Source organism: Symphodus melops (genome assembly GCF_947650265.1).
Source record: "Symphodus melops genome assembly, chromosome: 18".
NCBI classification, from domain to species: Eukaryota; Metazoa; Chordata; class Actinopteri; order Labriformes; family Labridae; genus Symphodus; species Symphodus melops.
In genome coordinates this window covers 20,692,418-20,763,464 of record NC_136708.1, presented here as the reverse complement: position 1 = coordinate 20,763,464, position 71,047 = coordinate 20,692,418, and the positions used below count along the sequence as shown (strand labels likewise).

General features: G+C 44.4%; 3 protein-coding genes across 5 annotated transcripts in view; all 3 read right to left on the bottom strand.

The window, feature by feature from the left end:
• The window catches only part of nfatc1 (nuclear factor of activated T cells 1), a 43,480-nt gene extending 41,666 nt beyond the window's left edge, over positions 1-1,814 (bottom strand). For both annotated transcript variants that reach the window (XM_079368375.1, XM_079368376.1), the window contains exon 1: positions 1,428-1,814. In XM_079368375.1, the coding sequence (XP_079224501.1) occupies positions 1,428-1,446 (19 nt within the window). In that variant the 5' untranslated portion in view covers positions 1,447-1,814. The remainder of the gene's footprint in view (positions 1-1,427) is intronic.
• An 11,995-nt stretch (positions 1,815-13,809) lies between these two features.
• atp9b (ATPase phospholipid transporting 9B) lies at positions 13,810-44,717 on the bottom strand. Of its 2 annotated transcripts, XM_079367503.1 has the most exons (30): positions 44,601-44,686; positions 44,106-44,177; positions 41,934-42,107; positions 40,060-40,210; positions 38,775-38,888; positions 38,307-38,415; positions 37,494-37,552; positions 37,310-37,361; positions 36,040-36,134; positions 35,248-35,328; positions 33,227-33,302; positions 31,377-31,453; positions 27,865-28,025; positions 27,598-27,740; positions 26,637-26,749; positions 25,489-25,746; positions 22,792-22,953; positions 22,577-22,669; positions 21,345-21,428; positions 20,943-21,113; positions 20,731-20,829; positions 20,112-20,201; positions 19,672-19,816; positions 19,188-19,252; positions 18,823-18,978; positions 18,526-18,590; positions 18,326-18,434; positions 17,818-17,875; positions 16,908-17,111; positions 13,810-15,425 (listed from the first exon to the last, which is right to left on the bottom strand). In XM_079367503.1, exons 2-30 carry the CDS (start codon positions 44,111-44,113, stop codon positions 15,289-15,291), a joined length of 3,309 nt encoding a protein of 1,102 aa, XP_079223629.1. In that variant the 5' UTR covers positions 44,114-44,177; positions 44,601-44,686; the 3' UTR covers positions 13,810-15,288. The 2 variants fall into 2 exon arrangements, with proteins under 2 accessions (XP_079223629.1, XP_079223628.1); XM_079367502.1 differs by lacking the exon at positions 44,106-44,177 and having other exon boundaries at positions 44,601-44,717.
• A 964-nt stretch (positions 44,718-45,681) lies between these two features.
• On the bottom strand, positions 45,682-56,045 carry sall3b (spalt-like transcription factor 3b). The gene is made up of 4 exons (XM_079368633.1): positions 54,767-56,045; positions 47,666-50,611; positions 47,241-47,584; positions 45,682-46,532 (listed from the first exon to the last, which is right to left on the bottom strand). Exons 1-4 carry the CDS (start codon positions 54,846-54,848, stop codon positions 46,140-46,142), a joined length of 3,765 nt encoding a protein of 1,254 aa, XP_079224759.1. The 5' UTR covers positions 54,849-56,045; the 3' UTR covers positions 45,682-46,139.
• Positions 56,046-71,047: the final 15,002 nt, after the last annotated feature.

Sequence of the window (71,047 nt, the reverse complement as noted above, 5' to 3'; positions counted from 1 at the left end):
AGATTTGTTACCATGAGAGTCAAACACACTTTTAGTGGCTTCTTTACTGAGTGGGACACACTTTACCCTCAGGAGAGCTGTTGAGCTGAGAGCAGCGTGCCGAACAGATGTGGCCCTGGTTTCTAAAGTGCAGCAATTAATCGATTAATTAGTGAGTTGACGCATGGATAATCATTAGCTTGTTGGGTTTTTTATGCAACATTTTTAAAAAGGTGAATTTTCCAGGTTCTTCAGTGTACGGATTTTCTTTCTGATTTCAGGGGGTTTGAACTGCTGGTACGACGAAAGAAGAATCCTAGAATCAAAGCTGCAGATTTCATTGATGATGAAATCAAATCAATAGACTCAACTTTATTGACTATCTCTGTGTGAAAGGTCTAGCAAGTCAAAACCCACTGAGGCAACTGAAAGACAATACATCCAAATGGCTGAAATGTCACAAAGCAAAAGTGGGCGACACAAATAAAATATCTCCGTTCTAAAAATAACCAACGGTGAACTCAGGTGGTTTTTATTTTCCACTCAGGTTTAAGCCACTTAATGCGCACGCTGCCGCTCATAAACGCCAACATTAAAACACACACACACTGATGTTTTTCTTGGGAGAGTTTCATGTTCCAGCAGCCATTGAAAATAAACACAGGAGGGACGCGATTGGTTTATTTGCATGCAGAAAAAAGGTGCACGCTGTACCCAGCTCGGGGGAAGCTCACGGGCCCCGTGCCAACGCTCCCGCTGGGTCACATGAAACTCGGCTTGTCTGAGGTCACAGCCAGGGGGCAGAGGAGGGGCAACATGGGAAAAGGAGTTGTGGTTACATGATGCATGAGGCTGGATGAATGTGACCACAGTTGAGCACATTGATACAGACATGAGGCGGCTGCTGCTGCAGACAGACACATGCAGTCTGCAGCTCCTGTCTGCTGTAAATTAACGAGAATTAGGGGGCCCACCATAAAGACTATGACATCAGTGCTGCACCATATGAGTCCTTGTAATAAAAGAAAATGATGCTCGCATTTAATGCTGTTTGTGGTGTGTGACACAGGAGCACTGACACGTTTGTTTTCTATTATTAGACTGCTGTGAATGAGTTAACGTCCGGACAGGTAGCCTCGGGGGGCTACGCCATCAAATACTCACCGCAGTATTACCCACAATGCATGTCAGTTATTAGCCCAGGTTCTACTCTGACTATTTTAGGAACACTTTAAAATCATGAGAAGCTCTCGGGAGCCACGCCCACTTTGCCCAAATCAGCAAGGAGGGGCGCACTTCTTTAACGCTGCTGCGCTCTTGGCTGATTACAGTTTGTTTACTGCAGCGACGAACTTAATTTAATACACATCACATCCGGGTTCAAAGTGCCGAACGGGAGCGCAACGAGACGGAAGGCAAAAGTGTCAGAAGTTAAAACTCCAACTCACCCTCCTCAGCTGATTTCATCTTCTTCTTTGCGCACAGATCAACGTCTGAGATCAAACTCTGTGTACAGCTGCTGATGGCAGCGATTCCGTATCCATAAAGCGGATTTGATATTGTCCCCAGCTGCTGCTGCTGCTGCTCTGGATCCTCTGTCGTTGTCTCGCCTCAAACAAACAACACGAAGGAGAAATTACGAGGTAAAAAAAAAAAAAAGTCGCATCCAAAACGAAAAGGTCTGAGAGTCATGCGATGAAATATTAAAAAATGCAGGATGAGATGGTGAAAATGCAGGCGTATTCACTGATAAAGTTGTTTTCGAAGCTGTTTTTAGATCCAGGACTCTGTGTCGGGGGACACGGACTCTGCTGGCTCGCTGTGACGCACTGCTCCGGCGCACTGAGGATCTCTGAGATTTTAAACTGGGGGATCACCTCCGCGTCGGCGCGCGCCGCCCTCCGCGCCGTGACGCATCTACCGCCAGATGGGTCCAATGGAGATCCCTCTCTCACACTGGGGTTTCAACAGGCATAAGAGGCCAATTAGCGGAGCTGGCCGTGACACCTTAAGGGTCCAAGGTGTGGAGAATAATAACCACAGGAGAGAGAAACTGTGCGCGCCCGGGGGGAGATAATCCAGCTAAATCTGAAGGAGGCTGAACATCCTCAGTAATTTAAGTGAAACACTATAAACAGTATAGAATTGAAATATACATTATGGATGAAAAGCCTGCTTTAAAAGGTAGAAGTTCAAACTATGCGTGATGAAGGTGGGAAATAGAAATTCAAAACAAGGTTTCAACTTTTTTTTTTACTTTTTTTTTTTTTTGGCTAATCTTTTGGGGAGTGGTGGGGGTAAAATAAAAGCCTCTTTTGAGCTGGCAACAACGTGAAAACAAACAAGCTCATTGAAACTCATGTGGGTAAAAAACAGCTGTCTTCCAGGTGTCCTTGGGGAAGACTAAACATAGTCCGTCTTTGTTATGTACTTGAATAAACTTTCCTTTTAGAGGAAATCATTTGAAGATAAGAAAACACTCTTATGTCCAATTTCACAGAAATGTGTCTTGCATAACAAGATCATCAGTCCTCACCGAGCGGCTCACGCTGTGCAGTTCTGTGAACTCGGTGCTGATCAGTTATTTTTATTCTTATGTTTGAATCAGCATTTTTCAATTTGGCCACCGGCGTCACTGTCAGCGACCAATGTGTGACGTCACTGACACGACGTCCATGTCTCATACATGTCTGTGATCACAATCCTGACGTCGCCGTCACATCGCCTGCAGAAGACAAAGTCACCACTCAGAACACATTCAGCACAACTGAATCCTAAAAACAACATGCATCCATGTTGATCCTGTTTGTGGTTGTGGGGAGCTGGAGCTGATCCCGGCTGTGATTGGGTTGAGAGGCGGAGTCCACGGTCACCAGCCAATCAGACAGAGACAGACAACCAGCCACACTGCAATAAATGTAGGAGGAAAAACAACATTAAAAAAAGAAGACAGTGTAAAGTGACATTTAATGATTTTACCCTCGAAACTGAAACGTCTGGTTGACACACGTTTCATGAAGCTTTTGGAAACAGAACCTGCAGCAGTGATCCATGGCTCACTTGATGAGCGCTAACGACGTGAACGCGCACGTTTCCACCCCACTTTATCTGCTCCCGATGGCATCATCAACAGAGCGGTCATCAATGTGCTGCCTCACGACACGGCTCATGGAATCTCCTTAATGGAGATTTATGTGCAGCTTAATCCTCACGAGCGTCTCACATTAAACTGCTGTCATGTTCACGCTGACGGAGCCATCCGTCAACTCCGCAAGGCAGCCCACGGATGTTGGGTTCAAGGCGGCATGCAGGTTGTGAGATTGCAGCTGAAGAAGTAGAAGTGGTAGAAGTAGAAGTAGAAGTAGAAGTAGAAGAAGAAGAAGAAGAAGAAGAAGAAGAAGAAGAAGAAGAAGAAGAAGAAGAAGAAGAAGAACAGGTGAGTTGAAGCTGCTTCATAGAGAGTTTACTGTAAAACATAAAGCTTCCCTCAGATGTTGCACAGGGCGTCTCATGGGGTTTCCAAGTTATTGCAAAGGCAAATAATTGCTTTCCACTTCCTCCTGACAGACTGCACGTCTGCGGGGCACAAAACACATAATTATCCATACTTTCATAGAAGCGCTAAATAAAAAACAAACCTCATACCCCGTCATTTGACACGCCGAACTGAGAGTCTTCACAGAGTTTTTTTTTTTTAGAGGCCGCTCTCTCTGCGGTCGGTGTAGACTTATTTGTCCTCTCTGTGCAGGCCCCGCTCCATGCTATCTTTGGCAGGTCTGGACCTCTCAGCGGCTGGCGGCTGACCTGTGGATTCAGTCACATGGCCGCCTGTCCCTCGAGGTGGGGAGACGCTGTACTGCTCGACACAATCTTATCAGCTGGCCGTGTCTGCTGTGATCCTAAGTGGTGCTGCAGTGTCATGAAAACACTAATAACAGCCAGGGTTGTCTTTATTTACAGGTCAGGAGTTCTTCTAATTTGAGCCTTAAATTATACCTTTTTTTTTTTTTAGCAAACTATTTTTCCTGTTGAGATCATTTTGGGGTTTTTTTTGCTTTTCAGGATTTTCTCTCATTTCAAAGACTTGGAACGATGGCGTGCACGTGAAACGTTAAACGTGTTTAAAGGAAGATGTCTGACACTTTCTTTGCAGCTCTGCGTGCTCTCCCCTCGTGCACTCAATGTTTACTTCTTTCACAAACATGCAACACTTAGCTGGGCCTGAAATTACAGAGCGCTCACGTCTGCATTGCCTGCAGTAAGAAATCAATTTGAAACGTCATGAAGTCAAAGACGCTGTTCGACCCCCCCCCCCCCTTAAACTCTGAGTCTCCACTCCAGCCCTGAAAGTCTCCTGCTCCAGTTCCAAGAGGGGGGGTCCAGTTCTAAAGGGGGTCAAGGAGGTGATGTGGCTCAGAGCCAGGTGAGTAATCATGAGCAGGAGCGGCCTGAGACTCAGGGAGGCAGCTTCAGAGTCAAACAAGTCGACAGGTAAAAAAACAAATAAAGTCCCGCAGAAATCAGCCAATGGGAGAGGACGCCAGAAACCCGGGTACAGAGGCAGAACTCACAGTCAGAGACGCAGGGCTGATGTCATTTCTGCTATTCCAAAAAAAGCAGGACAGGTCAGCAACAGGGAACGAGTCCAAGAGGGAGCGCTGGAAAGGCAGACTCTGAGCGAGCAGGAGAAGCTCCGTGATTACTGATGGCGAGCAGCTGTGTGCGCCAGGTGAGCGTGATGAGGCAGAGTATGAGCAGGTGAGCTGAACTGTGACAGTGAGTTTGAGTTTGATAATCAATTAAACAGATTATTAGTTTATTGATAACTGGATCATGGACTATCAAAACCCACGCTGTGCGTTGGACATCGTTGTCCGCCAAGATTCGCTTCCTATACTTCCAAAATCCCCCGATCATTATTAAGACATGTTGCAGTACAGAACAAGTTTAGATATCTAATGAGGTGCCGGATGGCCTAGCGGTTATGTGGCACGCCGTATGGTCGTACAGCGGCTCAAGTCCTCGCCACAGCGGCTGTGGGTTCAAATCGAACCATGATCCTTTGCTGCATGATGTCATTCCTCTCTCTGTCTCACTTCCCCACATTTCCTGTTTGTCTCTCATCTCCAGCTGTCCTATCCAATAAAGGCAAAACTGGCCCAAATAATCTAACTTTAAAAATATGTCTTTATTTTTTTGCACGTCTTTCTAATCCGTTAGCATGTCGGCATCCAGGATAAAACCCCTCTCCATTCCCTGTCAGCGGGACACAAAGATATCTTCCCCTCCCCTCTCTTACATACCAGCGATTGGTTGGTTTGCAGAGGAGCTGTTTTAGTAATCAACTCTTTTTGTGCAACGAGATGGCATGCATGCCCCAAACTCCGTGTAATATTCCCTCCTCGCCCACTGGGCTGTTATTTTGGCAGAGCGAGCTCTCCCTTGCGGCGTGCGAGGGAGTGACGGCACTTGTGAAACTCTAGCTGTCTGTTTCATCATGGGGACGTGGCTCTGCGGCTCTCCACTCATTTGAAGAACCCCGCTACTTTCTTTGACCTCATGGAAAGCTCACATGGGACTGAGATAGAGAGAAGGGGGGGGGGGGTGCTGCCACTCCAAAGTTGTGCGTAACTGAAACATGTGCTGCAGTAAACACTTCCACCCGTCTGCAGTTAATAAATAGCTCTGCCGCTGATTGACTCGTGGACCGGTCTACGTCAGGCCAGCGCTGGGACTCGTAGTTTTTCCAGACAGGCCTGGTGTTGGTTAGCGGACACCTTAGTAACAGGCCGCTCCAGACCGGATAGAGTGAGAGCCACAAGAGAAGGACGAGCCCAGCAGATAATGAGAAACAACGCCAACATCCTGAGTTGATAATGTGGACACAGCAGAGTGAGCACAAGACTCGCTTTGATATCAACAAGCTGCTCAAAGCGCCCGAGCTCGAAAACTCAAGAGTCAGTGAGTTTACTTAATACTGAAGTCCTTCTTAACTTTGGAGAAATAAAAGTCACAGATCACACAAGCAGTTGTTTCCAGGGAAGCACTTTCTAACGTTTACGTCTCTTGACTTGCTGTTTTTGCAGATGTACTCCTGAAATCTGCCCTTGTATTCTTCCTGAGTTCTCTGGAGACACACACAGACCCCCGTCGGGGGGGCGGGGGGGGGGGGGGGGGGGGGGGGGTTTACGATGTAAACAGAACAAAGTGCGACGCTGTAATCGTCACTTTTGCCTTCGTATCGATGCAACCTGCAGTTTGAAAAAAAGACCCACTGTGTTCTCACATCAGCTCATCCTGCCTTCACCAATCAAAATCAACAAGGGGCGGGACTTTTAATATCAGGTTTGTCAACAACAATGGCGGAGGAGAGGCGAGTCGTCGGGTGCTTTCATGTGTCGAGCTGCTGCTAATATCAGGACTGCTTTAAATTCTTCTTTTTTCTTTTTTTTTTTTTTGGTGAAATTTCCTGAGAATTAAAACAAATATGAAGCACACACACATCTATCTGAAACACACCCAGGCGTTACCAAGGGGAAGCAGAAGTTCACTTTCGTAACCTAGCAACAATGAGCAGAAGGAGGTTTTTGTCTGTGGACACAAACACTCACAGAGTGCAAATAGCTAGCCTTTCAAATGTTTGACAATCATTTAATTTATAAAAAAATATCAACAGGCTCAAAAACAGCTCGGCCATAAAAGCTGTAAAGTTTGTTTACTTTGATCAGCTATAACCACGCCCAGATCCGTGATGTCACAGTGTGCTGACACGCCCCTAAAGAACACATTCTCATCAGCGGAGCAAAGTGAGAAGTTTTTTTTTTGTTTTTTTTTACCTTAAAAGAACTTTGAAAACAAAACAAAGACGGACTTTCTCCGTCCTCGATGAGGCTTTAGGCCAGTGACAGGAACGCTGTTCCTTTAATCCAGGAGGAACATCCCGTTCCCAGGAAGCAAGCTAACAAACCCAGCGGCCCACTTCTCAGCTCATCGTGATTGCCAAAGTGCTTTGATGAAGTGAAAGGATTTATAAGTGAAAATGTGTTTCTGCCGTGACAAAGACGTCGCCATCCTGACAGAGGAAGGTTTCAGTCCCCTCGCTGGAAACGTCCGAGGGAGTTCTTCATGCTTGAACACAAAGCGGCACGCCGCGTTCTTTATGTTGCAATCTTTCTGGCTTCTGAGTGGCACAATCAGAGTCCTAATTTAATCAGGCTTTAGATCATCTGGTGTCGTGGAAATTCATTCGTGACCCCCCTGGTCTCGCTGGGATTCCCGCTGCCTGGAGAGTCGCCCAGCGTTCCCCTCTGTATTGTTTTGAACATCATCATTTAGAAAAGTGCACGAGTGGTCAGAAGTGTCAGGTTTTAGGGGGTTGGTCTCACTCTTCAGGCCTGCCATCTCCGTATGTTACCAGCTCCAATTCCTGTGAATACTCTGCTCGGTATGACGTGGTTTGGCCGCAGCGAGGTGGAAAAGACCTTAACTCGCTTTCCTTTTCCACATTTCTAACCCTCAGAATCCAGCGTCTGGATTTATTTGTGTCAGAACAAAAAACACGACGGAACATTGGACCGCGTTTTAAGTTATTCATAAACTGACAAAACAAGCCGACCCAAAATGCTGCCTTTCCCACTGCTGAATCACCTGTTTGTTTTGGAAAAATGGATTGGGAGGAAACTGAAAAAAAAAAAAAAATTACTGTAGCTCTTTGTGTTTCTGAGTCTGCTCACACACCCCTCTCACCATATGTGCACTCTGAACCGCTATTTTATAAAGTGTTTCTTGATGAAGAATAATAAAACATAAAAAAAAAGAGTCTCTGTGGCCACGAGTTGAGTCACGACTGTGACCAGAGAACTGGCTACGGGAGACGTGAAGCAATCAACCTTTACTGGCAAGCGAGACGTCTATAAAACAAACTTTGGAGCTGCGTGACCTTTAGAGACACGAGGCATCAGAATAAAGATGGAGAGAGCTGAAACAAATACCTCTGGTTAGGATGGAACAGTTGATGCACTTTGAATGATGCTTGCTGATTGGGATCTAAAGAGTTGATTTGTCATCGCTTGTAAAGTCGCATTCAGCAGACTTGAAATGAAAAAAGACTCGACGTCTAAAACTGGATTTCTTGCTTCAAAAATCTAATCCGTGTGTTTATAGAGATCAATTTTAAGCCGAGCAAATGGTAGCAAAATACTTTTTTGATGGATTAGTGATGATGTCCGAATCCTTCACTCTTCACACTAAAGCTTTTCCTGCCACCTGCAGTAACGCAAGTAGACAAGATATTACTGCGACTACTAATTTAAATGTACTAAAATACTGCTCCTTAGCTTCACATTACACGACAACTTGTTGCTCCATTCTTGTCGTTGAACTCGATCAGAGGACAGTGATGTTGGTATCCCTGCTGAATGATCGCGTGTGTGACCGTGCTGACGTCGGCGTAACCTCACCCGCCGAATCGATGTCAATACGCCAGAATGTGAAGAAAGGTGCGACCAGCCATCACTCTCCTGATGAAGAACCCGTCCAATTGATTTTTGCCAATAGGAACCCAACAGACTCTAGATATTCTGGACATCCCAGACAAAGTTTTAAAGATGGCGTTCGTCACTTGTCAGGGTTCAAAACACTTTTTCATGGGCAACTCTGTCAATGTTATTAATGATTTTTTTCACCACAGCCTTTTTTTTGTACTTCTTCTTTAGAAGAGTTCTGCTTGTTTAATTATTGTGTCTGGTATCGATAAATCCTGTTTGAACATTAAGGTCAGTTTAAATTACATATCTGTCGTTTGTCGATGAATCGCCTGTTCGGATGACATGTTGTTGTAATTCAGCCGGGTCAGAGGAGTGTTGACCCCCTCGCAGCGTCACACCCCTCCCTGTTGCTCTTACAGTCAGACTTCCTGTCTCCCGTCAATGTTCTCCTTTTTTCTCAGCCGCTCTGACGGAATCCCCTGCTCTGTTTCCTGTTGTGAAGGCCCGTTGCTTAGCAACAGCAGAGGGAGGAGTTTGCAAGAGGAGGGCTGGGAGGTTCAGTTTCTCTCCCCTAACGGTCCTAAAGCTCGCGCACGAACACCGAGCGTCAGCACCCAGAGGCGCTCGGCTCTTTGACTGTCTCTCAGCTGTTGGTCCGGCTGCTCAGACTCCATGTGTCAGAGGTCGTCTGCACAAGTCGAGCCTGGAGCGAGTGCAGCAACAAAGGAAGGTGGTTGCCATAAACCAGTTTGTTGCTGTGGTACACAAAGATCAATCTGTGAACCATCTGAAGACATGAGGAGGTCTGAACCTACACTGTTTGTTCAAAGCTTCTTTTGCTGGTTTTAACAGACCCGTTGACGACATATTAATACAACAAGTTTCCTCTCTTTGTCAGAAATAGAAACTAAATAATGGAAAATAAAGGTGACACAGTGTCACTGTGACTTTTTGGTTGTTAAAGATCAGATATCACGTAGATAACACACTTCCTGCTCCACTTTTCAGAAAGTGTGCCAAACAGGCCGTTTGGAGATTTTCCCTTCATGACATCACAAAGGGCAGTAGCCCCTCCCCCAGCTAGGTGTTTGTTCTCCCCTCTGAGTCTGCCTTCTCACCGTAAACAAGAGGACATGGAGCGAAAAGGCCCGAGTACATCCGAGCCCTTCCAGAGAGGGGGCGTGGTCAGACACAGCTCATTTACATATTTAAAGCTACAGACACATAAAACAGCCTGTTCTGAGCAGGGCTGAAATAGAGGGGTTTATAGACATGATCAAATACAGGATCAGAGTGGATTTACAACAACACACTTCACACACATTTAGAGGAGCGCTGAGACTTATTTAAAGTTGTTGGAGAGGAGGAGAGCATGTGACCTTTAAAGAGTCCGTTTGTACTTGGTTAGAGTACTTTTCAGACACTCAGACGCTCATAGTTTGTAAATAACCTTTCTGATATTGACATTTTTACCAACTGGACCGTTTGGATGAGAGACCGCCTCGTGTCTTTTCCACGATATCTGAACTGGCCCCCTGATCCAGCCAGTGAAGGAACATCATCTCTGTAGCTTTACCTCTGATGGTTGTTGTTTCTGTCTTTAAACTGGGAGCTGTGGAATTTTATAACAAGCTCAGTCGGATGGAATAAGACTACATAAGCCACTTAGCTGCTGGGTAACAAGATAGCATAATGGCAGGTCTTACTCCTGCGCATAAAAAAAAGCAGCAATATTGAATTAAAAAAAAAGAAAAACACTAAATTGACACTTAATGTTCCATGTATCTGAGATTTCTGCAGCGTAAGTGTTGTTTGCACTTACGGCTCAAATTGAGTTTAGATAAGCAGTGTTGTTTTTTTTTTTCATCATCTTTCAGGGCTTAGAATAAAGTTTATACAGTTTTTTTCAAACAGCTGACTCTTTGCTGTGAAAGCTAGTTTGCTGACTTTCTTGCAGCTCTGAGTCAAATCTGAGCGTGCAGCTGAGGCAGCAGCTTCCTCTACAGACAGCTAAAAGCTCAGCGTGGTTTGCTGTGCAATAAAGGTCGGTGTAGGTTTTACATAAAGCGTGCACTCAATGTATGTAAACACATTTGACTGTCAAAGTGCAGTCAGCAGAGACAAAAACAAACAGCGCTCAGATATCATAGCGCCAGTTGTGACTAACGCCAATCTCAGTCTGGAGCATGAATACAAACAATCTTTGGCTTCTTCTGCTGAAAGAAAAGTTATAAAATAAAATCCTTTAAGTCATTATGTCGAGGGTTTAGATTGGAATTAAAAGCTTCTCGGTTACTTTGAGCTTTTGGCCCACAGTTGAAAGCTTTTGCACTTCCAGCGTTAAGGAGGTTGGGTGTTTGTGGCGACATTATGGGGAGAAATCACACACTGCGCTCTATGAATCACGTGTTTCCAATCACCCGGCCCACCAGAGACGCTGAGACCAGCTCTCCCACTCACTCGTGTGAATAATGTTGGACTTGTTACTGCAGCCAAACCAGCACAGAAGTTAAGAGATGAATGCAATCCACTGAATTCAATACGTGCAAGCAGGACTACTAAATATAGATCTTCATGATTACTGCTTCAGGAAATATTGTAAAACATTTCTGACATACTGACATTTTGCTGCCCTACGAAGTTGTTACGATTTTGTATCGTTAGGGACGGTAGCCATTTTGATTAACCCATGGTATATAATTTCGGCCACCAGGGGGCTCTCAAACACAACAATAACAAAAGATGACATGGAGGCTGTTGGGGAATCATGGGAGTGATTTTCTCACCTTCTCTCCACCCCAATAAACGATACAAATAAAATCAGATTTGACCGTCGACGAGACAAACGGGCGAAAACGCTGCGAAGAAGATAAAATGTTTACCTCCGATGTATCTAAGTGTAACTTTATGACAGCAGCACATACAGCAACAGCAGCGGTCTTTGACGTAAAATCCAAGATGTCCGACAGCGATGGTTTCTCGTTGTGAGCTGCATGGTGTAAACAACCAACTCGTGCACATTTCAGAGTCAGTCCTCCCGAAGATTTCTAGAACATTTTTGGAGGGTTTTTGTGAAAACAGCCGAAGAGAGGACAACTAGCCTCAGTGGCATGCTAACATCTTAGCTTATAAACACTTACTCTTTTTTGATCCCAACAAGGAAGGTTTCCTGTCATTCAGCCAGCGGCAGCTCAGTACTACTCGGACAGAAACCAGATCACTCTGAATATGTAATCGGGTCCCGTGCCTACAGATCCTGCACTTTGATGTTGATTCTTTAAATGGAGATAAACACGTCTATAAACACACAGTGTGCACCGACAAGGTCGTTCTCCTCCTCTCTTCCCGTGGTTAAGAGCTCCAGTGTCTGCATCAAGTTGTCCATTGGCTCAAGAGCTTCATTTAGAGGAAGATGACGAGCACATTAAATCTGAAGTGTTCATCGTTATCGCAATTCAAGCAATTCCCCATAAACACCTCGCAAAAGTACGAATTCATGGCATTCACAAAAAGTTCTTAATAAAAGTAAATGATGCTTTTTCACCCGGCATGTTTGCATGTGTGTGACTCGAGCTAAGTCATGTGGGATCGATACGATTTATCTTTTCTAATTGATCGTGAGCAACTTTAAACGTCATTATGTAAAAGAGTTTTTTTTTAACAGTCTTGTCAACAACATTTTTTCTTTCAACCACTTGAAAGTGAATTAATAAAAAAGTCCATAAATTGTAATCATCTGATTTTTTTTTTTTAAAAGACATTTTTCAGTCCGAGCTTCTCGCAGGCCTCCACTGTTTCATCAAGTCACCATCAATGAAATTAATCGACCAAAAAAAGAAGACGAGTCCAACAAAGACGGCCTGTTCTCTGTCCGGACTATAAATCATTAGTCATATGAACATTAGCCGCTCCATCAGAGCTCCTCATGCAGCACATTAAGGGCAGCTGGTTTTGGAAAACACACCGCAAACACACTGCAGGGACAGTTCAACATGATGTCTGTTAGGATGCTGTGGATGTGCAGCTTTCAGCAGATGAAAGAGAACAGTTCACAACATGTAAAAGCCATCAGACCATCACATCCATCACTGCGTCGCCCTCCTCCACAGACGACTTCCTCCTCTCCAGGACAAATTGATAACACATTGTCTGTCTGCTGTAACTGCCTTTGATTACACAGTAGAGCTTATCTGTCTTTTTTTTTGTTTTTCACTTTATAGTCTCAAGTTTCTGCAGCAGTGTGCAGACGTAGAAATCACAATCAGTGCTGAATGAATGGTTGCCCGTGTGTAAAGAGCTTCCTACATTCAGCTCTGTTTACACACTCGGATAGAATATTTAAGATCTTCTTCAGAGGACATTTATACGACCTTGAGCTCCTCAGAAGTGTTTCTTCTTCAGTGATAAATCCCATTAAAACAGAATATCCTCAACATGTTGAACATTTCTACAAATTAACACACCGGCAAGGAGTGTTTCTATTCTATTCAATTCAATTCAAAAAAACTTTATTTGTATCCCGGGGGCCAATTCAAAGACACAGTGTAGCTATACTAAACATGTAACTAAAGATAAAGTGTCAAAGTACAAAGTTAAATACAAAACAGACGGTATAAGTGGACATTGACCGAACTGAGGATGTAAACAGAAACATATTCTGTAACAAACAATGACGGTGCAGTAAATGTAAAATCTACATTTCTGCAGACAACATTCACGTCTTTGTGACTCGCGTCACCTCAGAGCTCAAATGGACCAATCAGAAGCTCCTCCGTTTGTTTCAGCAGCACTCGAACATTTTAAGTTCAGACTTTTCTTCATGGCCGTAAATGATGCCTCATTATTTCATTACTTCTGTAATGTGCTTTTGATCAACACTAACAACTGAACCCCCCCCCCCCCCCCCCCGGGATTAATCACGTGTTTCTGATTCTGAGATGGTCTCAGTGTTTTGTTTAATGTTCTGTTAGGTGATTAGATCGTCTATATTGTTTCTTGTGTGAATACCAAAGTGATCGATTGATGCTGTTTATGATCTAAATGAACTTGTGTTTAACCATCTGTTGCATGTATGAAATAACAGTTTTGATTATTTGTTTTTCAGATATTGTTCATTATTTTAACTTAAATGTTTTGAAATAATAATTATATATATATATATATATATATATATATAAAGGACTAAAAGAAGAATAGTGTTCCTATATAAAAGTGAGGAAAGCTCTCCTGACATGGGTTTGGTGTCTGGCACCATCTAGTGGCCAAATAATAAACTACATGAAAAATAAAAACGATGACAGATGGATGGACGTGTAGAGTGGTTGTACTAGACAAAGTGAGTCTCTGGCTTTTGAGATTCCTTTTATTATTCATCAAACAATAACAATATTATAAATAACAGACATTGTTAGAAATCGCAGCGCGGGACATGGAGAGGAAGTTCACAGAAAGAAAAGTTGAAACGACATCAAACGCACAGAACAAAGATCCCGACTCTTAACACGTGGAATCAAACGTTTGGATTTTCTCTTCATGTCGATCAGAACATTTGAACCCGAATCATGACCTCCACCTACTCTCTGCTTTCTCATCGTCGAGCTACATTTTACAACATGGAGACTAAACTTGGTTTAGGAATGATTCACCTGAGTTCAACTCAAATTACGATTCAGCAAATAATCAGTGAGCTGACTAACAAAGAAAAAAAAAAGAAAAATCTGTTTCCTTCAGTGTCCACTTGAACTTTTTCTCACTGTGCTTTAAAACCTCTGAACACTCTGAATGATAAAACTCATTCCTCCTTTAAAAAGAAGAGCTGAATGTCAAACGTCCGCTCCACGCCACGAGTCACAGGGAGGCCCCCCCGGGGCGTCAGGTCATCAATAAAGGGCTAAAAATACACAGCAGGGTCCTTTTTCCTGTGACTCCTAAAGCACGCTTACCATCGGAGAAATCAGAGACGGGGGGGGGGGGGGAGCAGCAGACCTGGCAGAGGAGGTGACGAAAACAAGCGCTCACAGAAACCTCGGATTGTTTCACAGACGCATCAGAATGAGGCACAAACTGAGCCGCCGCCGCCGCCGCGGTGCTGATCGGACGACCGCCGGCCGCAGATCAAGGCTAACGTTGCTACGGAGTGCTGGTTTCATACGACAAAGACGATGGATTTATATTTGAGCAGCAAAACAGACAGAAGTTCCAGCATTTTCTACACGAACATTTTTTTTTATTGTTTCTCGAGATTTAACTCCAGAGAGGGAATCAACGCTGCATGTAAAGTGTTTAATTACAGTCAAGGTAGGAAAACATGAAAATAGAGGATCACTCAAACACTGTTTCACAGACGCAGGCCGGCAGGCAGCTCTACTGAACACCCAGGATAAAAAATAACACTTAAAAAAAGTCCACATATAAAAAGTTGAAGATTGAAAGTAATGCATCAGAAGAGTATAAAATGCCGTGTGAAGCGGATCGGTTTAAAACCAGAGAAGGCAGATTGACCCTTCAACCTCGGGGGGGTCCGGCGTTTTATTCCACGTGCACGTCTCTCTCTCTCTCTCTCTCCCCGCATGTCCCACTTAGTGCATCCCTCTCATGTGCTCCGTTTTCTTCAAGTCATCCCACGTGGAGTTTTTACATTTCCCTCCTTTTTTTTTAATTTATTTTTTTTTGATTGTTTCAGTGGTTGCTCCTCGACCTTCTCCGCAGGCCGTCCCGCCGTCACAGCGGGTCAGTGATTTACAAAAAGTGCTGCAAATAGCGAAAAAAAGCTCAGCGAAAGCAGGAAGCTGCGAAACAAACCAGCTCAAGCGGAGTTTCGAGCTCACGAGGAGAGTTTGGAATAGCTCGGAGGTGAAAACTTTCGCTTCAGGTATTTGATGATGTAGAGAGGAAGACAGCTGACCAGCGTGATGGCCGACACCTTCCACAGGAAAGGCCAAGTTGTGATGAAGGACAAGTCTGGGAAAGAAAAAAAAAAATAAACCAAACAAAACAGATTCACTGAACACGTCTTCAAACCTGGAAGTGATTTTTTTTTAAAAAGTCGAGCGAGCGTTGAAGAGAAGTCATGCGAGAGATGACGTCGCTCGTAATGAGAGCTCAAAGTGGCGTGAAGAGGAACCGACCTGCGTCCAAGATATGAACATGTGACAACACAAACTTGAAACTGTACGATGCAATGACACTAATAACACAGAGCTGTAAGTGCAGACAGGTTACACAACAACAGAGACAGACATGCACGCACACCTACCCAGGAACGATCCTAAAGACACTCTGCCTATGCCTGCGGACGCCGACAAACAGCGGCAAAAGAAAGCAGCAGAAACAGAGTGAAGGACAAAGGTTAGCAGTGCAGAGAGAGAGAGAGAGAGAGAGAGAGAGAGAGAGAGAGAGAGAGAGAGAGAGAGAGAGAGAGAGAGAGAGAGAGAGAGAGAGAGAGAGACAGAGAGAGAGAGAGAGAGAGAGAAGCACAAATTAAGAGACAGAAAGCACAGAACTGAAGGGCCAGAGCAGCAGTTTCCAAGCAGCCGGTGTTTGTGGGGAAAACAGGAAGTTCTATTCCTTTAAGATTTGCTCGATGGACGGAGAACGTCATCTTTGATTCTTTGGAGTCAAAACGTAACAAAAATGCTGGTTTGAAAAAGTGAAATGATCCGACGCAGTAACAAAAACGGTGCGCTAAGGGACACTGGACACCTTCTGTGACAGCTGCATATTTGACCTTTAAAGGATTAGAAGCAAAAAACAAAAAAAAAAAAAAAAACTATGGGTGGGACTTTGACAAGTTAATGATGATTAATTAACAAGAAAATAACGCGTTAACTTTTTGATTGCCTTATAAACAGCGCGGAACTGTTTTGTCATTGCTACGCGCTAGCTTATTGCTAGCTAGCGCGCTAGCTTATTGCTAAGGCTAACTTTGAGTTCTGAAGCTGTGCTCATCGTTTTGATTTTATTTATTTATTTATTTTATTACTAACAGAACATTATTGCTACCTAGCGCGCTAGCTTATTGCTAGTTTCGCGCTAGCTCGACCACAAGTACAAACAAGAAGCGTTTGCAGCCTAAACTCGACTAAATTAGTAATTCAACGTCTGACAAACTTACAAATTCACTCTCTAAATTGGTTGCTCTGGACTGTAGACCACTATTAGTGGTAGAAGATAAGGTGTTAGAAAATGTGATTAAGGTAGCAACGTGTGATCCAACTTTCCAGCTGCTGTGCAGAAAAACTATTTCAAACAAGATCCAACATCTTTATGAAACTGAGAAGCAAGTAACACTTCATCAGTGTTGCAAATATTGTGATGCACTTAAAATGTGATTTATTTCAATTAATTAATTAGAAAGCCCTGAGTTAATTAGTTAAAATTGTTTAAATCAAGTCCCATCCCTAAAAAGAAAAACCGTGCAGGATAAGTCAACGGTAAACTCACCGAAGTACTCGTTGAGGAAGGCGAGCGATGCGAGGTAGCAGCCCAGGCTGAAGAACTCAGCGACCACCATGAGCCAGTGCCAAGTCCGGATGGTGAGCGCCACCATCAGCAGCTCGGTCAGGATGAGCGCCGTGAAGGAGATGGCGACCACGTGCACAAACTCCGACTCAAACAGCACCAGAGCGCCGTACATGAGGATGCCACCTAGTGGAGGAAATCAAGAACAACACGGCAGCAATTTAAATATCTTTTGTTTGAATGGGATTTGTGTGAGGATGAGAGATTCACAATGAGCTTCAGTGTGTTCTCATTTTTCAGCTCCCAGACGCTCACTCATCTTCGGGCGCCGCCTTTATCTTTCAGTTCATCATAACGCCGCGCTAATTAAGCCTGATAGCCTCCAAATGATTTAAATGATTGCTTCTTTTTATCCAGTCTTCGTACAGTGAATTCCAGCGAGGCACACTCTGTAATAAATAATCCACATCGCTGCCCAATATAGGTCTTCAAGTTTCTTTTCTCTTTTTCTCACAGACCTGGACCTGGCCTTTAATTAAAACCCCCGAGCTGTCAGGAAGTCACGCTCGAGCTGGAACATAGATCTTTCTCACACGCTGCATGGCTTAGCGATTACACAAATATCGATTTACTGGACGGACAAAAGCCCGCATGTAAAAAGCGGATGGCGGCAGGAAACTTAAGATACTGAGAAACAGAGCGGCGTCTGGGAGGTAGAAGGGGCCCGGGGACCGAGCAGAAATGATGAAATGGTGGTTGAAGACTTGCTGTGACAGTCTGCTGAGGCAGACGGGTCTTTAGTTACAGATGGTCGCGATGAGGTCACACAGATTATCTTAATGAAGCTCACGTTTTTTTTTGTTGTTTTTTTTAAAAAATCAGACACACTCACCTTGATACACACTGATCAAAACCCAAATAAGGAAAGTCTTAAAGGACAACGAGCGGCCCTGAAAAAGAAACAAATGAATGTAAAATACTGTTTGCACAAGTTAAGCCCCGCCCATTCAATCAAAGAAAGGCCCTCAAGCACACTGAAGAAAACAACACTTTAAGGATGTTTTTAAGTGATTTGCAATTTTACGTCTTATTTTGGCCAAATCTCAAATCTGTCTTTGAACTATTTATACTTTTTACGTCTTTTTGAAGCTTCATTTTGGGACTTTTTGCCTTTACTTGACAGGAGTTGAGTGTAAACAGGAAGTTCTTTTCCTTTAAGAGCCACAGGTCAGCCTTTAACCCAGCTCAGAGGACTATAGCCTCCTTATATATATGTGGTGTGAGCTGCCCCGCTGGGCCATCTTCATCCAGTCTTAATTCTTCTGAATGTCATATTTTTATGATTTAAATGTTGCCTCGCGTGAAGGTTGTAAACATGATGTAAAATAAGCGGAGTGAACCTTGGTGAGGTCTTTATAAAGTTCTGGGTAGAGGAGAGCCATCTCTGGCTTCACATCCTGGTCCAGAACCAGCGAGAACACGGGGAACATGGTGTACATGGTGGCATACCTGCACACACAAACAAACAAAGAGGAAATTATCCACATATGAATCTGTGACTAAATCTTCACAGAAGGTGGCGTCATGAAGGGAAACGTACCCGACCATGAGGAAACCCTGGTACAAGGGCACGGAGGCGAAATAAAAGACGGAGGAGAAGACGGCCTGAGGAGAGAAAACAAAAGTCACAGTTAGTTTAAAGTTACTCGTAAACTTTACGGTCCACATTCTGGAGAAATCGTCTTTGGCTTCACCGCACAGCGAATTAAAACAAACTGAAAACAGACGATAAAAATAAAACGACAACAAACCTAATTCGACACAGATGAAACTTATTTTTAAACTATTATTCAAAACACAAACACACTTCGTCAGCGCTTTAAATGGTTTTTATTACCTGCATGGTGGAGATGATCATTCCTCTGTGCATGACGAACTGACCCAACGCCGCCGAGCGCTTGTAGCTGTTCCTGCCGTGAACCACGAGCAGGCGGCCGATGTGTTTGAACTGAGTGATGGAGAAATCTGCAGCCAGAGACGCCTGCTTCCCCTCCTGTTTCAACACAAGGCCGGCGTGCGATGAGAAGTTCAGAACACTTTAAAACACAAACGGCTCATAAAAAAAGAGAAACATCATTTTTAATAGAGTGTCAGTCGTTCAAACTTCGAGTGTTGAGTGTTGAATTTGTCCGCTCAGGGTTAAACTGAGCGTTAAATGGAGTAACAGGACAGACACTTTGACTCCACACAGAGCTTCTTTACCTTTCCTTCAATGCCGATCCCACAGTCTGCAGCCTGGATCATGCTCACATCGTTTCCTCCATCACCTGACACACAAAGGAAACGTAACAAATCTACACACACACACACACTCTGCTCTGCATGGTGGGACATGGGAGGCTTCTGCTGAGCTTTGACTGCCATCTTGTGGATACAACAGGTAAAACAGGATTTTCAAGGAAGATTACAAATCACTCTGTTTCAAAGCAGATGCATGCTTTTATTCTGAAAGTATCGCCATGCCGACCTTTACAACAAACTGTCTGCATGAAGCACCGAACACGCAGTGATGAAGGCCGCATGCTGCACATGGGCGAGTTTGTTTCTTAAAGTTTTGCATGTTGACCGTGTCATGCACTCGTTCCATGAATGCTGTCTGTGCATGATAAAGTCTGCCAGGGCTGACACACACACACACACACACACACACACACACACACACACACACACACACACACACACACACCTATAGCGCAGGTTCTGTTGGCCGTGTGCTGCTGCAGGAGCGTGACGATCTGGGCCTTCTGAGTCGGGGAGCAGCGGCAGCAGACCACCGCTGGACACTGACACGCCAGCTCCACAAACTCGTGCTCGTAATACCGCAAACACACCTGCGAACACAGAGACAGACGGAGACTCAAGAGGACATACACGTCCTTATTCTCTCAGCGCACACGTATGAGTATACGTGTGAAAACAAACACTGTCTCTCTTGTTCTGCTTTGTGAAGACATGAACAATGTGTTTATTTATCCGTTTCCCCTCCAAATCTCAGAAGGCCTTCGATGAACTCCTTCATGTTAGTTTTGGCTCGGAGCGAGTTTTTTTTGTGTGTGTGTGTATTCTTTCATTGCGTGTTTTGGCGTCGCCTCCGTCGTCCTCTGCAGCATCAGTGTTGTGTAGTACCTCTAAGGAGTCTCCAGAGATGACCAGAGCACAGTCATGTTTCCTTCTGAAGGCGTTCAGCTCCAGATGGGCCTCGCCTCTGTTCGAGACCTGCGTCAGAGTCACAACACAACCAGCAGGGAGGACGTTAAGGGCTTCAGTCATTCCTCACAAGTGGCTGCTTTATGACTTTAAAGTGAACAATATGCACCAGGTACATCTTAAGATAGATGAGTCTATATTGATTGATTGATTACATTTGATTTCAAAAGCACAAAAAATGATAAAACTATTTTATGCCTGAAAACTAGTAGGAAGAAGAAAAGTATTTTAAAAAGGGGGCGGAGCCTGGTCGCCTGTTTTCAGCACTTTGTGACCAGTGTACGTTTTTCAGGCTTTATGCCACCCGACCGTCGGGAGCTGCTTTATAATACGGCTGAGACTAAAAGACGACAGAGGACGCTGATGGAGGAAGCTAACGAGCACGCTTCTGCTGATGACAGACAGGAAATAACAGGAGGAGGCCGGACTCGAACCCATGTCGGCTGCAATGCTGACCACAGCCTCCGCACGCGAGTCGTCCAAAAAAACAAACACCTACATTATGTTTTAAATCAGAGGAGAGATTTTTTTTTTTTACCGGTTTGAAGACGTGGATGTCTTGGTTTCTGGAGACTAAATGGGAGCTCTTGGCGATGCATGTGGCCGTCTCAAGTTTGTCTCCTGTCAGCATCCAAATCTGAGCAGACAAAAAACAACATCAGGAACAAAACTTTTCTTTAATGCAACGTGTTTTTCGTTTCATCTCATGCAGACGTCGGCAACCTTCAACCTGGAAGACGTGTTGCTCACCTTGATGCCAGCGTTTCGCAGCAGCTCCAGCGTGGGTCTGACGTCTGCCTGCAGCTGATCCTCCACGCCGGTCAGACACAGAAGCTCCATCTCTCTCTCCAGGCTCTCCACCACCGCTGCCACCTTCAGGCCGCGGTCGTGGATACTCAGCTTGGCCTGGTTGTAGCGGCTCTGCAGAGAGAGAAAGATGAGAAGGAAATAAAGGAGGAAAAAGTTGTGAAAATGGAGAATAGAAGACATTTTTTCCAGTTCATGTCGAGGTCATTTAAACGCCATTAGTTGATAAAATGAAAAGTTCAGATATTCAAACGTTTAATAGTCATGAAAATAAGAAGAAAAGAAAAGCTGTCAGATGATCTGAGCCGACTCATGAAGGAGGAGGAGAGCAGAACAACAACACACCTCAAAGTCCTGATACTGCTCCTCGGACAGAGACTTCTTGGCCACGACGAGCGTCCTCAGACCCTCCCGGGCCATGTTCCCACACTGCACAGAAAAAGACGCTTCAGTATTTAAAGGTTTGTCTGAAGCTTTATGGAAAGGCTGTTTGTTATTGAAGAGAAATATGAGTGTAATATAGGGCAGATGACGGGATCCATCCGAGCAGCTGCTGGATAAGAACACCATGTTCAGAGCTGTCGATCGCAGCATATTGTTACCAACACCAAAGAAATCAATAGTGAATAACAGCGCCTGGGGGGGGGATTCAGAGGACACAGTAAAACAAAAGGGACGGATGGCGGTTTATTTTTGATATGAAACACCGATGGGGCGAATCTGTCCTGCTGATTGGTTATTGACGAGCAGAGGAACGGGAGCGCCGGCTGATTTGACAGCGGGATATTACAGCCAACAGGACATCATTAGCACCATTGTTCAAGAATATGACATACTGTAATTACCACAACTTTATGTAGGTCACTAATTAAATCAAACGCCGCCCCCAGTGCTCAGTGACTCAATAACGCCAATATAATTATGAACATACGCACATGAGAACTTCAGCCGGCACGCTGGTGGAGACACGGCTGCGTCGCTCTGCATGTTCTGACCAGAGGAGCCGACGGGACAAACAAGATATCCTTTATAATAATAATAATAATTTATAATTTACAATTTATTAATCCCATGAGGGGAAATTCAGTTTACACTCCGTTTAATGGACATGAACACACACAGGCCGAAACACACAAACACACAAACAGGATCCATGTTTTATACTTATATATAAAAATAAAGTTCTTTCATGTTCAGGAACAGACGGCTCACTTTATGTGAACGGGTAAAATATCAGAGCCACATCCTAAAGACGACTGACGGCGAGCTGGCAAAGTAAAACGAGAAGATTCATTCAAACATTTTGGGCGAAAAAACGAAAAAGGAGTTTCTGCATCGTTTTCTTTGTTGTCCAGCCTTTAAAAATGTTCATTCAGTAAATCAACAACGCAGCGGGTGTGTTATGCGAGAATGCAGATAACTTCTTCTGTTGGGGCGCCAAGAAAATCGATCCGTCCCTAAAAAGGCGGGGCTAAACACTGCAGTCCGTTGATTGGTCGAAAGAAACATCACTTCCTGTGTGACAGCGGTAAATAAATGCTGTCATTTAGATCTGAGAAAACATCTCGAGCTGTTACCTCTTCTTCCAGCCAGTCGTTATACTGGACGATGCTCGCCATGGCAACATCAGCACCCTTCATGTAGAAGGTGATATCCCCCGTTGACTCCTCCTAAAATCACATTTAAAAACGTAGCGTTAGCAGAACCGCTAAATGACACACAAAGTCACAGCACACACGTTACACGTCCGTGTGAGGAACATTAAACACGGGACGCACGCAGCTTCACACACCCTGACGATGATGCCCATCCTCTTGCTCTCGGAGGTGAAGGGGAAGATCTGCAGGATGAAGAAGGAGAGGATCTGTCCCGAGGGAGTCCTCAGCTGCAGGGAGGTCAGGTCTCTGTTGACCAGGGTCAGCCCGACGCTCTGGGTCCAACGCACCAGCTCCACCTGGAGGACAACACGGGAACAGAAAACCTCTGAGTGAAGCAAGAAAGACCAAAATGTTTGTTCATTTCAACTTAAACTTTAATGCAATAAACTCAACAAACTGCTAATGCGTACCAGGGTTGGGTATCTTTGGGTGTCGGACAATTTGAAGTTATTTTAAAATCTGAGAAGTGATGTCATTCAAGCCTCGTTTGTGAAGCAGATTTACAGCAATGTGAAAATAAAAATCTGGTCATTATGATTCGACCTCTGGATCAAACTGAAAATGTAAATGTAGGGTTGATGATGTAGTTTCTTAAAGCTCCTGTGAGAAACTTTCAGCTTGAGTTGATTTTGGCGCCCCCTGTGGACAAAATGGTGAATCTCAGCTATTTGCTGATCTTTGTCCTGTACATGCAGACGAAGCATTTTGTGATGCGAAATCTCATCCCGTTTTCTTTCAACAAATTAAATGCATCACTCTGTCAAACATTTACTTTTGGATAATTGTTTATTATGGGGCAACGCACTACTCAAATCTTTAACAAAGTTTGTTTTGGTTATTTCCTCACATGTCTCCTACCGGTCCTGGTTATAGGCTTATATGCAAAAAAAAAAAAAGTTTGTCGCTGATTGTTTCATTTCACCATGACAAACCCTCACAGCTTTAATATTAGATCAAACATTTTATAGTAAATCTAAATTTTTGAGAATATATTTATTTAAACCTGTCTAAAGAGTCTCTTTGTAGATTTTTTGGATGATAACTTCCATCAAATATTTCTCAGCTTTGCAAAGCGAAGAAAATCAAGGACGACTGTTGACCACGAGCTGATTGGATCTTATTTCAGCTTTGATTTAAAAAAAGAAAAGAAAGGCATGAGAGAGTATTTGTATCTCCAGAGCTGCTGAGCTCCTCATTCAGCTCCTCATAAGTGTTTTTCTGTTTCTCTTTCCTCCTTCTCTCCTCAGCAGGAACTGCGGCCCCCGAGTGCACGTTCAGCTGCACACGACTCAATTCTCAATGGGTTCATTTTCAATTTGCTCACTCAAAGGTTGTTATTATACTCTGACCTACAAATTGGAACTTCCTGTTAATACCCCATCATTTCTCCTGCTCCCCCTTTGAGCTCCGTAAAAAAAAGGGCTGCCTATATTTACTTAACACACATCTGTGTGCCATTATCCTGGTGTGTGTGTGTGTGTGTGTGTGTGTGTGTGTGTGTGTGTGTGTGTGTGTGTGGATCCTCGACCTAGCTTAAATCTTCTTCATCAGCTGTACGGAAACGACTGAGCTACAATCAGCTTTGAAACAAACTGCGCGTGAATCATGTGTTACAACTTAAAGGAAAAAAAAAAGAAAAAAAAAGGTATCAAGACGAGAGCAGCTGAGACGACCCGTTAGCTGTTCTACATGTCGTGTAGTGATCGTGTACATCACAGCGTCTGCATTGCAAAATAAAACTTTAAATAGACAACTTTCTCTCCTGTCATGTTTCTTAAACATCCCTCGTCTCCGTCTCACACTGTATTAATAACAAACGTCCATCTTTGTCTCTTCTGATCAAATATTTCACTCGTGTTACGCTTTCATGTTTCGTCTCCAGATCAAACACGACTCACAGATACAGGCCTCGTTGCACTGGTCACAGGTTTGATTCCCTGTCTGTCTGTACGGTGCGATCCCCCCCCCCTCCCCCCCCCACACATGGCAAAACAACCCAAAAAATATCCACCAGAAAAATCTCGTTGTTTAAAGTTCCCATACGATGCTGAATGTATCACCTGCTGTGACGATTCAGGAGCAAGATGTTTTTTTTTTTTTTTCAATGAGTGTAAATACAAAAAGTTATTATGACCGATACGTATATATCTTTTTTAAATATGGTACCATCTGTCCATTAAATGTTGAGAGTTAAACAACCTTTATTTGTATATTTTGGACGGGGCTCTGATCCAATCAGAACTGATACAGCGCCCACTCTCCAGGACACGGCAGTCAACTGCTTTTGTCTGATATTACGAGGGTCAAAGGTCACAGGAGGAGTGTGTGTGTGTGTGTGTGTGTGTGCGCGGCCTGACTGACCAGCAGGTCACATGTCCTCTTAGCCACCAGCACACTTCATCTCCTTAATGACGGCTCATTACATTAGGAGAGGCGCTGCAGCCAAGATCTGAGGCTGCAGGCAGAGAGAGTGAGCGGGCGAGCGAGAGAGAGAGAGAGAGAGAGAGAGAGAGGTGCAAATAAAAGAACTGAGACAGAACAAAGAATGAGGGTAGAAGAGGGAAGGTACAATCACAGAGCTCGGGAGAAAATTAAATATTGATCAATCCAAGCAGTGTGAGACAGCACAGAGGGGGCAGAAGTGAGTCGGACTATAAATAAATATAAACATCAACACAGGAGGGCGGAGCCTCTAAACGGCAGGTTGCATGCTGATATTTTAAACGCTGGCGGTTTTGGTTTTTAGCCACTGAACCCGTTCACACCAGATCAACCTTCTTTCCGACCCAAACAGTCGTCTCCTTCCTGATCAAGCTGAAACTGATGTTTACCTCATCCGGGCTGGACGCCTGGTAGGTTCGGTTGTCGTCGCTGAAGTCCTGGTCGGCCTCGGCAGACTCGGTTTCCCCGTTGACTCCGGCGTGGGACTCGTAGACGGGGGTGACGTTGTGGCACAGGGCGATGGCCTTCACCGCCTCGTGGATGCGACTGCTGACGCTCTTTCGGACCTTCGGGCCCGACGTCTGGGTCTTGCGCGATGGAGTGGATCCGCTGGCGCCGCCGCCGCCGCCGGAGGTCTGGGACGTCCCCTGAGAAGCAACGACAAGAGACGTGAGACGTGGGAATACATTCATGATCCGCCGCTTCTTCTCAGGAAGCCCCGGATCGCCGTCCGCCCACCGACCTGTCAGGTGTTTCAAAAGTCAAAACATAATAAAGCTTCAAACGCCGTCCTGAAAATGTTTGAAATTAGAAAATCACTTGGTCACTGTGGCGGTAAAAAAAGAAAGGAAGAAGAAGTCGGTGAAAAGCTGCAGCTCCAAACAGATGAGTCATTTTTCATTAGCTGAGATTACACACGAGGGCGCGGGGCAGATGGTGTCAGAGAGCGAGCAGCTGTTCGGCGCTGGCCGAGTCAGAACAAATCTCATTCTGTCAACGCTGCAGCCAGATCTGAGCCACCCAGCGAGGAAAACACTCGCTTACAGTACGAGGAGTCGCTCGGGGACGCCGCGCGATGAATCAACCATATGAGCTGTTTTTACTGGAAGAAAAAAAAAAAAAGAGACTCCTCGGTTAAATATAAAAATGGATTGAATCCATCTACAGGGAGAAGCAGCCGGATGAAGACTGAAGAGGATCTCCTCTCCTGTGGGCAGATTTGACTTTGTTCAGTGTTAGATCATGAATGAGACGTATTATGGAAAGTTTAAACTTGATGATACCTGATGAATCATTTTGTCTTCTAATGAAAACTAGAAAAAAAAAAAAAAAAAAAGGTCTCCTCCATGTCAGCTTCACGCTTTTCTCTCCTTGATTTCCCCGTGAGCTGAATCCCGTCTTGGTTTGGTTCCACGAGTCGAGACTTAACGAGACGAGAGCGGACGTCACCTCTTGATGTTGGAGAACCTGGTTCGGCTTGTTTTTTCTTCCCACAGGTAAATACGATGTTTCATTGTTAGAGATGTAGAACTCCTACCTGTCCGTACGACTGGATGATGTGACTCTGTATCTCGTCCATGGTGTCGGTGCCGTAAGAAACCGTCCCCAGATGCAGCCGCTTGAAGACCATTTCGTTCTGCGTCAGAGTTCCTGCAGATCAGACGGACAGCTTCTTACCTCCGATATCGACACTTGTTCAGACTGGATTACAATGCATCATGGGAGATGTAGTGCGCAGTGACTATTACTAGCTTGGATAGCACGTCATCGTCTCTAACCGACAGACGCGTCATTTCGTCGATGTGAGGGAGGCGTGCAGCACTCTGCAGGTCACAACTGTGCAGTTGCACTTCGAGTCCTTCGGGGGGCGCTGCAGCTGCACCAAAGCGTTGTCCTGCATATCGCCGCTTTACGTACAACGGGTCGGATTGACGAACACACGGCGGTTCTGTTTAATTAGATGCCGATCGTCAGGGCCGTGCGGTTAACCAATCGTACGGGATCGATTGTTTTCCTTCTTCCCTCAGTGTGCTTTAACTATCCACCAGGACGAATGGTCCCCGCAGAAAATCTATTCCTCGCTGAAACAGCAGGAGTTCATCACTCCGACTCGCTGCCCGTTATCAGAGAATCAGAGCGCGACTGAAAGAGTCGAGGGAGGAAAACAAAAAAAAAAACGCCTGAAAATGTTGAACTTTTGTCTGTTGTGTATTTCTTTTAATCAGAATGTTTTACAGAATTATTATGGCTTTATTTCTATTTATAGCTTTCTGGTGACATCACACGCTTAGAGATCGGCTAAGAAAGACTCTCTACTGCTCTCCATGATGGAGACGATATCGGTCTCAGTGGCCACCGACGTTTTATTTTTTTAACTACGAGTTCAAATGATTTTTTTTTTAAATTTATTTATTTAAAATCATGGTGCGTTTCCTTTTTGCTTTTGCTAGAATACCACAAACAAACAATGTTTATCTTCAGGATGTTTGGACCCGTACCGGTCTTGTCGGTCAGCAGGTAGACGAGGCGGCCCAGCTCTTCAGGGATGGTGCTGGTTCTCACCACTGTGCCGGGGATGTTTTCATCTTTCATGATCATCCAACCGTACGCCGACTTCCCCATGTCCAGGTTGACACGCAAACTACACACGCCAAGAAAAAAAACCCATCAGAACTACATGTTTTCTTGTCCAGACGTCATCGTCTTATTCGAGCCAACTTTCTGAAAAAAAAAAAAAAAGGGGAAGGAGAAGAATCACGACGTACCTGATGGGGATGATGTACGAGAAGAGCACGACGAATCGGAAAAGGTTCCGGAACCACGGGCCGACAAACCCCTGCACCGCTACCATGACAACCGACAGAACCACCTGGGCCAGAAACAGGGCCTTGGTGAGGCGGTTCAGCTCCAGGTCCAGGAGGCCGACCTATCAAGCCAAAGATGGAAATCAGCATCATCACAGCATCTCGAGTGTGTTACAGTTTTATTTCTTTCAGTGGGAACCGTAAACTTGAGCCTTCAAACGTCTCAGAGGATGAACGTGCCCGTGGACCTCGCGTGGACACGATGGTTTTTTTGAAGAGTGACGTCATAGAGCGGTCCACTTCCTTGTTTTCACCATTGATGCTTTCACATCTCCCGCTAACAGAGAACACCGAACATCAAAATGTCCACACGGATCAAATGAACCTGACTTTGGAGTCAAGCGTACTCAGATCTGGGTCCTGGTCCCAGATCCTGCCCCCCCTCATCCTGTGTTGTTTGCTTGTGTTAAAGGAGGCCGGATCACTCACTGTACAACAAATAACAGTGACCTCCTCCTCGCCTGTCCGGACACTAAACGGACGCTGGAGTTGTGGGGAAACATCTCGATCTTTTCCTTTTTACTCTCCCATCTGCTCTCACAGCTGTACAATATGCTACACATGAAAACAAAGACAAAGCCTCTGAAAAGACATTCTTGGCTTTTATCATGCAAACCGTGTTTTTCTCTCCATAAATACGTTTATTTATTGTTCAAACTTCATTATTTGCATGCTGAAGTTTTGGTCCATGAATGCAGCAGAAGGTCAAAAGGCCTCAAAAATAAATAATAAAAGTTCCCGTATTTGTGTTGAAGAAAAAAAAAAAAAAAAAAAAGGGTCAGAGTTGTCTTTTCTTTTTCGAGTGTATCTCCCAGCCAATGGAGCATGTGGGAAAAAGATGTCAAATAAAGAAGCGCCCTTCCCCTTTCTGGCAGCGCTCACAGCGAAGCTCTGCACACAGAGGGCTTTCTTTCTGACGCACCACGCTTACAAAAAAACAGCAGAACATAACATCTCTCCTCCCTCATATAAAAGGAGCTGCTCTGAAAAGGAGGCGGGGAGGGGGGGGGGGGGGGGGGGGGGTACGGACGTATAAAAAAGCAGGCAAAATTCCTCCAGTGTCTAAACCCCCACCGGGCCCATTCCCCTGAGGACTGGGAGAGCAGGGAGACCAGTGTGACTGATTTATCAGTCGCCGTTAAACTCCCAGGAGCAGAGAGCGGAGAGAGGAGCAGAGTGAGTGGGTGGGTGGGTGGGTAACGTCCCCACCCCTCTGCCTCACTACATGCTTCATGCTTGAGCTATTGAGAAAAATAGGCGGTTTTGGGTGGATTAAAATGAAGAAAAATTAAGACACAAGCGCACAGTGCACGGCTGAAAAAGCAAAAAAAAGGATCTCCTTCTGCTCCAACAATGGCTGCCGGACATTTTTTTTCCAGGCCTTGCCGGGGATCGGATGAAGTCATTATTCATTCAGTCAGGAGAAAGGAGGGAGGAGAGGGACTCAATTACCTCGACCTAAAAGATGCTATCAATGAATTAAAAGAAAAGTGCATATTTTACTCCATTCATTCCTGAGCCATTAAAAGTGAAAGGAATGATTCGATCTGCCTGTGTGGCTTCTTGTTGGTTTGTTTTTTAGCATGTGTGTGAAATGTGATGACGGTTTGAAGCCCGAGGATGAATATTCATCGAGTTAAAACCAAAGACCCCCCCCACCCCCCTTTTACTGTAAGGCCTCATTGGGTGAAAGAGTTTGAGAGAGAGAAACTAAGAGTGGTTGAATCTTTCCAGCTGAAAAGAAAACCACTTGAATCATTCATCGAATCAAAATCAGCTTCGAACTTCTCAGAAGAAAGACGTGACAGGACCGAACTATTCATCTCATTATCACGATCCACTGATTCTTATAATCACCTGCACAGGCCGGACTTTGTTTATTTATTTATTTAATTATTTTACAGGAAACATGGAGGAGTGACGAGCTACCTGTCAGAGACCCTCAGATTAATGTCAGCCCCTTTAGTGGTGATTAAAAAAATCACACATTTTTAGATTCGAGTGCGACATGTTGCAAACACGCATCGTGTAAAACATGAGGAGAGAATCGGGCCTCACTTGGAGGATGCAACTGCTGCAGTGTGGTGAGATGAGAAGATGTTTAAAGCTTTGTACTGAAGTGGATCGACTGATTCTCCCCCCCCCCGCCCCCGCCGCCGCCCGGTAAGACACGTGAAGAACACGCAGTACTGGAGCTCGGATGTACCTCAAAGAACAAAGATCTTTATTGGCGGGCAGCCTCCTGTCAAACCACATTGTTCTGTCTCTTTGCTCCGACACAGGCCCGTCTAACAACACCCAGACAAAGAGTGAATCCATGACTGCCACGTCCTGTCAGATTGATCAAGTGCCGGCTTTGTCCCGGCCGGTGTCACAGCAGATTATATGAGGCCAAAACGTTCCTGCGACTCCGGCCTCACTGCATCGACTTTCTCCCCCCCCCCCGATCTCCAGTCTCCATATTGGCACTTCTGACATCATCTCCTTGAAATATTGAATTCCTCTCAACTGTGGAGCTTACACAAAAAAACACCGTTCGACCCGGCCACATCAGCGTTCTTTAATAAAAGACACCGGTGTCAAAACTGTGGCGCAGTGAGACGAGGCGGCGTGCGCGGAGCAGACGGCTGCAGGCGTGAAAGTCGCACGCATCAAAACGGCGTCTGTGAGCTGCTGATTTCTCGTCTCCATCAGGTAACTCAGGTCCATCTATCGCAACTATCTTCAGGGTGAAATCTTATATTTAGACTCAAATTTTCATTAATCTCCTGGATGTGGGGACGGGACGCTCGATGGGGATTCTGTAGGATTAACTCTCAGCTGAAAATGTCATTTAAATCCTCCCTTACTTCATTTCCCTTTTGGTTAATTAGCAACTGGCTCTGACCTTTCGCATTGACAGGTGCAACTTTATCTAGAAAGTCAAGGTTAAAAAAGCAGCTCGCCAAAGTGATTGATTGGTGATTAGCGGCAGGGGGGGGGGGGGGGGGGGGGGGGAGGGTAGAAGATGGCGTGAGGTGAAAACTGCAGCAGACGTTTCGTTCTCTGCAGCTTTTACACGAATATTCAACTGACGGTCTTATCGGGTAGTTTGGAAGTTTAGAAAGTGCTCCGAAGATTCCCGTGAGGAACTTTGAGTGGACTTTGGCGCCCCCTGTGGACAAAACGAGACGCTCGATCTTGACGCTTTCCCCCCCCCCTTTTTGTTTTTCTTTTAATGGAAGTTAAATCAGAAAACACAATTTACACATGAATATAAGGTACCAACAGGGGGCGCTGAAACTGACACAAACTTTTTGACACTTTAAACAGCGTCACATACTCCGTTTGATTTAAGAGAATTTAAAGTGTCCCTTTAAAGCGTCTAAAACTCTTAAAAACATCCATTTTGGAAAAAAAAAAAAAAAAGTCACCTTGTTCTTGGCAAAGGACGTGTTCAGTACACTCCTGGTCTCTTTGCCCGTGTAGATCACCACCCCGATCACCGTGCCTGCCGATGAGAGAGACAAGGAAAGTAATGCTGCTCATTAACTGCTCCCCCCACATCGTCACACACACACACACACACACACACACACACACACACACGCATGCTAAAACGCAGACGCACACACTTGTCTTGGTCAAGTAAGATGAACTGCATGAGAGGAAACACAATAAGGCCGAGCTCAGGCAGTTCTCGTCTCGTCGCCGCTCGAGTCGACAGACAGGAGTTTAATCGGTTCAGGCTCTCGGCTCCTTCAGCAGCCGATGGAAGCTCATAAAAGCTGATCAATACGCTGCCATCTTTATTTGCCAATTCATTACGGCCGCCTTATTACAAGAGGATTAATGAGTCATTAATATTAAATGAGCTTAATGGGAGAGCAGAGGCAATAAGAAAACGGAATACAGCCCTGGAAATCCCCAAACCATAAAAACGGAAAGTTAAAAAGGAAAACGAGGAGAGAAAAAAAAAAAGTCAAGCCGTTAAACGAGCAAGGGGAAATGAATTTGATGAATCGCATCTCGTTGACGTCAAACAATGTGAGAAAAGTGAGAAATGGCTCGCGGCTCAGCATGCAGAGGGGCTTCAATTTGAATAAAGGAACGACTAATTCACCCGTCACAGCTGGACGGGAAGAGAGGGAATTCACAGAGACGCGGGCCGGTTCAAGTCCCCGGGAAGACGGAGCAGAGGGCCGTGAAGTGTCAGGGAGACGCTCGGAGGGGGGACAATGACATTCCCAAGCAGAAGATGATGTAAGGGGTCTAAGTGTGTGTGTGTGTGTGTGTGTGTGTGTGTTCTTCTGGTCAAGGTCAGGCCGGAGGGGAGAGAAACACCGCAGATCAATGGTGTAGGCATCTCTGAGAGCGTCACAAACACTCTCAACTGACACAACCGTTTCTGTGGGGAATCGCTGAGACGGAGCGAGGGAGGATTACCTCAACTGTGGGGAGTTTTTTTTTTTTTCTCCCCTCTCTCTCTCTCCAAACAAGCACACAAGTGGTATCAAATCAAACACCCTGGGAGGCTTTAATGCCACGAATCCTCACCGACTCGTTGAAGAGGGATTTCTTCAACCCGATGTCGGAGCTTCTCACATCGTTTTGTACAAGATGATGATTTTGAGTTCTCAGCTGGTTATAAAACAGACCGTCATGAATAGTGATGATTCTCTATGACCGACAGAAGACTGATCATTTCTGTAAACTTATGTACAAGGAGAAAGTTTTTAGACGGTATGAAATGGGCAATTAGTGTTTGGTGTTTTTGACTGTCAGACCATCTTGTTTTGTTTTTGTTTTTTGGAGTAAGGGGAAGGTAAATATAAGATTATAAATAAGTATTCTTCTCCCTGCTCCTTTCCGAACATGATGGGATTTATTTATCATTACTTCCTGTTTTCCTGTGAACATCATATGTATTGTCATGTTCGGAAAAAATAAACAAAATTAAATGAAATGAAATATTTAAAACTTGTCACTGCTGCATTCAGATCCCTTTCACGCCTCTATGTTTTTAAGAGGAGAGGAAACTCAAACAGAGGCCTCTGGTCTCTGCACTTGAACCGGGGTCGCCGAGGTTACACACATTCCCTCTTTACTCGGGGAGTGGTGTCAACAAATGTTTGAGACTGAAGAAGAAGCGTAGAGATTATTAATATTGTGCATGAAACCTATTCATGACAATAATACAGCTGTCTGTATATGATTGGCAAAAGGCTGTTTGAAAATGTTAAATCTCTTTTCAGGTTTGGAAGGAAAGTTGTTTTAAACTCACCAGATGCAACGACTGTGCTGGCCCAAAGAGTGTTCTCAATGCTGAGGCTCTCGTGGATCTGAGGATCTGCGTCTTCCTGCAGGACACGAGCGAGAACTCATCAGGTCACATATCATAAAAAACACATCTCACCATGTTTCTCTAACTTTAATGTGTCTATAAACCCCCCAGTGATGAGAAAAGTTCATCCTCTCCGTCTTCTGCCTGCTCCACTTTTCAGAAAAAGTGTGCTCAAACAGGCTGTTTGGAGGTTTTCCCTTCATGACATCACAAAGAGCAGTAGCCCCTCCCCCAGGTGGGTGACACTCCCACAGCTAGGTGTTTGTTCTGCCCTCTGAGTCTGCCTTCTCACCGTAAACAATAGGACATGGAGCGAGAAAGCAGCGAGTACACCTGAGCCCTTCCAGAGAGGGGGCGTGGTCAGACACAGCTCATTTACATATTTAAAGCTACAGACACAGAAACAGCCTGTTCTGAGCAGGGAGACTTATTTAACCTGGTTTTTAAGGAGGAGGTTATGTGACCTTTAAGACTAAAGAGGTTTGATATTGAGCTTAACTTCAAATATGGGACCTCAAATTAAAACAGCATTAAAATAAACATTATTTTCTACACATGTAAGCTGATTAACTCCTCAAAACACTCTTAAAACGTGAGCGTCCCTGATACAAGTTTCTGTAAGCGGTCGGTTTATTTTTATTCTGATTTATTTCAGTCATTGCACCGACGTCTGAGGAAATACATGTATGAGTAATAACCTTTGTATGTGTCACAGAATTGATCAATGAAACACATTCACAATTTTTGCTGTTTTCAAATCCTCAAATTCTTTTTAGAAAAACTAAAACTTTCACACACACAAAAAAAAAAGATTTATTTTGAGACTTTGACTGTTTTGGGAGAAACAAGGTGATCAAGAATCTCCATGAAAACAAAGATCTGTGCCGCTCAGAGCCGAGGAACCCGAGCTCGGCTCAGAGTGAATCCAGCTCTTTGGTTCTGCTGTGTGATTAATTCTCACGAGCACCCGACACAGTATAGTGCAGACTGAAGCAATACAGTCGTCCCTTCATCAATACCTGCTCGAGATTTGGCATGGCGATAGAGTCTCCTTTTTAAAGAACAGTATAGAGAGTGCACATAGATGAGATTTCAGAGATAAATAAGCCCCCGGAGAGCCTCTTGTTTCACCCTGCCCGTTTTACCCCTCTCTTAAATAAAGACCAGAGCTGAAAATGGCTCGAGTCAGGAGTGCAAAGTCAAGGCTCCAGTTTCGGCTCAAATTGCCTCTCTGATATGATAATTATGATACCTAAGCAGCCACATCCTGGCAGTGCACTCAAACATGGGAAGAGGTGCATGAAAAATAAATGGCAGCTTGCGGAAAGCTTGACTGCGCTGACATTGGCATCAAACTGACGGTGTTCATAACTGCTCAGGGTCTCGACTCAGGACGGCAGAAACAAAGCCACCATATCCGTCCCCGAGGAAGAAGAAACCCCCCCCCCTCCTCATAAATAGGTAAGTTCATTTGCTGCGGATCTGTGGGAACACATTTTTTTTTTCCCATCCTGCTCGGACTAAAAGCACACGCTATGCAAAGGAAGGCCGCGGAGGATGAATGAGCGGAGGAAGTGCTCCCTCACTAAGCCTGGTGTGTGGCCAAGAGTGAAGACGGGCCACAAAGCCTCCCTTTGTACCGGAGCTCTCCTCTCTGTGGGGGCTGCGCTAATCTGCTATTAATAAAAAAAAAAAAAGAAAGAAAAAGGAAAAAAAAAAAAATCACTGAGCAACGATGGACGGAGCTGGAGCAGCGAGAACCTGCCTGTGATGTAAGAGGTACGCCTGCTGGAGATAACAACGGGCTCCGGGACGGACACACAAGCCCTCATTGTTGCCGCTTGTCAACGCACTGCGCTGATACACATCTTTTTGTGTCAATCCAGCTGCCGGAGAAGAAAAATCAGCAGGTGTTTGAGACTCGTTTAACAGCTTATAAATATGTCAACGAGCTACTGTACCCGCGTGAAGGTCCCCTCGAAACTGTGGATGTCCAGCTGAGGCTTCTGGGCGTAGACGTAGGCGCTGATGGAGAAGAGATCCTGATGAGAAGACAAAACGAGAGACCATGAACTGTTTTATTCACCTTAAATATCATTTTTATTTAAGGAGGAAATTAAAGTTTCACAGAAAGATTTGATGATGAAAAGATGAAAGTTTCTTCACAGCTTTGTTTCATTCTTTCTCTGCAGCTTTTTTTTTTCAGGGAGAGACAAATGTGGCCTTCTTGCTTTTGTTTTAAAATAAATAAATCTTTGTTGTTGTTAGAGGATTATCATTTGAAAGTGCCAATCACAACACCGACGACCGTGAAGGACCGACGTCTCGCCCTCGAGTGAAACCAAACTGATTGTGAATATTAAATTATTCAGGCAGACGGCCTCTGCAGCGCCTCAGTCATGCTCAGATCGTGTTCTCCTGGTGAGAACACGCGCAGAGCAGGCTGGATTATTTTACTCAAACCCCCACCGGAGGGTAAAATTCCCGCTGCCGCATTTCACAGAAGAAGAAGAAGAAGAAGAAGAAGAAGACGGCTCAGAGACGCATCAAGCGACCGCTGACCACGAACCAAACCGACATAAAACGAGAGACCGAGTTAGCCGTCATAAGACAACTCTTCCTAACACCAGTCCTCTTGAAATCCAATATGGACGCCATGACTAAAACACAATTCCTCCAATCACATGACGCAGCTTCAGGTGGTTTCATCCGTGCTGTCGGAGGACTTAATTCGATCGTGCAGATTCTCTTACCCCGACTGCTGGAAGCCTTTGTGTGCAGCCGACTGCAACCTTCAGCTTCCAGTCCGTCTCTCCGTCCAGCTGGTCCGTTCTGATGAAACAGGAGCCTGACGGAGAGGAGAGAAAAGTTCACAGAGCAGCCGACAAACACTCGACTTCTCTGAAATGTTCTTTTTAGATTCACAGATCAGCAGCAAAGGCAGCTTATTAAAGATTTCATCATTTCCTGATTTCACGTTTTTGATAAATAAATGATTATCGATTTGATGCAGAGCTAAGGAGGTGAAAAGGAGACTGACGTTCAGTGTTTTTGATTTCGCTACGACGCCGTTCAGGGACGCACATGAACACACGTTACCTCGTGCAGATCTCTTTAGACGTCCAGGCAGACGGTCAAAAACACTTTCACCTGCACATTACAGTTCTTCGGGCGTTGTCTGTTGTCGTGAAGAGAGAGCTACGCTAACACGACAGATCATCTTCGACACCTTCAATAAAATAAAAAGGAACCGTAACAAAGTGGCGGAGCAGCAGAGCGCTGATGCAGCCGCTGCCGTGGAGAACGTGAGCTCCGCTAAACGTTGAGCGGTGGTGACCCGTATTGATCGGAGGTAATATTACACAGGAAACTGATGGATGAGAGCAACGATCTGACAGAGAGGTCAGAGGTCAGCCGTAAAGCGTCCCTGGAGGGTTAACTATGATGGAAAACATTAACGCAAGGAGGATGATTCATGCTTTCCTTCAGCTGCGATGGCACTTCAGCTCCGCACATAACATCACTGAGATGTGTGTGTGTGTGTGTGTGTGTGTGTGTGTGTGTGTGTGTGTGAAAGACAAAGTAAAGACAGAGACGTGTTAGTGTGTGTGTGTGTGTTGGAGGCACAAAGACATCAACAACTCCCTGCCAAACGTATTGGCACGTGGATGATTGATGGAAATGATGTCCTCTGAACGTTTCCTCCCCGATGCCCCTCAGGAGAGAAAAAAAAAGAAAAGAAAAAAAGAAAAGAGCCGGAAAGATCTGATGCAGCTCATTGATTAATTGGAATCTGCGTCGTCAGTCAACAGGAGAATGTGGCATAAATCATATGAATCACAGGCCGCCTCGATCCGATGATGTCAAGGGACAGGAAGTGCGGGGGGCGGGGGGGGGGGACCTGAATGATCTTGACACAGTTTGTTCAAAGGGCCACGAGTTCAGCTGGAAACATGCGAAGGCCTCCAGGAGGATTTGTTTTTTTGTTTTTGTTTTTTCAGCGCCGACCTTCAACTTGCTCACCTGTTTTCTCTGAAGTCCTCAGGAAGATCATGTCTGCAGGAATCCGCTGGTTCTACACAAAGAAAAACAAGAGTGAACTACAGCGACATGTCATCCAGCACTGATGCATGAATAAATGAAGAAGGTCGGCGCCTGGACCCCGAGGGGTGACGGAGCGACCCCTCCAGAAACAGCTCAGCGTTACCTTCTCCACGATGATCAGGTCCCCGACTTGTATGTCCGAACTCTTCACTTGGATTTTACCTGAGGGGGATAAACGCAGCTTTATGACACACGGACAGAAAACCTGCGCTCACGTCGCCCTTCAAATTTGAATGTTTAAGCACACGCTGCCGTGTTGTTTTTTCTTCTTCTCTAAAACCGAAGAAATAAAAGACAAGTATTGATTTCTGGCCCCTTGAAAACGACCCCGACTCTTAAAACCACAATCCACTCTGTGCTGTGGCTCGTCTCTCTCTCACCTCCTCACAGATTGATTACGTCCTGCCTGATCATGTAATCCCCTTCTGTTTTCAATCTGTGCCCACAAAGAGCCCGTCGTCTGCACCACCACTGTGAACCAGCACCAGGGTTAAACCTACATATCGTACTCGTCAAAATCTAACACGAGGGGAAAAAAAAAACTCCTTTTCAATATTCAAAAAGTTGCCAGCAGACTGGAGTCAGTATTTGCCGACCTGTGAATTTGAATAAACGACGAAGATCTCTCTTTTGGCCGGAGCAGCTTTTTGTTCGACAACTTTAAATTTGTGCACATTGATGTTTCTGATCATGCACGAGACACCTGGGACACTGACGAGCATGTAAAAGCAGAAAAAGCTGAATATGGGACCTTTGAAGCTTCTCTGAGAACCCTGATCATTGCAGGCATATCGACTGTATTGTGCAGAGGGAGTGATGAAGCTACGTCGGCAGTAATGTTAAAGATGGCAGACAGCGGGCCAATGGGGGGGGGGGGGGGTCGCTCTCTTTGACCTGGTTCAGGCTGGTCACTGACCTCGCACCGTCAGCTTGCTGTAGAGCTGAGAGTTCATCTCTTTGTCCCGTTGGTAGCGTCGCACTTCATCCACGGCCTCCCGCACCATGGTGACGGCCATGACGAAACCCTGTGTGACAGAAGAGGACGCAAACTCAGATCCCTCCAACCACGGCCATGCATGACACGTTTACTGTTGAATAGGAACTTCAACCTCATCTCTAAAACAGAGAAGTGTCCATAAGCTGCTGCCAAAGATCTGACTACTGAAATTACTCTTTTCTTTTTTTACAGCGACATGTTGAAGTTGTCGGTATAACAACGCCCCGAAACATCATGAACCAACCGCGACCATCTCAACTAGAAAAAAACACTTAAAATGAGAAACAAGAAAATATTTGTCACTCAACAATAGCTGCTTTTTTTTTGGTGCTCAGAATGACCGAAACCTGGATTAAAAAAAATAAAATAATCCCAACGTGGATTTACCAGCGGTGCCCAGTACGTGTACAAGTATCCGATCTTCAGTGACGGCACAAACTGGGAGCAGGCCACCACCAGGAAGTAGAGATTGAGGAAGAACTTGAACTGCTGGTAGAGAACCTGAGGGGAGAAAAGGATTCAGTGAGGTCACATGACGAGAGCCGAGCCGCCCCCGCCCGCAAAAGAAAAAAAAAGCTGGATGAAGAACTGGACGAGATGATGTTAAGACGCGCGCGTTAGTGCTGTTAAGTTGCCGCTCAGAAAGGCTCTCTTTCGGGCAGCCGTTTCCACGGTAACGAGGTTCTAACGCTGCTCTGAAGATCAAACGAAAACAGGCCAACTTTCCTCAATCACACGGCCCCTAAGTGCCACCTGTGACTTCCTGACGGCTCGCGGGCTAATGGAGCATCCGTCAGCGGCTTCAGCGCTCTCATTCATCTAAGGTCACATTTTGAATAATGTGTGCAATAATGAGAGCCTCGCGTCGAGTCACAGATTATCAGAGACAAAAGGATCAATGGCCGACGCTCTGCAGTTAATGAACCCGCTGACCTTTAGGGAAAAAAATCACACTGCTAAAGTCAATTTGTGTGTATTTAATAATTCAAAGTAAAGGGAGAAAACAGCCGTTTGGCTCGCCGTCCACGGGAATATCTACTTCTCTAATAGACAGTTGACATTTTATAGCCTGGGCCAAAGGCAGCCTGCTTAATCAAGGAACCTTCTGGCTTTTTTAATCCGTTAGTCTGATGGATCCCCTGCAGTTAGAAAGCCTTAACTTAAAGAAGGAGCAGTTAGCAGTGAGATCCAGCACACGCTACGTGTTTCAGCTGGAGGAATGTGGTGGTTATAAAAGTCACTCACAGCTGGAATCATCTCTCAAAATTACCACTTTTCTCTTTCTGCGTCGGGAAACGCATCCTCAAACGTTCTAGATAACTTCAGGAGGACTGGCCCTGAAGTCCGAAGACACAGAGTCCACAATGAGACAATTTGCTTTTATTTCAACTGTACGTGCAGTTCAACAGAATCACAACAGAATCATCAAAAGAGCGTCGGAGAACATCCTGCAGCTGATTCATTATGTGCACAGAAGCGGGCGTCGCTCGAGGTGAATTCTCCTGATAAAATCCTGCTGCCTTCAAAGAGCTCACTCCGACTTTCTGCAGAAAAAATGTGGCTGTTTGCCTTCACACACACACACACACACACACAGCTGTTTAAGAGTGTGTGAGCACGAGGACAACGTCCTGACTTAGACACATGGATAGCTGCGTGAACGCTCACCCACCCCGGGCACGAAGGTGAAGATGTTGTACTTCTGGTTCTTGATGGCGTTTTTGGGGTACTTCTCCTCACATTTCTCCGGACAGCCGAGCCACACCGTCCTGGCCTTCAGCTCCTTCTTCCTCCGACACGCGTGTGCCAGACAGTCGCAGCAGCTGACAGGAGGGAAGAGACGTAAAAACACACTTTAACATCACTTACACTCCGTTTCTCTGATTTAGAAACGTCACGGTGTGTAGAAGCAAAAATGTCCACTGCAAATATTGAAACGAGAGAGAGAGAGAGAGAGACAGAGAGAGAGAGACAGAGAGAGAGAGAGAGACAGAGAGAGAGAGAGAGACAGAGAGAGAGACAGAGAGAGAGAGACAGAGAGAGAGAGACAGAGAGAGAGAGAGAGACAGAGAGAGAGAGAGACAGAGAGAGAGAGAGAGACAGAGAGAGAGAGACAGAGAGAGAGAGAGAGACAGAGAGAGAGAGACAGAGAGAGAGAGACAGAGAGAGAGAGAGAGACAGAGAGAGAGAGACAGAGAGACAGAGAGAGAGAGAGAGAGACAGAGAGACAGAGAGAGAGAGAGAGAGAGAGAGAGACAGAGAGACAGAGAGAGAGAGAGAGACAGAGAGACAGAGAGAGACAGAGAGAGAGAGAGAGAGAGCTGTTTGTGAACACTTTCCTTTGTACAGCGTTTGATCACAGAGAGGAAGGAGGAGACGAGTCATAGATTAAAATATACTTTTTTTTTTTTTTTAGAAAGTATTTGACTTTCCATCAACCTGCTAATGACTACATTGGTGCTTATCAACCATATCTGATATCAAAAGCAAACAGAGGTTGTAGTGTGGGGACGAATCACGACGGGAGCAGCGTGACGGGACCTGAACTGGCACCTCAGGGAGGGGGGGACGCCATGGTGTATACCGTCATGCTGATCGACTTGGCTTTTCCACTTTTTAAGCAAGTTGGCAAAACACGAAGCTAAATAAATCAACTTTGGTGAAAGTCTTGTTTGTGTTGGCGCTCCGTGTCCTCGGTCCCCTGTGCACTCCCGGTCCACTTTCATAAGAGCGATTATTTAAGCAAATGAATGCTATTCAAATAATATGCCATTTGAACAGTCGGGGGATTATTCAGTGTGAATTATTTGTGTTTTATAATCCCACACTAAGCACACATAAAATTACTGGAAAGCATCAAACTGGTCAGCTGTGAAAAATCCGATTTGTTCATTAGTGGGGGGGAGAGGGGGGAAGGGGGGGGGGATCAATATGCAGCTTTAACTGGAGACGCACCACTAAAGACAAAACAGCACAGAAACCAGTCAATGAGATTCGTGCATCAATCAGTTGCTTTTTTTTATTTTATGGGGGTGGGGAGGGGGGGGGGGGTGCACAAACATTTGCTAATAAACGTTGCATTGTATTGTTCGTACGTAAACAGACAGCGGCGTCTTTTAGAGGGCGAAAAACCTGTCAAATTAATCATCAGCTGGATAAACCTCGTCGTTCTGTTCCACCTGAAAATCTTTTTGGGCTGATGGTGCGCATCGACCAAAAAAAAACAAAAAAACACATGCCCTTATCCTCTCTTTGCACTTCATGCACAGCTACCGGAGCGTTTGAAAGCCAAACTGATCATCACGGGCCGCACGCTTATACACGTTTACAGAACGACTAAACACCGACAACTTTCACAGCAGTTTAGTCGGGAACAGTAACTGAAATCCTCCGCTGCACGTCTGAAGGCTGTCACACTTTTTTAAAACCTTGATAGCACGCCTTTTAAAACGATACGGAGCAGCTGCACGAGACGAGGACACGGTTCGTCACACACAGGTCAGTTAAAGGAGAAGCCAGGCGGCGGCGGTGGTGGCGGCGTCGTACCTGCCACAGAGGACTTTCCAGCCGCCGCACAGGAACCAGCCGAGGCCTCGGTGCCGCTGGTTGACTCGCGCCCGGGGCAGCGTCTGGTAGTCGCTCTCCTCATTCTCGAAGCCCTCCTCCGACATCATCAGAGGCATCTCGTCCAAGTTAGAGGACTCATCTTCTACAGAGTATCTGTCAGGACAGAGGACAGTCACATACAGAGGAACCGGGACAGACGGAGTCCAGAGGGACGCTGTGCTTTGGATCAAAGGATCACGACAGTCTGCAGCCGTACAGGAAGAACGTACACACACACGCACACACACACACACACACACACACACACACACACGCACACGCACACGCACACGCGCACACGCACACACACACACACACACACGCACACACACTCTTCATAAGGTCAAAACTCCAGCCAGATGAACAAAACACACAGGTGTCAAATCCTTCTGCTGGAATGAAACTACATGACGCCACACCTGACAAACTGAAACTATTCAACTTCCTGTGAGCTCATTTTCAGGCTGCAGGGACAGACGAGGAGCTCACTGACACTTATTAGAGAGCTTATTAAAGATGACTTTACAGGATTTGATTAGATGCTCCTTATTCCAAATGTTAGCACTTCGAGGTTTACTTCAAATGGAAAGTGTGCTGTACATAAAATGTCTCATTTATTGTCCAGATCTTAAATGTCTATTTTGGTTAAGATTGAACAGCCCGAGTGCCGGGGTTCATGTCCGACCTGTGGCTACTTTCTCTCTCCGACTCTTTCCACTGATCTCTCTCTAAATAAAGTCACACAAATCCCAACAATAAACCTTTAACAAGAAATAGCTATAACGTGTTGTGTCAAACCAACTCCATCATGAAACACAGAGAATCACAGTCCAGGAATGTTCTATCACATCATTAACACTGTGCAGGATGACTCTTTAAAGCTGGTTGTGTGAGAGTCTGAGGAAGTGAAACCTGCAGGTGTGAAGATCTGCTGATGAATGTTTTCACAATGATTAAAAATAACACCTTGGTTTCATCTGCTGATCCTCAACAACAGGTGAGGTGGAATTAACTGAAGCACGCAGACGTGCAGAGTTTGTGCTGCAGTGAATATTTACTGATGATGAAGCTGGATGGAGTTTTGGATTCAGCTGCTTGCATAATAGATAATTCTAGAAAGATTTTAAACAGCCTGCATTTTAAAATCACAATTTTTAGGCTCGAAAAAAATCAAAAGTTAATTCATGAATCTCTGGAGCACAGGCAGCATGAGAGCTGAGACTTGTGCACATCACCGAGTGTCATCTAATGAACACACGCACACTGCTTCTCTGTGTTACGCTCCTCAAGAGAGGATGGGCGAGACATCCAGAGTCTCCTGTTACTGCCAGAGACTCCCTTCAGCTTCAGGACCGAAGAGGGACAACGGTTCCCTCGTATGGAGGAGGGCTTGACCTCCATCCTTTCAGCATGTTAGCAGAGATCCGAGTTGATGGCTTTAAAAAAAAAAAGTGTTTGGATTCAGGATATTTACAGGCATTGGTGATGGATGTAGTTTGAAACCAACAAGTCGTGCACCTTCATCCTCAGCAGCTCTGCTCGAGGATGCGCGAGAATCACCAGAGACTTTTCTCTGCTGTAGTTGTTCTTTGTTCACACACACACACACACTCACACACACACACACACACACACACACACACACACACAAATAGCTGCTGTGTTTGTTGCTCTGGAACTCCTCCGTCTGATTGCACAATAATAACTCAACTCTACAACCGAGCGGAGGAGGGTCGTGGGCTGGTTTGTTAAAGAAAAAGGTTCTCTGGCTTTAAAGCGCAGTGATTGGGTGCCAACAAATGTTTCCTGTTTCCAGTGGGAAAAAACAGCTTTATTGTTGCAGCTTTACCAGCTCCAGGGCCTGTTGCTGTTTAGCTTACACAACAGTGTGACCTACACAAGGAGGTCAGGGTCCAATTACCTGCAGTCACATGAATGGCATTATTGAGTTTAAGAAAAGTGCTCCCATTTTATATGTGAGCTTAAAAATCAGGACAATAAACCCCATCATAACCTGTGATGATCTGATGATGTCAGTCATGTATATAAGTGGCAGGTGACCAAGTACAACACATGCAGACAGAAACAACCTACTACTTGCTCTATAAGTACCTGGTCATGGGACTAGTTCACTTCCTGTCCATTCCTGAACGACAAGGCTTTAAAAGCTCATCCTCGTCCAGTCTGTAAAATGAACAAGCTTGTGAAGGATGGCTACAGCATGCAAAACACTTTTAAAAAGGTGTGTTGTTGTTGTTTACACAGATGATGGTGGAAGTTAAATGAAGGGAGCAGATCAAGGTGGGGGAGCAGATATGTGATTCTAATGCTTTTAGAGAAGCTACCGGTATACTGGATTAGATTAGTGAAGACAAATTACCCATGAGAAGGATTTCAAGTTGTATGAAACATGGTGTTATCAAGCCAAACACAAGTGAAGGGGAGAAGATGCGCTAATAGCAACAGAAGCTAACAGCTACACAGAGTCGCACACAGAAAACGAAGCTCAGGCAGCAAAACAAGGCAGGAATGTGTCATTATATCGGACAGGCGGCTGCCTCAGTAAGCGGCATCACATAAAGCCAAATAAAACCGCCCTCGTCCTACCTTGAAAGTCTGGCAGAGTTGTAATACGGGATCCTCTTCGAGTTCTTCCGCACCGGATTTAACGGGATGCTGTCAGCCATCTTGGCTGGGCAGTACACATTCTGACGTCACCTAAAAAAAAACGGTCGGCATTTGTGCTGCGTTCACTTGCTGGAAAAAAAGTCTTGTAAATGTGAGACTTATGACCAAAAACAATACTTTGACGCTTTGGACTGAATGGGACAAATTATATTCGATAGCTTCCATCATATTTACGGATAGTGTCTCTTACACTTACACTAAAGCTAAGCCCTCTGGATAACAACCTGTTTTGAAAACAAAGTAATTTGCTTTTAAACTCGGCGGCGGAAGGTTTCTGATTTGACTTCACAAAATGAAGTTTACGATTTCCATGGGTCCCTGAAGGCAGCACAATTAACATAAAGTTCTCGCTGTCTCGTCACTGTTTGGGAAATTTGCTTGTTGTCTAATTTTTAACGAAATTAAACAGTGAAACTCTGATGAAAATGCATTTTGTAAATGTATGTTGAATCGCACATGGTGTCGATATGCACAGATTGGACAACTACAAATTGGCCCCACACAAATGAAAACAGATTTAAAACAGATATTCCCTGATAATTACCAGGGTGTGATGTTAAAAGTAAAAAAAGTTAATTGTGTTAATCTACTCTGATATAGTTCTGTAAATGTACAAGGGTCTTTTTTTTTAACAAAAGAAATCTCATCGTAATTTCTTTTAATATTTAATCATGTTACTCATTGAGACTATTCAATATGGAAAATGTTTTCCGAAGCTGTTTAAGCAGTGTGCTGTAAATTAATGTCACCTACCCCTTAAGCAGCAGTTTCCTGCATGAAAGATAAATAAAATAGATAATCAATATTTTATTCTCACAGTGTAGTGTGCTCACAGAAGCTTTCAACTTTACATACAGCAGACAATTGCACATCTCTTGTTAAAAAATGTGCACGCTCCATTATCTCCTGTGGCGCTGTTTTCATTTAAAACATATTTTTTCACACATTTGGAAAGCTATGATCAGTGTTTCAACAGAGAGGTAATGAATTAAAACATATACAGAGATTGTTCTAGGTTTTATTCGGTCCATCTCTTGTTTAAGAAGACAATTTCTCAACATAACATGACAACATGGCAACTCATAGTTGTGGGTATTTATGAGCCTAGTTTGTGCTTTGCACCAGCAGCATTGGGCAGCTGTCCAGGGGAGATAGCAGACTCTTTGCATTATTGATTCGAACATATGTTCCCTTCTTCAGAGCAACCATACGTCTAAGCACCGTAGGAATCTTCAGGTACAAGTTAAACATTTAATGTATAGATTTAAAAAAAAAAAAACACTCACAAATGATGGCGAAGTAAAACAACAAAATGTGTATACCCTTCTATTCTCTGTCAATAGATAAAAAGGTCTTTTTAAGTCTCTATATAATACATAAGAACAAACAAGGCGTTTTACAAATACTTTAACGTCCATCATAGATTGCATAAGTAACACGTCACCGTCCAGCTTCTGTTCAATTGATTCCAATGTCTTTGCTGTTGTCAATCAGCATAGAAAAATGTCTATTATTCCCCAGGTCCATGCCTGTCTTGGTTCGACTGGTAATGGGACTTCCCGCGGTGCTCATCCGGTCCATGCCTGCGGTGAGAGGGTGAAGCTGAGAGATGCCTCTGTTCTGTATCACTGAGATCTCGTTGTTTTTCGAAGCCAGGCTATTGGCGATGGCTGTCGCATAACGGTTCCAAAATCCAGGGTCGACGTTCATGGCTCGGGCTGCCAGGTCCTTCTGAAACATTTCTCCAAACTTCATCGCCTCTCCCCCCAGCAGGGCCATGGGGTTCTCCACCGACAGCCGCCGGCCTCTCCTGGCTGGTGCGTTGTTCCACATGTGAGTTCCCATATGAACCTGGAAATTGAAAATACAATTTTAGATTCAATGGACGCCTTTTTTTTTTTTCAAAACTACCAAGCACATGATGGTTCCAGCTTCACAAACACAAAGATGAGCTTTTCTAAGTCTTGTGTGAAACTTAACTGAGAGAAAAAAAAAGTTGTGGGCCTGTTTCCTGTTTCCTGTTGGAAAGGGCTTTAGGAGTTAGATTTCTTTAATGTTTTATGACATTATTACACAGGAACTTGATTAATAAAAAAAATAATTGGTATGACTAATCAATGACAAAATAGCTGAAACTAACAAAAGCTGTGATTAAAAGCAGACTTGCAAAGAAAAAGTCCAAAGGGAATCCCCTCTCTCTCTTTGAGCTTTTTTTTTTGGTTTGTTCGGGTGAAGATAAAATACCTTTACAATGAATCATAGGACCCAAGTGCTGCTAAAATAATAACAGGAAATGATGAAATGGTGGTGGATCTTATGAGGAAGGATTAAAAATAGGAGCAATTATGAACACATCCGGGCTTAAGTGAATTTGTTTTCTTATGAGATGAATAAGCTGCTCTGTAAGGTTTTAGTTTTTAGGACTGATTCATAGGACAAACTTGCTTTAATTTCTGGTTGTTGTTTTTTTTTGTGAATGTGCTTTATTACTCTACAAGCGTTGGGAGGCGCCAGCAAATCTTAAATCCAGCGATCACAGCAGAGTGAAACTTCATCTACCTTCAGATTGCCTTTGGTGGTGAACGCTCTCCCGCAGATGGAGCACACAAACGGTTTCTCTCCGGTGTGTGTGCGCTCGTGGATCTGCAGGGCGCTGGCCGACGAGAAGTTCTTCCCGCAGGCATTGCAGTTGTGCTGCTTTGGCGTTCGTCGAGGATGAACGGGGCCGAGCAGGGAGGTCATTCCTGGGCTGCCGATTGGTGCGTAAGTCGGAGGGATGTGGACGCTGAATAGCGGGTGCTGCATTTCGGACGACGCGTTTGGTTGACTATGACCGTTGAGCTCGGTTTTTATCATGCCTGATAGTGGGCTGGTTACCAAGCCGGGGATGCTTTGACCTGCAGCTGAAAAAGAAAGTCCATATTAGACGATTGTTTAAAGAAAGCAACAATATTTTATTTGAAAACTCAAAAATGCCAACCGACCTCTTTCTCGGCTCAGCTGGAATGACATGCAATAAGGAGTCTCCTCTTTCACACTCAGCTCACCGGCCTCTATGCCTCGCAGCTCTTGGGCCGCTGCAGCTCCTGATGCAGAGGTAGGAGACTCAGACTGCTCTCTCTTCACTGAGGCAGCCAGAGCCTCTTGGTATTCTGGCCTGTTCTTGCTCTCAGCGGGGGATTTAGTGGTCGAGCCTTCTGAGTTGTTTTCAGTCAGAGATGCAGAAGCACGGGGTGAACAGGAGGACTCCGACCCATTTGGGCTTTTTGTCCTGGAATGGCCCATCCGTTTCTCAGATGAATTAACACTGCTGTCATCACCGAAACCATTCGTTAGAGATTTTACACCAAAAGAGTTGGTACAGTTTACGGTGCAGTCAATCATCCTCATTTGATTCTCAAGAGCAGCGATGCTCGAGATGATCGCGGAAGACTTTGTCGGAGAAGTCCAATCAGCGATCGAGGGTTTCGACGGGTTCAAACCTTCCTCCATGGTTTCTACCTCGTCGTCTTCTTCCTCATTGACTTCCTCCATTGAAATATCATCAGTGAGCTCGTTGCTATTGCTGCTTAGACTGTCAAAGTTTCTCTCGCTAATGGAGAATTCGCTGTCCGTGTCCTGCAGCCTGTCCACGAGGGAAGAGTCGGGAATGTGCCCCACCATGTGCATGCGGATGTGCTGCTGAAGGACAACAGCATTGGTGAACTTCTTCTGGCAGATAGGGCAGGAATGTTGCACCTGAACCGGAGGGTTCTCTCTGTGAACACCAATGTGAGCTTTCAAGTTGCCTTTGGTGGTGAAAGCCCTGCCGCAAACTTTGCACTTGAAGGGCCTTTCCCCGGTGTGAATACGGTAGTGCATCTTCAGCGCGCTCTGGCAGCTGAGGACACGGTGACACAGGACGCACTGGTTGGGGTCTGTGATCTTCTTGTCAATGTTCTCCACCAGCTGCTGAAGCTTTGAGGTTTCAGACGCTTGCATAGAGTCCAGCAGGGTTGGGATTTTCATTTCGTCTGAGTGGATCGAGGTGGGCGGAGAGTTCGAGAGAGGGGATGCTGAGGTGACAGGTTCGGGTGTGGTGGCCACAGCTGAGATCGTAGTGCTGATTGCGTCTGTTGCTTGGTTGCCCCTTGGTCTCAGGGAGCAGGTTTGGGGCAAGTGGACCCCCTCTGATTTTAAAATATTGGATGCTTCTGTCTCACGGTTCGAGCTCGCAGACTCTGAAACGGGAGAAAAATGAGCCTCACTGCCTCTGTGGTTAGGCGACAAAGATAGACATTCAAAAGGAGACGGCTGGAAGGGAGATTTAACGGATGGAGTTACACTTACAGGGTCATTTGAGCCTCCAGTACTCGTAATAGTGGAGGATAGTGGAAGACCCATAGAGACTGGTAAAGTTGCTACAACAGGTTTGCTATCAAGCCACGAGGAGCCAGGTTTTTCTGGAGGGATGGTCATACCGTAGGGAATCCCAGTAGTTGTTGGCACATTGTCTAGATATTCTGGCACCGGGTAGGGGTTCATCTGGACGTGAGGATACTTCTCTTTGTGTCTCTGGAAGTGTACCTTTAAGTTCCCTTTTGTGGAGAAGCGATTGCCGCAGATGTTGCATTTGAAGGGCCGCTCTCCTGTATGGGAGCGCAGGTGGATCTGCAGAGCACTGTCGCTGCCAAACACTTTGGCACAGAATCGGCATTTATGCTTGAAGAAAGGCTCTTCTGGGCTGGGCTTCGTTTCGAAAAAGGACACGTTTGGCAGTTTCCCTTTCCTGTGCTTCATCAAGGCTGCAAGAGGGTCAAGTGCGTTAGCTGTGGCGGCGATGCTCGCCAAGGGATTGGGGAAGATGACGCTGCTGGAAGGGCTCTGAGGTAGAAATGGCAGGCTGGAGGATGAGCTGAGGAGGCTGCTCGGCCCCGTCGGGAGGGGGCTGGAGGAGCTTAGTGTCTGAGTCCCACTAATGCTGCTGGTGTGTGAGCCTGTGTAAGGAGGGAGTAATGTGGAGATGCTGCTGCTGGGGAGAGTCGGGGTGGAATTCTCTGAGGAGGCTGAGGTGCATGTTACATCTCTGAAGGAGGATTGTCCAGATACAGTTTGCGGTTGGAGACTTTGTGACTTTTCAAGGCCAGAGGACATAGAAACAGCAGCCTGTCCATTGGAGGATGAGGGCATTGTACCTGACAGAGGCAGAATGGGAGGAGGGATGATGCCTTGAGAAGAAAAAGGATTACATGCCAGAGCCAGAGACCTGGACACTGGGTTTAACGCCGCCTGCGTTGGTTGCCTGTTCATGACGGCGACCTGGCTGCAGATCTGCTCGATGAGCTGCAGCTGGTGGACCTGTTGTTGCTGCAGAGCCAGCAGGTGCTCCAGGATCACCGGGATGGCAGCTGAGGCCGCCTTCCCTCCAGTACCACAACTGTTGATCCCCTGTGAGAACTGGGCAACAGCCACCCTCGTGCTGTGGAGAATCTCTAGAGTCACGTTGGTACTCGGCATGCCGTAGCTGCCAGCAGTCGACATCTGGGGGGAAATAGACTCGGCTGAATCGAGAGGCTGGGGGCTTGAGGGCACGTTGTATTCGTCCTGTGGGCAAAGCTCATGCTCCATGGATTCATCCCGATCAATGCCTTCTTCTAAATTATCCAGACTGTCGTTGTCATTCGCCATCGTCTCCCCCAACTCAAAGCCGGCATCTGTGGACTCTGCTGCAGACGAGTCGATGGACGCCACACTGGGAGCCGGAGAGGGTCGGACAGGCGATGCCTCTGGAACTGGACTACTGTTACTGTCTTTTACGATCAACACCAAGGAGTCCTCAGCACAGAGCTTCTGGTGTTTACTCAGTTCAGTCCAAGTGAAGAACTCAGCACAGCAGTTGTCACAGATGTGTGTTTCCTCACTGCTGCCTCCATCGGTGCCCTCCATGAGGTCTGAAAGCACCAAAAAGAGACTTAGAACGAATAAATACTGTTCAGATATTTCATGAGGAAGACATGTCCTTTTTTTTTTTTTTTTTTTAACTGTAGTTAATCTAAACACACAGCACAGAGTCCATTAATCTGACCACAGTTTGTTGAAAAGCATTCTTTAAACCCTGTGAGCTTTAAATACCCAACAAGTTGAAATGTAAAGTGCAAAATTAAGCAGAATTAATTAATTTTTTTTAAAGAAAAATGCAAAAAAATAAATTCATAAATTGGTGTTAAATTAAACCTCTTAGATTTATTTGACTACATACATGTATTAAACACAGACAGGGTTTGGATAGCATGTCATTTCTACCCTGCTAAAAGTGGAAACTAAAAAGAAGTCCAAATTTAAAGTTCAATAATGACCCGTTATTGTTCTTTATTTACATCTAATGTAACGTAGCTACAGAGGCCACGTGTGCAAGTCGAGTGTCATTTATTTATATTTTGTGTCATGAAATCATCATCAGAACAGTGTAAAGACAAAAGGCTTCAAACTCACAGCTCGTTTTCATTTACACTATTTTCACAACAAAATCAATAAAGTTCAATGAAGTTATCTGACCTCTCCATCGTGCATTCATACAGATAATCAAACTCAGTACAGAAAATATTGATCTTTTTGTTTCGTTCAATCGCACACTTCAGTTAATATGCATCATCTTTAACACTGCTGATACACGCTGTATCGTTGAAGTCCAACCGGACCGATGTGTGAATATTTACCAGACAATTAAAAACGTTCGGTGCTCCAAGCAGCCGGACAAACGTTGTTGATTTATTTCTTTAATCACTCTTCGACTGCTAATTGTAAATTCTTGTTTGCAGAGTAACACAACTGAGATTCTGCATCAGCAACATAAAGCAGCCAATGATGTGAACAGGACCAACTTCTGAGGGAGGAATTCAGTCGGATTCTGAGAGGTCCCAAAAATATTAAAACATGAGAACACGATCTTTTCATATTAAAAAAAAAAAAACTTTTTATTTTGTCATTGGAATGAAAATCTGTAACTTTGCACCCTTCTGTGTTTAAATCATAATTAAAAATATAAAGAATAAATAATATCAGTGAACAACAAGACATGGATAACACATTTTTCAATGGAGGCCCTACTTTAAAACAACAGAAGAAGAAGAAAACATCCTGCTGTGACTAACATGGCTGTCATGTCCTAACCTTTTTGGCCTTTGTCTGTTCGTGGTTTCTGTAAAGATCTCCCAACAACACGTGGAATAAATTCTAATTTCATCATTTGGATGTTTAAGATCTTCTCCCATCTCTGTTTCCCTTTCTTCTCTTTCACTGAATTCGTCACATGTCCTGAAAGAATAAAGGAAAACTACTCTTTAGATTCAGCATTGCATCTGTTCAGGCTTTGCCCCATTAGGAAACAGCCAGCGATACCAGATGGAAAAAAAAGTGGGGGAAATCAATAGTAAATTAAACAAACGCTTGGGCTTCCCTGCTGCAATTTCAAAGGAACGGTGAAAAGGAGATTTAAAAAAAACAGCCGTTAATAATGAGGTTAAGATGAGAAAATTATATTTTCAAGGAAGCAATAATTTATGCTTTTCATTTTGTCGTTTACTTATTGACATGTATTTATGGAAAATTGTACTTGTGTGTGTGTGTGTGTGTGTGTGTGTGTGTGTGTCCTACATAAGTGCTGCACGTTTGATCTTAAACAGTAAATGGGGATAGAAACACAACGCAGACGTGTGTGTGTGTGTGTGTGTGTGTTGAAATAACGTGTGTGTTCATGTTCTCCCTCACATCCACTGTGTGTGTGTGTAAACATGCTTTGTGTGTTTCTGTGTGTGCTCCAATCCTGGCTGAAAGAAGAAGTCAAAGTGCGCTCAGGCTGAGACGTCCGTGTATTTATAATCCCATCAGCAACTCAAGCACCGACGAACACACAAAGTGAAATCTCTGAGTTTAGAAGTTACACGTTTTTTTGTTTTTTTTTGAAGGCCTCACAAGATTGGAGTTAAGATGATGTAAAAATGAGAGATGATGATTTTCAGTTTGTTTCAGTTTTAGAGATGAAGTGTGTGTCCACAGTGGAGAGAGGGAAATCTCTTTAAAAGTCAAACTGGTCAGTAAATAATCCGAGTGGCTGGCTCACATGGTGGGTGGTCTGAACATCACCAGGGCGATTCAGCAAACACAAGCGCAAAAAAAAAGACAAAAAAAACTTCTACTGTTAAAGCTCAGGAGTTTGTCTGCACGTTTTCAACGACAACTTCCAGCAAAAACAAACCACAAGATCAGCTTTGATATGAGGCTGTGGATGGATTTCCAAATACAATAAATCTGACAGGAATTTATTTTAAAATGTCAGAGCGACTTCACCCTCGGTGTTGGGAGCAGAAAACAGATTTACGATTGTGTCTTTCTGTGTAGTTTGGCGTTAGAGACGAGAAAAGACAAAAAAAAAAAAAAGCAAAGAGACCCTCAGCACGCTGCCATTGCCTCTTTGACTCTCCGCGTGACCTCCGGCTGCAGAGGTCAGCGCTTCAGATGCACTAATTGTATTATGATCCCGTCGTGGAGCACTTGCCCCTCGCAGGATGAGCCTGACAAAGGTTAAGTCAGCAGGCTCAATGTGGTGTGGAGGAGCCCCCCACACCCCCCTCCCACCCCAAGCCCGGCTGCAAGGCTGAGGGAGGGCCTGTTCCACACTCGACACCTCCACACAACCACAACACAAATAATAACAAAGAGAAAAAGACGCAAAAATGACAAGTTGACCAAGAAATGTAGAAAACTTAGAAATGGAAAACGAGCGGCGCTGATTCAAGATCATTCGTGAAACTGAAACAGATTTATAAAAGGCCTCTTGCTGGTCGTCGTGGTGACGTAAATGATAAACAAATGAAAAACTGATACTAATAAATAAACACATAACACCAATGTAATTCAAATCTTACTGCCTGTTTGAGTTTTAGGTTTTAAACCAATGTTCTCAGTTCTGCACTGAATTTCGAGCGCACCACGTCCCATTTCAAACGTCGTCCATTTTAAAATCCAGAATTTTATTTAAAAAGTCAAAGTTCAGATATTTGTCCGGATGTGATTCCATGCTGAGCGGTTTGCTGTGATTCAAAGATTCAAAACAATCAGTTTTTCATGCACTTGATGAAGGGGAAAATGAGATATATGAAATATAATTAATGTATAATATTAGAATATATAAAACAGGTTGAAGAAGAGAGATACAGTCACAAATAATGAACACAAGGCGGTTAAATAATTCTAATAATTCACAGACTAAAAGTAAACATGCTAAGATTAAGAAGTAAAGGATGTTGAGAGCTAATAATCTAAAGTTTGTATAATAATTTAATTATTTATAAAAGCATTTGTTCTGAGGTTGATAATAAAACTGTATAAACTTTAAGTGCACGTGCGTGACATCACGTTTATCTCCCCACAGCTCGTTCATGTCAGGCCAGCTTTTCATCTCAGACTGTTTCCTCTACATCTCCATTTCTTTGATCATTATCATTTAAATGTTCATTTTGAAGTTGACAAGAAGGCCTCGAGTCCAAACAGAATCCTCTCCAACCAGACCTGCAGATCCCTCAGAAACACTGATCTCTGTTTGAGAGCTGATTCAGTCCAGTCGCTCATGAAAGGCCCGTTCTCCATTTCTGCGTCTTAAACTCTTACAAATGAATGAAATTAAATATTTTTAAAAAACTGTTTTGGTTTGAGTCCCCACATGCTCTGTAAGTTGATATTGTTTGCTGCTTTATGCTCGATCCTGTGTCCATAATGACTTTATTAAATAATACAAATCAGGATCAGATTTTTGATGAAATAAAAAAAAACGTTCAACACGAATTTAAATTACATTTCGTTCTTGTACTTTAAAGATTTAATTACTGATTAAACCAACATTTGGTTGAACACATTTAAACTACAATAATTAAAAAAATAAAAAAATAAACAACAATGACACTAACTCTTTACTTTGCCGAGTTAATGATTTTTAAACTTGTACCTGGTCATATTCAGCTCAGACCTACACGCTTTAAATTAAACTTATTATTATTCTGTTTGTTTTCTTCCTGCAGGTAAAGTGGCTGAAAAGCCTGCGGGACACCTACCGCTCGCGCAGAAGAGTCCGCTCCGCGTCGCCTCCTCCTCTGACTCGAGGTGCTTGGGTTGGGCTTGCTTGCGGCGGGACATGTTGCTCTCTGTGTGCGACTCGCTGCTGCCTTCCGCCGACTCATCTACGAGCAGCGACTGGGACCCTTCAGAGGCGGAGGACTCCGTGAAATAAGCGAAGCGAGGCTGCCGTCGATGCCCGTGTGCAGATTGCGCATGTCAGTGTGATTGTGATGGAAGGAAAGGAGAATGCTTTTACGACTCTTGCTGCCCTTCGCTGGGTGATTGGCTGCGCTCCAGCCAGCTCACGCTAGATATGGAAATGAGGGATGGGGGTTTGATAATAATTAGTTCACTTCACTTCCTGTCCGGTGCGACTTTTACGCACAACTGCGAACAGCTCCATCCTGGTTGAGTCCGAACAGAACCCCCTCTGTGTTAATGTCTCAGGGATAAAACTTTCTCTCCACAGGCTGCATCTCGAAGTTGGTTAAGATCTAAATTTCTGGCTCCTTTTTTTTTTTTTTTTTGGCTGAATTTCTTGTAATCTAAATTCGCGGGCTGAGGATAGAAGGATGTCCACAGCTTGAATTTGTCGATGAAAGGAGCTGTTATCTGTCCACAGTTGGGCAGGCTAAAATGCGTAAAGTCCAGCGTCCATGGGTTTAAAAAAATATATACTATCGTTGCGTAAAAGACGAAAGATCTTTCAGACAGAGTGCGTAAAAACAAACTGTGCGCGCGTAACTTTCGCTCCGGTCACGGATAGATCCGAGCTCACACTCCTGGCTTGTCGGAAGTGAGAGTCCCTGGCCGGACCGAGGCACCGGCGCTCTCCTTGTTGCCTCCGCCTCCAGTCCATCATTAGATGCCTCTTCAGCCGCCTGCGATAGGCTACTGCCAGGATACCACCGGAGGTGTTGGAGCGCCTGCTTCATTTGTTACGACCTCCCACAAATTTGGCGCCATTGTGGACTGAAAATGTCTCTATGCTGGGAAAGAAATCTTTTGAGTCCTTTATGGGATGTTCAGAGACCTTTATAGCTTCAAACCACCTGGATTTAGTTTGTAAACTGCTGCAGTTCATGGAGAACATGGAGTTAAAATAAAACGTCTTTATTGTAAGTTTAGTGTTTGGTTAGTTAATTGTTTTGATCAAACTCTTAACTACAGATCATCAGGTCAGATCTCTACATTGTGAGGTTTGCAGCAGTTTGGACGTGGCTCTGTGATCCTCTTCTTCCTCCCTCTGTAGCTATTTCATCCACAGATACTCGACTAAAGCTGTAATCCCCTCTCGCCAGGCTTTGTCCCAAAACTTGTAATTATGTGGTATTAAAAGATGCAGCTGGGGGAGGACAGAATCAGCTGTTGATAATTGCAAGTACTACACAACAGCCTGGTATTGATCGGCATGTCTCCTATTCCCCTGCTATGGAGAGATAAGGAGGCCCCGCTCCTGCTGGAATATAATTTCTTCTGACCTATCAGGTTGCTACAGACTTATGATGAATAGCCAGAGCGGCCTTATCTGGAAACTCGACCCTCCCTGATTCGATATTGATTCTTTGTAAGCAGCGTGGGCAACACAGAATCAAACCAGCAGCCACTTGACCATGATCTCCTCCAGATTCCAACTGGGCCGACATGAAGGCAGAGTCGCAGGCTGCACTTCAGCCTGAAGCGGCTCTTCACTCTGCTCATCTGTTCGAGGAACAAATGAATCATGTTTGTTTAGGTTTGATAAGCTGAGCTCTGAACTCACGTCCAAACGAGGTACATTAGAAATGACTCCTTAGTAACTTTAAGAAGTGATCAAGCAGGAGCTGAATACGCTGAATGGAAGCTCGCCAAATATTTATGAAATAAAAAGACTGAAGAAAATGATAATTAGACATTCAAATATAAAGGAAAAGTGTTTCTTTTGACAGAAATAATAGAGACCCCCCCTGATCACTGAGGACCCCCCCCTCACCCTGATGACAGAGGACCCCCCTCACCCTGATCACAGAGGACCCCCCTCACCCTCATCACTGAGGACCCCCCCTCACCCTGATGACAGAGGACCCCCCCTCACCCTGATGACAGAGGACCCCCCCTCACCCTGATCACAGAGGACCCCCCCCCTCACCCTGATGACAGAGGACCCCCCCCCTCACCCTGATCACTGAGGGCCCCCCTCACCCTCATCACTGAGGACCCCCCTCACCCTGAGGATCCCCCTCACCCTGATCACTGAGGGCCCCCCCCCCTTTTCACTGAGGACGCCCCCCTCACCCTGATCACAGAGGACCCCCCTCACCCTGATCACTGAGCCCCCCCCCCCCCCCCTGATCACAGAGGACCCCCCTCACCCTGGGCACTGAGGACCCCCCTCACCCTGATCACAGAGGACCCCCCTCAGGACCCTGCTTGAAGACAAATACTGTCACCTTCAATAAATGATAAATTGGTGTTAGGAAGGATTCATCCATGAAGTGATGGAAACATTTGAAAAGTCATTTTTTTAAAGCAAAGACAGCAGCTCAAGAACACTTTAAAAGTCAAACATAGAACAATAAAGCATTTACTGTTAATTATGAGCCGCTGCATATGAAGCCTAACTCTGTTCGTGCAGGATGAAGATCACTGCGTGTGATCAGCTGCAGACGGAAACGTAAAGCTCTGCGCTCTGCTGAAGACCTGCAGACTCCTCCTGTGCATTCACACCGAACTGTGAACCGTGTCAGAGAAACACTTGATCGCACAGGAGGGATTTTAGTGAAATATGTGCACGGCATGGAAGTCTGAGCCTTGTTTTTTAAAGAAGCGACCACATGTGGACGAGCAGAGAGAAGGCACAGAGCGAGTTTTATTACTTACATGATTTTATTTATTGTACTGAAACAGCATGCATGTTTAACCAACACATGCTGAGACATAAACATAAACAGCATCTTTTTATTTCCCTCCTGTACAAACCACGTGGATGTTTTCTGAACTGCAGGCCCAGTAATGGGAGTTTTGTTTTTCAATGCTTTTCAGAATGACTTCCAACCTTGGGAGAAAAAACAAACAGCTATTTGTCAGTTTAATATACTGTATAGGTCGTTCTCCACATTTGAATGAAAGACAGATCGATGATGTCATTCCTCCTCCTGTGTCATTTTATTTTGAAGGCACCTTGAGCTGACCTCTTCCTTTTCATTTTTCAAGCCTCTGAGCTGAAGCTGATGTTGTGTCACAGGTAAGTATGTCAACACAACATCCCATAATAAACATGCAGTAAATAACTAAAGGGAGAAATATAGTCATCGAGACATTAGATTCAACAGTCCTGAATAAAACAACTCAGATGGAGTCCATTTAAACTGCGTCTCTAAAAGACGTAAAAACCAGATGAAACGTACACAGAGGCAGACGTTTCTATTCAAACTCTGAGCGCTGCTACGGAAGCCCAAGATGGACATATGTACACCCATTTTATCTACTTTATTTCCCTCGTGATAATAGTAGTTTTTTTTTTTTTTTACGACATCTCGACTTACTTTTCTTGTTTTCTCGTAGCAGTAGTTTCATTTTTTTAAAATCTAGTAAACATTATGTTAAAGGACGTGTTGACACATCCAACTATCGTATGAAGTCGGAGCGTTGGACATTAAGCGTTGTCACTGAAAAGAAAAAAATGAGATAAAAATCACACTTCGGTTTCTCTGAACCTCGAAACACTTAAAGGTTCAGAGGGACTGAAACGTTGTGATTTAAAAAAATAAACATAAAATGGTGCTGCAGAGAAATGGCAGCGTCTAGTTTTACTTTTCTAAACGAGCAGGTCACTGCGACAGTCCACCAGACGCTCTCCTGCCATTACTCACACGGTAAGAAAAACATGTTTTTATTTTTGTTTTGTGTATTTGCTACTTTGGAGAGATGAGAAAAAAAAAAAGTCCAGCTCTGAAGAGAAAAAAGCTGAAATTATTGATATCTCAGGAAAATGAACTAAATGTCCCTGTAGGGCTTCCATACATTAAAACCTTATTTCAAATCCACCAACATGTCTGCTTTGTGTGATACGTCTCACTAGATGTGCACTAACCTACTGTAATGCTCAAACCTGCACACACACACACACACACATTAGACTATCACCATCGTTAAAGCCTGAGTCAGCATGACTTTACTGAGCTGATACCAAATGATCAAATTCTCAGACACCTTCACAAACGCTCAATGCTTTTAAAGCGAGGTGCAGGCGAGGCTCAAATCTGAGCTGTATGTGACTCTTCTTTGTTGAACTGCCCCTTTAAAATATGTTTATAAGGAATTTAAGAAAGATCCCAGGTCGGGGGTGAAGGATTAGAAATACTCAGCAGTAAGCAGTGCTGAAGGCTGCAGCCTTAGTGTGTCATTTATGAGCCCACAGAGCCTCCTGCTCTCTTTGATTTACTCTTCCATGAAACCGACGGGATAATCAGAATTTTTTTAGTTGAAAAAAAAAAAAATCTCTCCTCCGGGGGGCTTCAGGGGGGCCTCGCACCTTCCCTGTGTGCTACAGAGTAGCTCTAAAAGAATTACACTCGCTCAGGCTTTGTTTCCACATATATTCACACAAAAGGATTTTTCCTGAAAATGACCATAAATCACAGGCCGGATCGATGCGCCGGGCCCTGGCTGCACTAGCCTGATAACACAATCAATACAGGGTATTTGGATTTTAATTAATACATGACAGCAGCCCGGACCTGAAACAGTGAAATATGACCTCAGTCCCTTTTGAAATACGTCCTGCAGAGCATCACAGGCCACAGCTCGTCAGACGTCCATGTGATCTGGTACCTGAGGAGCGCTGACAGGTAGGCGGGAGGAAGAGGAGAGAGGACACGGATTTGTAAAGGAAGCAGGATAAACGAGGCCTGAAATCCAGACGCTCTTGCATCTCTGTGAGGCTGCGTTTAGACCCGGCTGTTAGGACAGCTTCATGCCGGAGCAGAAATGTGTGAAAAGCTGTGAGGTGCCAGGCGGTCTACAAAAGCACCGGTTCACATCCTCTGGGGACTACGAATATCTGCACAGAATATTTAAGCCATTTATTTACAAATGGAAACGATGTGCTTGTTTCATCCACGTAAAGAACAAACATGTATACTGCACACCCTGTTCTCAGGTGCTGCTCGGCTGCAGGAATCAATAATCTGGGGCGAACTGAAAATCACTTAATAGTAACGTTGTTGGGTCACAGCTTCTTCAGGTTGGCTCTACATCTATCGGCTATCAAAAAGGAGTGAGATTAATACTTGTTGTCCGTCTTCTGGGATCTATGCGTTCGGCCCGTTCTGTGTAAATGAGAGAGAAAGCACTCCTGAAGATGTCGTGGACTGATCATCCCACACGGTTAAAAACAAGAGCTCGATCATGCGGTCCATCCCTCACATCCCTGCAGAGAAACCCACTATTGTCAAAGGCGATACACGGCGGCTCAGACGGTCTGCGGTGCAATATCCAAAACCTTCACTCAGCAGTTATTGCAGCTGAATGGGAGCGGGCCCTTCATCCCAAAACACAAAGCGAACGGGGAATAGACCAAAAAGAAATCAAAAGTGAACAAAGAGGGATTGAACAGAGAGCTGAGGGTGATAGACAGCAGCGAGACAGGGCTCTTAGGTTATGTAGACTGAGGCTCGAGTGGCTGGGAAAATTTCTGATCGCTTTAATTCACTACACCCAACTTGGCTCTGTGCTTTTATCTAACACTGTTTCTGTATTGATTTTTTCTCTTTATCTTCCGGGCCCCGGATAAGAGGACAGAGAAGTACGGGAGTGAGAGTGAATGGAGAACTTTCCTGAAGATTGCTGCTATTCTCCGGCTTATTGCCTTCTGTCCTTCATGGTTTCACATGACGTCCCGGGTGTCAGGAGCGCCTTCAGGCTGGAAATGAGGAAGCTGATGATACAAGCGTACTGGGATCAAAGGGGGAGCAAACAGGCACAGGTGGAGAAATACAAACGGTAAAAAAAAAAAAAAAAAAGGTTTGTAAAAGTTTGTTGGAAATATTTCTAAAAGAAAAGACAGGAAATATTTCCTTCAGATGGAAAAAAACGTTTCCTCAGCCGCTGATATCTCTCCCACTAAAGCTTCATAATGACGCGTTTGTGACTTTACGCTAACGGCAACAAGCTAACGGCAAAAAAAAAAAAAAAAAGGTTTGTAAAAGTTTGTTGGAAATATTTTTAAAAGAAAAGACAAGAAATATTTCCTTCAGATGAAAAAAACGTTTCCTCAGTCGCTGATTTCTCTCCCACTAAAGCTTCATAATGACGCGTTTGTGACTTTGCTGCCGTATAAGTTTACACAACAACAAGCTAACGGCAAAAAAGAAAAAGGTTTTTAAAAGTTTGTTGGAAATATTTTTTTAAAAAAAGACAAGAAATATTTCCTTCAGATGAAAACGTTTCCTCAGCCGCTGATTTCTCTCCCACTAAAGCTCCATAATGACGTGTTTGTGACTTTAAGCTAACGGCAACAAGCTAACGGAAAAAAAAAGACACTGCAGATTTCAGGGAAAAAAGGAGGGAAATCGTTCCTTCTCACAAACTCGTGTGGACGCAATAAAACAGTAGTTAATTACAACCTGTGAGAAAGTAAGCGGAGACTAGAAGACGGGGAAAAACTCAGAGCGTAGCCACGTCCTTCACATGAAATACACCAGACCCTGTTATGACACAACATCCTGTTTTCAGCCGATTTTTTACTGGTCCCTAAAAGAAGCAGATTTCACAATAAAGAGGAGAACTTTTCAGAGGAACGATTTCTAAAAACAAAGAGAGGGTCATGAATGCGCCAGCAGGACGCGTCTTTTCTTAAGCGAGAAACAATTAGAGCGAACAATTGTCACGCATACGAATGGTCTGTTTGAGGGCAGCGTGAGAGTGAGGAGTCTTTTCAGAGCCGACTAACAAAGCCGACAACCTGCAGCTCCTCCTTTTGTTGCATTTCTTGCATTGACAGAAACAGCAATTCATATGAACCGGGACAGCTGATGGAGTTGTCGGTCACTTCATCTGAGAAACATTTAAAGTATTCATGAGAAGGCTGCATGTGTAAGAGTCGATGCTAACTTTAAAGATATTCAGATGTGCTTTTTGAAGACAAAGGGGGAGGGGCTTAGACTACTGTATTCTTAAACGGAGGTCACGTATAGAAATGATGTGACGTTTTAACAAAACCAATCAGTGATGAGGAGAAACGAAAAGAGGGTTTCTTCCTCTATCTTTAAGTCACTGAAGTTTATATGCAAAGTCAGCGTGTGTGTGCGTGTGTGTGTGTGTGTGTGTGTGTGTGTGAGTCAGCATCGCGACCTCAGACGTTCTTTTGGTTAAGTTCCACCAATTAAATAAAAATCTGGATAAAAGAGTTTCTTTTGTGTTCTGGAGTGAAAATGGCACGACGAACACGTCATTCGATTTGGATAAAAGAAGAAGGAAGAAAAAAAAGGAGTGATGAAAGAGCACTGTGGTCCAAAAAAAAAAAAGGGTAAAGAACGTGACAGAAGTCAAATAGATAATAAATAAGCCGTCCTGATTACAAACAAACAAAGCTCTAACCTCAGACTCCGAGGCTCCCTGATGAAGTCGACATGTTTCAACTCAACTGTGACGAGACTTTTTCAAAGATATCTTTCTTTCTTTTCAAAGAGAACTTTTTGGCAGCTCCAGTTTGACTCAAAGAAACATTTATAACCTTACAGTTTACCGTTTCTTTTTTTCCATTTGAAGCTTCTTAAAACGTTACGGAAGAATCCCGCAAATATCAAAACAACAATTAAAAAAAACCCCCACATGAATCTGTAAAGTTACAGATTAACCCTTTAAAATACAGTTTTTATAAAGCCTTTCTTTTTTAACTCGCCTCAATTTGTGCTTTTTAAAAAGTATATTTCAGAGACAACTAGTTGACTTTGTACATAACAGAAACAAATATGAGTTTTTGAGCTTTACACATATGACAGAGTTATTTGGGAACAAGACGATGCAGGTTGAAAAGGTTGAAAAGCCCACCATCATGAACAAGAGCAGAAATAAAAGCTCCAACATTAAAACGCTCTCCTGCTGAGCCTTTTTTCTTAAATGTTTTGCTACGATTTAAAAAGTAACTGAAGTTAGAAAAGTTGTGTTGTGTTACTTTTAAATGTCCAGTGAAAGATCCGAGTCTGTCCGTGCGTGGGACAAACGCACTCTGACGAGCGGCCCTGCAGGCGGGTCCTGGTCCTGCTCGGCTCTCGGACGGAGGACGTCATCCTGACACCCAACAGGAGGAAAAAGCAGAGTCCTCAAAACCGCTTTTAGTGAAATCTGCCACGTCATCATCATCATCATCATCCTCATCAGAGAGCTGGGAAATGAAGCCAGTGAAAGCAGATGATATTGGTCTCCTAAAAGATGAGTGTTGAAGTTTGGCTTCCTGGTTGTCTGCGTGGAGGTTCAGATCCGTGTGAGATGTGAAAGCTAACAAAGATCCTGCAAACACATAAAGGTGTTGTTGTCTCGCCCAGTAAAAACAGTCAAAGCCCGGGCCGCTTGTCTCTGCACAATGAAAAAAAGGAGGCGAGAGAAAAAAAAAAAAAACAGAAACTAAAAGAGGGCAGACTGATTTTATGTGAATGTTGACTAAGAATGGCCTCCATCTGTGTAAACCCACTCAAACAGTGACTTCCTGTGAGTAACAGTCTGAAGCCTGGAGCCAATGGCTGATATTTATCATGCAGGATGGCACACATTCCCAGGCTTTCACTCTGACTGCTGCTGCTCTGCCGGGCCGACTCGGGCCTGCTGCCACAGATTAAACACAGGGACTGTCAGAGTTGTAGGTAAGACGGCTCCTCTTTGTTTAATCCACAGAAAACCTTCAGCCTCACTCACACGTTTAGATTTTATGCATCGAACGCAGGACTAGAATTAGATTAATTTAATTAATTAAAACTAAAACTTTTTTTTCCCTTTTTTTTGCCGGCTAAGGCTCGACTTCGTAATGCGTCTAAAAAGCTAAATTAAAAATGAAGTATCTGTGCATTAATTCATCCCACAGGTCGAGGTCCTGCTGTGGACCAGAGTTCGGGAATCGGTCTAAACTGTGGAACTCTCGATCCGTCTCTCGCCCACTCTTGTTTTCAAGACGCGGCTTAAAACACATTGCCTTCGATTTTTAAAAACTCAGAGTTTCAAGGTCTTTGTGTTTCACTGGACTTATAACTGGATCAAGCGTGTGGCGAGTGGAGCGCTTTGAAAAGGCGAAAGGCCCATCAGTGAACTCGTCTCTCTACAGACCAGCAAGCAAAGGTGTCAGCTCACTTCCACACGCCAGGCCGAGGCGTCGCGCTGACATCCCTCCATTAGTGCTGTTTGTGCATGAGAGTGTGTGTGTGTGTGTATGTGAGTGATTGTGTGTGTGTGTGTGTGTGTGTGTGTGTGTGTGTGTGTGTGTGTGTGAGTGAGTGTGTGTGTGTGTGTGTGTGTGTGATGCATGACTCTCAATAAAAGAGTGTAAACCTGAATTTCCCAAAAGGGATATAAAAAAAAATGTACAAACATTTTAGGATGCTCCAAAATGAGGTAAAAACACGACGCCTGCAAAATGACATGAAACATTTTAAAGTAGCAAAACATCCCAGATGATCAACAGAGGTACAAAAACAAAAACATGAAGGATCCTACAACAAGCTCCCAGGAAGTGTGAGCAGCAGGTGTGGATCAAGCTGGATTTTCACAGCGTCTCAGTTATTGTCTTTTAATAACAGTCGGTGACTTTTTTTCTTGTGTGTCAGGGACGAGCACAAATATGGCTACTGATTTGTTGGCGTTATTGAAGCCCAGTAAATAATATGTTTATGTTGTTGTTTTCAGGGCCTCTTTAGCACCTTTCCCCTGAACGTCCACAACACGCAGCTATTGTTTTTAACGCTCGCCCTCAGCTGTCGGTCGGCTCCCCTGCGTATTAATGATGCAATAAAAGGCCGTACAGGAGGAGCAGGTTACCCGTAATCGCAAAGTCATGCTCCATAAGGCCGGCGTGGTTTATTTGATTAACCTCCAGTGACAGGTCAGATGTTGGGAATATGTTTTTCAGCCAGATGATCACGGGTCATTTATGACCTCCTGCTGATGGATAATCAATAAGTGAATGGACGGGCTGACACAGTCTGTCATCAGGGTTATGTTTGTGTTATGTCTGGTCCGAAAGGCCGAGGAAGAAGCTCATATCAGGATAGAAGAGGGTTGAGTTCGCTTTATGACAGAAAGAACGAAAGAAAGAGTGAGAGAGGAGAAAGAAACGAGAGAGCAGAAAAGAAAAGAAAGATTTTCTCTCATTCTTCGCTTTAGTTAAAACCAGTGAATACTTACTGTTGTCATGTTTGTCCTCTTGAAGCCACAACAGAGCGAGTGTGTCAATCTGTCCATTCACAGAGAGAGTGAAAAACAAATGTCATCAGATGCCAACGGTTAAAAGAAAGTCGAATCCCCTTCACTCCATCCTGAGCGTCACCGGCTGCCTGCAGACACTCGCTCACATCCGGCCTCTTTCAAACCACCGCCCGCTTTGAGCTCCACCAGGCTGTAAACAAATGCAATTTTGCATTTCCTGTAGTCTAGACAAAAGTGAAGCAGAGACACAGCAGCTCTCTCTCTCTCTCTCTCTCGCTGGCTGTGAAGGAAAGGAAACGTTAAAACAACTGTAAAGATTAAGATTCAGGCTAAATGCTAACAGAGGTGACTGTGAACGCATACCTGCAAGTGTTGACACAGAGACCACATGACAGAGTCCAAAGAAAGGAGCCGCGAGTTAAAGAGGATGTGAAACAAGATTTTAAATTTTAGACAATGAAGTTCAAAAAGTGACAAAAAAAAAGTAAAAAAAAGTTCCTCATAATTGACATTTTATTCATCATAGATGGGGCTTTAGATTTTGCCCTCTGCACACACAGGACCTGTGCTGCACGTGCATCAATGCAGACATGTCAGAGTGAGCAGGCTGCACGCTGGGGGGGGGGGATGCTCAGACCCTTGCTCACCCCTGCAGGTAAACTGACACCTTTCAGGTAACCACACCTATCTCCTTACTTGGTCTGCACAAAAACTTCATTGCTACCTGCAATCCTCCCTCTCCCTCTCTCTCTCTCTCTCCCCGAGTTAGACCTCTGTCCACCGTCCTGTCCATCCAATACAAGCATAAATAAATATTTAAATCAAAAATACTTAAACTAAAAAAAATAAAAAATAAAATCCAAGCAGCAACCTCTGATTTGGAAAAATGAAGCTAATGCAGAAGTTCAAAATCCTGCAGTTTGTGGAGGATCTACTTTAGGCTGGCTGCAGGAGCCCCGGCTGTCACACACACACACACACACACACACAACAGCCTGTTTTTACAGTAGATATTAACGTGTTAAGATATTTTAAGAAATGCTCTCATAAACACTTTTAAACGGTGCCTCTTTGCATCCTTTAACCTCTTTCCTCGTCTCCTTTCTCCTTCTTCAAACAGGAAACAGATCGACGTCAAATTAAGCAGACCTCTTTCAGCGGATTGATATGATTACAGTTTGCCCTCCAGAGTCTGTGATAAGGTCTGTTTCACTAACTGTTTGATCTTTTTAACAGGCCGCCATCGACGGATAGCAGACCGTTGCCATGTGTACTCGGCCAATCAGAATCGAGTGTTTAACACCAGCAGTGTAACAACAAAACAGACGACCATAACCCTTAAAATAACTTTTTTTAACCTTCATTATGTCAGTGAACGCATCGTGTTTGACGCTTTTTGTCTCTCTGCTGCAGAGACAGTCGGCTGTGTTTTGCAGCGCGGCCAAACGAGAGCGAATCAAAAAGAGCCTTCAGAGAGACCATCATTGATTTAATCACATCATCAGCTGCAGCCTCTTCAGGGCCAAAGTATCCGATCCATAAACATCCAAACTGAATCACAGCGCCGCCTGCAATCATCGCTAAGCGGAGATCAGGAGGAGGCGTTCAGGGTATCAGCTTCTATCATGCTCACGTGTGTTATGAAGTGTCTCAGGATCGATGAGGATAACAACCACATGTCCATCGACCGCAGCGCACATAACTTTATCGACAAGAGAATTACAGACATAATTGTTCCTCTGTTGTCCAACTCCAACATCACCGCCCCCCTATCAGTGTGTGTGTGTGTGTGTGTGTGTGTGTGTGTGTGTGTGTGTGTGTGTGTATTGTACAGCATATTATTTTCTAAAAATGTCCTCTTTGATTTGTCCATTCTGGGCTACTGTAGAAATCAGGCAAAGCATGAACAGTAGTCCTGCATCCTGTGATCCTCAGAGATCCAGCAGGTCAGGACGATCTCCGCCTGCATGAAATAACATCCAAACTTTTAGGAATGCATATTTATAAAAGGCTGATAACAACACACTGAGAGTTTGTATTTCACGATCAAATGTCAAATCAAAGTTTGAAAAGCAGGCGCGACAATTTTTAGACTTAATCGTCCAGAACTGGGAAAAGCATCGATGATGTTTTAGTGAAGTAACCGTCACCATCGCTTCATCTGCAGACTTTTTTTTTTATGAGTCAAGAGTCAGAAAAATTAAACAACTGAGTGGGGCGCCGGTGGCCAAACGTTTAGCGTGTGTGTCCCGTGTACGGAGGCTGTAGTCCTCCAAGCAGGCGGCCCGGGATCGAACCCGACCTGTGGCTCCTTTCCCGTGTCCTTCCCCACTCTCTCTCCCTCTCTCTCTCTCCCTCTCCCTCTCCCTTATTTCTGACTCAACCCTAACCCACAAAATTGTGAGGATTAACAACACATTTCATGAGGGGGGGGGGGGGGGGGGGGGGGAAACAAGGAGACGTCCATGTCGTCAATCAGAGCAGCAGATGAATAAAATGACGAAATTTAAAGACTTCAGTAAAACTAGAAAAAATATTCCTAAAATGTCCTTAAAAATCGGATATTTTATTTTTCCATGAGTGCCACATTATTGTTGCAGTAAACGGATGTAAAGAGCTCAAAGTGTCTCTGGATGTTTCAGAAAACTGAATCATAAGAAAAGCTTTATTTTCTCTCTCTCTCTCTCTCTCTCTACAGCTGCTTCATGTTTCTCTGATATCAGTGCAGAAAAAAGACTTCTTCGCTTTGCTCCCGCTCGGCTGGAAAAGTATCCAGGCCTGGGAAAGTGTTGGTTTATTATTGGACGTTCCACTCTTAAAGTATTCCCCAACAATCTGATGTTGTGCTCTAACAGAAAAGCCGTGAATGCTTCTCAGGGGTGAGCGGACAAAGCTACGGCGGGGCTGTACATCTGTGAGTGCAGAAACAAAGCTTTGTTTGTGAGCCTCAATCACTTGTGCTCATGAAAGCAGACACTTAGTTGAAAAACTTTCTTTTTTTCTTTCAGAGGAGGAGGAGGGGGTTGGGAAGAAACACTCTAAACCTACATCCTGGTATAAATTTGCAAAACGCAATACAGGCCTGATTGTGTGTGGAGCGGACGCAGGATGCATACAAATAGAATCCCCTCTGAAATGTCCCCGGCCCTGCATGGCTCAGTGGCTAATGTACAATAAATCAACAAAAGGGGGCTTTAATAGCGGGGACGCTCAGGTCCAGGGTGCTGTTATTTTATCTTTTTTACAGTATTTAATTGGAAGTTTTCCCTGAAACATTACACCACGCTTTTAAAATGACTTTGCCCAAATCTAAGAAGAGATTGATAAGAATTTCTCCCCCCCTCCTCCTCTCCCTCCTTCTTCCTCTCTCTCTCTTCTCTTAAAGTTTTGCCCCCCCCCCTCCCTCCCTCCCTCCCTCGCTCTCCTTCTTTTTCGTCTTTCAGGAGAGAGCAAGTTTTTTAGCCGAGGGGAGACTAAAGTTACAAGTGTGTGGCATTTCGTGGAGGGGGAATGAAATCGGAGGCTCGGAGGGACGGATAAGGCCAGGCTGGGAAAAAGGGAAGTTGGCAGTGGTAGCGGGTCAACAGCGCGCCTCCGAGCTGTACCCACTGCACCAGGTGTCCACTTAATTCAAATGATACTATTATTCATAGACAGAGGAAGAGTATTCAAACGACCCCCCCCACCCCCACCCCTCTCCTCTCTCTCTCCCGCTCGCCCTCGTCCTCCTCCCTCCTCCAAATCATTTGCAACTGAATACAGATATAATCCTGGAAATATAAGTCTCCATTAAGGCTATCCCATTTAGCAAACAAGGCCCCCATTGTGCAACATGTTGTGTGTATAAATCACCGTCTGAGAGAGCGAGAGAGGGGGGGGGGGGGCGAGCGAGCTAAAGATTCGTTCGCAGACGATATCTGAGAATGTCACTCAGTCACACACGACAATCAGGAGTGTGTTCGACTTTCTGATTTTTATGCTGCCGCTTGTTTTCTCTTAACGTGTGATTTTTTATTTTATGCACTTAAGACGACGCAGAGATTGGAAGAAATGAAACAGAAGGAGAAGAAGAAGAATTTGGATCTGTTTCCAACACTCAAATTGTTTGAATTAAAACATTTAGTCATTGATTGTGTAAAACATTTTCTTTGATTTTTTTACCTTTGAGCAGAACGATTGTCGCCTCTCATTAACCCTTTACAGGGCGCTCATTGAAATACTTAAAAATTCAACATCAGTGTTATTCAGGGACAGAACAGAACTTTATTTCTGTTAAAACTTTTTTTTTTTTTTAAATTCTAAGTTTAATAAACTTTGGCAAAGTTACCATATTTAGTTTGCATGCCACAACAGCAGGATCAGCCACAGAGGGTGCTCTCTTCTGATTGGCTGAGTGAGGATCACATGCTTCTCCACCTTACTGAGGTGCAGAAGGCCAAAAATAGTCACTTGTCCTATAAAGGGTTAACGTGATCAGTTAGAGGTCACATGATGCGATATTTTAAACATTTAGCTTCAGACTTTTTTTTTTTTTTTAAACTGTCCACAATTTAAACCAAATCAAGAACTGCTTTGTCATAGAAGAAAACGTTCTCACGGACCGACGCACTGAGCACGCAGCTCTCAATCTGAGCTCTTAGTGTTTCACTCTAATCCAACATGGACGATACGATTGGACGATACGATTGCAGAACTTTTTTTTTTTTTTTACGATGCTACTTGTTCCAAGTGAATTGTGCAACCGCTTCACTTGACTAAAAATGAAAAAAGCGTATTTCATATAAATATGATAAAACATGTCGGCCTGTCCTCTGGATACAGATCATCACGTTGGTTGTTCATTTCTGCACAGACACAAACGTCTCTCAGCTGACTCCGAGGTGCTTACATTAAGACCAAAGGAGCGGAACAGTCCGGCTCCAGGACCACAAAGCCCCCCCCCCCTCTCTTCTTCTGCTGTTTGACGTGTTACAGTACAGACAGCAGGAGATGATCCTCAGTCAGTGGATCGATCTAATCCTGCCGCGCTTCAATCACACCGGACAAAGACACAGGCACAGAGATCTGTTCCATCTCCCCGCCTGAACTCGGAGCTGAAAAGAGACAAACTGCCTCAGATGACGTCGAGCTCCTTATTACTTTTCTCTTGATTTCAGACACCACAGAAGAAGAGTTTCACTGAGGGACACCAACATACATCGATACCAAAACTTGCACACCGGAGGACGACGCGCTGCTTAGTCAAACATGAAGTTAGATCAATGAAATGCCGTTTAAAAGTCTCTTTAGTTTTCACCATTGGACTTTTGAAAACTTTAACACAGATTTTATGAATCAATATAAATCTGCCCGTAAAACACCAGAGTTATCTTTGCTGATTCACTTCTCAAACTGCTTTCAGTGTTTGTGCTGCATCATCGTCGTCTGAGCTGCAGAGTCGACTTCAATAAGAGATTTTAAACCCAGGCTGAAGGTTGTTTCTCTTTGCCTCACACTTCTCATCTTGTGACGCTGCTCTGTTGTAAAATCACAATGAGAATATTTACCTGTTGAATGAAAGTTGTTGAAAATAGTTCGTAAGAGCTCAAAGAAAAGGTTTGGAGACAAACAGAATGTATCCAGATTTTTTATTTTATTTTAAAGTCCTGTTAATGTTCGCAGTGATTCCCTAAAGACCGGAGAAAGAATCGACATGTAGAGGCCTCTTTTATTTAATCTGCACTGCGTCAGTTTTCGGGGGGCTTGAGGAGGGGAGGGGCCGTTCTTATTGCCCTCGTCATTTCTCACAGTTTTGCATCAATACTTCAAACATTAGCATCATCTTAATGCTAATTATCAAACATAATATTTTTTGAATTTGATCGTTTCTTAGTCAGTTTATTTTG

What these genes read in the sequence shown, in the direction of transcription:
- atp9b (XM_079367502.1), bottom strand. Translation starts at nt 44,680, where the DNA reads ATGGCTGACAGCATCCCGTTAAATCCGGTGCGGAAGAACTCGAAGAGG. An exon ending in GAGGACTTCAGAGAAAACAG is followed by an intron (nt 36,135 to 37,309) that starts GTGAGCAAGTTG and finishes CCTCTCCGTCAG; the next exon opens with GCTCCTGTTTCATCAGAACG. An exon ending in AGCAGTATCAGGACTTTGAG is followed by an intron (nt 21,114 to 21,344) that starts GTGTGTTGTTGT and finishes CTCTCTCTGCAG; the next exon opens with AGCCGCTACAACCAGGCCAA.
- sall3b (XM_079368633.1), bottom strand. Translation starts at nt 54,848, where the DNA reads ATGTCCCGCCGCAAGCAAGCCCAACCCAAGCACCTCGAGTCAGAGGAG. An exon ending in CGGACTCTTCTGCGCGAGCG is followed by an intron (nt 50,612 to 54,766) that starts GTAGGTGTCCCG and finishes TGGTGCTTTCAG; the next exon opens with ACCTCATGGAGGGCACCGAT. An exon ending in CCAGCTGAGCCGAGAAAGAG is followed by an intron (nt 47,585 to 47,665) that starts GTCGGTTGGCAT and finishes TTTCTTTTTCAG; the next exon opens with CTGCAGGTCAAAGCATCCCC.